This window comes from Suncus etruscus, chromosome 1, assembly GCF_024139225.1.
Source record: "Suncus etruscus isolate mSunEtr1 chromosome 1, mSunEtr1.pri.cur, whole genome shotgun sequence".
NCBI classification, from domain to species: Eukaryota; Metazoa; Chordata; class Mammalia; order Eulipotyphla; family Soricidae; genus Suncus; species Suncus etruscus.
The window spans coordinates 71,428,421-71,500,357 of NC_064848.1; the positions used below are offsets into that span (position 1 = coordinate 71,428,421).

Consider the following 71,937-nt stretch of genomic DNA (forward strand, 5'->3'; position numbering starts at 1 on the left):
AACCTTTGTGCAATAGTATATCCAAGCCTAGGGAGCAACCTGGTGAGTCCTGAGCTCCCCCATTTCAAGAATTTAAAAGGAGGGGGTTAAAAAGAACAAAGGAGGGCCTGAGCAACAGCACAGCAGGGTAGGGCATTTGCCTTGCATGCAACTGACCCTGACTGACCCAGGGTTCGATCCCTGACATCCTATAGGGTCTCCTGATTTCTGAGCTCAAAACCAGAAGTAACCCCTGCGTGCTGCCAGGTGTGGCCCAAAACCCAAAACCCAAACATTAAATAAAAAAAAAAAAAAGGCGGGGGGGAGGGGGGGAAGAACAAAGAACATGCAGAAGATTTAAGAGACATGGTGTAGGAAGATAAGGGAAAGGGATTGCCCAAACTCTTCTGTTTGTTGCCAGTTTCCTTTCAATCATGGGCCTGAAGCTGTGATGGGTGGGTGGTACAAAGCAGTGCTCTGCATCCAGGCCCCCTAGGGGGAGGTGGAGGATGGCAGCAGGGCAAAGAGTAGTCCTGGCTTATAGAACCCTAAACTAGGACCCTTGTATTCCAGACACACTCTCTGTCGCCCATTGCTCAGAATTGACTCCTGGCTCTGTGCTCAGGAATCACTCTTGGTAGTGCCTGGGGGAAGACGGACCAGGGCCAGGCATCAAAGTGGGGCTTGCAGGATGCAAGTACAGAGCTTTAGCCTCTCTCTCTCTAATTCTTTTCTGTTGATTTGCACTGGGAACCAGGTGGAATATTTCTTATTTCCTCCTGTTCTAGTTCCCTAAGTTTGGGTGGGACCATGGGACTCCTGGCAATTGAACCAAAATGATCCCTTTCTCTTCTAGAGGGAGTATTTCGTTGGTGGTGTGATTGCTCTTTCTTCTGGACCAGTATTTCTCCTAGGCTTTGAATAATTAGAAATGTGCAAGTTCTGCCCCCTGTTGTTCCCAAAATCTGCAATCAACATGCCACACTAGTGAGGAGTCCACATTTCTGGGCAGAAGCCACAGGAATTGTGGTTGTTGATTATGACAGCTTTGCCCTATAGTGCCCTGACTATCATGGGGTATGGCTGCCTTCAAAGATAGGAAAAAGTGATAGGGGTGGGGGAATCCTTAGATATTGGAACAGGAAATCAATTGACAGAAAATTGTTGAAACAAAAACTAGATGAATTGATGTATTATTTGAGGACAAGTCTCAGAGAACAAGAAACAAAGGCATCAAAAGCAGTTTCCACTGAAGAATGAGAGTAGGAATGGGATGGATGGAGACAGTTTTGTTGTGTCATTCAGTTTTTTTCCATTGGTGTATCGGATTATCTTGGAGTACTGAGTATGTGCTCTTGTCATAATTGAGACATCCTCCCTACTGGCTATAGAAATTGTTCCAATATATACTCTCTATTATGATGTATAAGGTATCCGAACCTATGGCTTATCCACAGACCTATTGTTGAATTTGAATAAGAGTGAAAGCTCTGAGAACTTAGTCCTAAACTATCCCTTGAATTATCTGTTCAAATAAACTAAAATAGGGGCCAGAATGATATATTGTGGGTAGAATGTTTGCTTGTGGCCGACATGGGTTCAATTCTTGACACTATCTATGGTTTCCAGGAATGATCCCTTGAGGCACCACTGGGTATAGCTTCAAACCAATAAACAAACAAACAAATCAAAAAAAATTTTTAGCATTGCCTGTCACAATTTCAACCATTTTTTGACATTCACTCATTCCTACACTTACTCAGAAAATACTTGTTTAGCACTTGTGATGGTCAGGAACTAGAGAACAGCATATGGATTGATGTACAGACAGATAGATGGATAAAAGGATAGGCAGATGGATGGACAGATAAATTAATGGATGGATGAATGGATGAACAGATGAATTAATTGATATATGAATAGATAGATATATGGATGGAGGAATGGATGAATAGATAGATGAATGAATGAATAAACAAATGGACAAACTGATAGATAATCAAACTGCATTTCTCATTCCAGGGATGGGGGTAAAGCAAGGAAATATAGGAGTTTAGACTATCCTTTTATAAATGCATCTAAAATCAATGATCCACTGTTAAATGTGCAGCTGGAGGAGCAATGACTTCATCGGAGAGTGAAATTGTGAAATTGCAGTGTTGGCAGCTCAGGCCCACTCTGATCCTTTCGTCACTCAGGCAGGACCACACGCAGTCCCCACGCTTTCCTTTTCTACCACCTCCCTCCTCTTTACTTCCGACAACTGCCCTTCTTTGCAGTTTCAGACCTGCCTTCCTTCACTGTTGTGCTTAGAGGAGGCTTCAATCCTCCCTCTCTCCCCCATTGCTGGATGCCCACACAACCCTCACCCTCTTGCCTAAAGGTGGAGGCAGCTCTTTGATTTTTGGAAAAATTCCTTAGTGTGTGCTCACTTTATTTCTTTTATTTTTTTAAATAAAAAGTGCTCCTCATTGATTTTATAAAATCAATGTATTTTAATTTATTTTTATAAAATTTTTTATTTAAGCACCATAATTACAAGCATGATTGTAGTTGGGTTTCAGTGTGCTCACTTTCTGCACTTGGCTAATAAAAAAACATTGGAAAGACCATCCTTTAAAAAAAAAGTGAACATTTGAATTGTTGTGCTATTAAAATAAACAAATAGCCAATAATGACGCCAATGCTTTTCAGCCTTTTCATTCACTTGACAGTTCTGGACTAGCCTTTTTAGAGCTCTCATTCAGTGTATGACTGTGTATGGCCAGTGCTTTGAATGTACCGTTCACGACCATCATCCTGGCCATCCATGGAGAGGGTCGCGTCACTGTTCAGATTCTTCAAGGGGAGAGAATTGAGGGGCCAAGAGAAGATCCAGGTTTAAAGTGAGGCAGGGAAGGTACTGTAACTTGAATCCTGCAGTCACTGTGCCACTTGCTTTATCCTTTGGAAAAGTTTCTTGCAAGTAGAGAACTCAGAGGAGAGAGAGCATGGCATTTGCCCTTTGCCCTCCAGGTTTCCACATTAGGGCCCTCCTTGCAAACTGCTCTACATGTTCCTCTGTTCTCTGTCACTGGAGCATGGGATGGGGCAGAGAGTTTAGATACTGGCTCCCTGGAATCGGCACCTTCTGTACCTTGAGCTTTCTTTAGCTTGCCTGATCACACCCCTTTCCTTTGCCCACACCTTATCTCCCTTTGCACTAAAGGTAGAAATGATTCTTCCTTAGGGTCTGGACTTGTCTGCCCAGCCAGGCAATGTACCTTGTGGTTCCATATGGTATCAAGGAGGTACTTTTTGCATAAAGGGATCTCTGCTACCTCCCATCCCTTGTCAAAACCCTCTTGGTCTCCAGCATGCTGCCCAAAATGGTTCCCTTTGTTTCTCTACAACTTCCCTCCTGTATATAATCTTCTTCCTCCAGTGAGGAACTAACCATAGCTTTGTCCTCAGAGTTCCCCAGTCCCAATACATGATCTGTAAAATCACCGCATGTGCCATATCTCCAACCCCAGGTGAACAAATCTAAAGCAGAGTTGCTGCATAAAATAATCTAGACCAGACTGAGGGTGTAACACATGTAATCTGGTAATCTTCTACCTTATATCAAGAGTGAGTTGTCTGCCAGAATGGTCATTTTTATTGAGTACAGAGCCCACCCCCAGGTGGGGGAGTAAGGACAAAATAAGGACAGATAGCTTAGGCTATCCCGAGCCAGTATCTCCCAGGTTTATATGTAAAACAATCTGTTTTGGAATAAAACTAAGTTGTGGGCCTGGAGAGATAGCACAGCGGCGTTTGCCTTGCAAGCAGCCGATCCAGGACCAAAGGTGGTTGGTTCGAATCTGGTGTCCCATATGGTCCCCTGTGCCTGCCAGGAGCTATTTCTGAGCAGACAGCCAGGAGTAACCCCTGAGCAACGCGGGTGTAGCCCAAAAACCAAAACCAAACCAAACCAAAACAAAACAAAACAAAACAAAAAAACCAACCCCCCCCCCAAAAAAAAAACTAAGTTGTAAACCAACAAATACAAAAGAATCAGGGATGATCTTTGTTTTGGGTAAAATAAGGTATAATCTAACAATGACCCACACAGAGCACTTAATGGCGACTCAGGAACTGTCCCATAAACAGGAGCAAGCAGGATGAATATGTAAAGGGAAGTCAGATATTAACAACTTACAGGGATGCTGTAATGAACTGCAATGAAATATTCCCTAACCTCTTGGCAAAATTATCATTCTAAACCACGGAATACATTAGGTTTTATGATCTTCTTGCTTCTTTGGGGAATATAAATCTTGAAATATCATCTTCATATGACTGGGCAAAGAGTCCCTTGAGACACAAGATGTTTAAGGATGTTAACAGAGAATCAGAAATAGTTGGCGATTAATATCAGAGTTTTGTTTATGGGCACAAATAAATCCCTGGCTAGGGCTGACCTGTAAAAATCTATCTGGGCTAGAAACCTGGACTGCTAATGATGGACTGGGGAAAAAATTTGAATTTAAAGAGGTTATGTGGGGGGGGCAGGTAGGGTAGAGGGGTGGAGGTGGGGGAAAGATCGCAGTATTTAGGGGCTAATATTTTCTTTTTTTCTTACTTTTTCTTTATTTTTATTAATATCTTTATTTAAACACCTTGATTACAATATGATTGTAAGCTAATATTGTCTGACCATAAATTTGTGCATTATTCGAACATTCCTCATCACCAACTATAATGAAGTACTTGGGAATTTATATAAGAGTGGGGTAGAGAAAGTGGGGTTGGCCTTAGGAGATTCCCATGAGTGAGGGTAGGTTGTGGTATCTTCATGGGGAGAGCACAGCTTGGGGTAGATGAAGAACCTGCATGGTCACCATACATGAGATAGGCCTCCTCCTATTTCATGCCCATCATGGATACCCTGCAATGGTCCTCAAACTACGGCCCGCGGGCCACATATTGTATTTATTCCCATTTTGTTTCTTCACTTCTAAATAAGATATATGCAGTATGCATAGAAATTTGTTCATAATTTTTGTTTTTACTATAATCTGGCCCTCCAACAGTCTGAAGGACAGTGAACTGGCCCCCTGTTTAAAAAGTTTGAGGACTGCTGCAGGGTTTCTGCAATGAAACTTACCACCTTCTCCTTTTTTTGGTTTTATTTTGTTTTTAGGCTATACTGGTAATACTCAGTGCTTACCTTTGGCTCTGCACTAAGAAATCGCTCCTGGTGGGGGTCTAAGAACCATATGTGATGTTGAGACTTGAACTCAGGTCATGTGTGTGCAAGGTGAGTACCCTGCCCACTGTACTATGCCTCCCGCATGCAAAGTGAATGCCCTACCATTGTATTCCCTGGGCCCAAAGCCTTTATGCATACCTCTGTGAGCTGACTCTATTTCTTCCCCCAGCTTCTGTGACACCACACTGGGCTTTTATGACTTGGTACATGTGTTCTCTTTTCTTGGTTGCTTATCCTCTGTCATCTGCCTGTGAGCCCTTTTTTTCTTTAAGTCATTTGGTATAGCACTGATTTTTGTTTCTTTGTTTCTTTGTTTTTGTTATTTTTTTAGATCACACCTGGCTGTGTTCAGGGCTTACTCGTGGTTGTCTCAGGGAATCATATGCGATGCCAGGGATTAAACATGTGTTGACCTTGTACAAGACAAGCATTCTAACCAATGGACTGTTGGTTCAGCCTCTGATTTCTTTTTTCTTTTTTTTTTTTTTTTTGTGGTTTTTGGGTCACACCCAGCAGCGCTCAGGGATTACTCCTGGTTCTAAGCTCAGAAATTGCTCCTGGCAGGCTCGGGGGACCATATGGGATGCTGGGATTCGAACCACAGTCCTTCTGCATGCAAGGTAAATGCCCTATCTCCATGCTATCTCTCCAGCCCCCTGATTTTAATACCACGAGAGTCAGGAGTAAGCCCTGAACATCACCTAATATAGCCCCTAGACCAAAAATAAAAAATCAAAAACCAGTATGAAAGTTCTCTTGTCACTTAATGTGTCTCAGAAACTCATGAAAAAATGTCATTTCTCCAACTTCCTATTTCCTAGACATCTTGAACATGATCTTTCCTGGATATATATACACATATATTATATACATTATATATAATATATATTAGATACAAATAAATGTACATATAGAAATATACATCTAGAATTTTTTTGAAAGATCACAACCAATGATGTTCAAGGGTCACATGTCGCAGTGCTCAGAGGACCATATATATGGTGTCAGAAATCAATCCTGGGAATCTTGCATGCAAAGTATGCACTCTAATCCTTTGGGCCATCTTCCTGACCCAAGAATATGAAATATCTTTCCATGTATTGCTGTGTTGGATTGATGAAAGATCTTGGTTATTTTTTTTCCTTTTCCTTTCTCCTATCCTTTTGGTGCTGCTGTTGGGATGCTAGGGGATTTCACATGCTCCTGGCTGTGATGCTACCACATTTAGTTGTGGTGCTCACAGAGATTACATCTCAGATTTCAGTGTGTGCACACTTGGCTGAGGTGTGCAATGAAGGGCACTTTTTGATTTTTTTTTATAAATTACTTTATTTTAAGATCATAAATCACACCTTTGACTTAGTTGATCACAATACATTTGTTTCCAGGTAAGTGGATGTGAAATTATTAAAAAAGAAAAGAAAGAAAAAAGAGAGTACAATGGGCTTGCATTACGGTGGGTAGGGCATTTGCCTTGCATGTGGCTGACTTGGGTTCAATCCCCGGCATCCCATATAATCCCCCGAGCCCTCCAGGAGTGAATCCTAAGTGCAGAGCCAGGTATAATCTGGGAGCACCTCTGGATGTGGCCCCAAAACAACAACAACAAAAAGAGTAGAACAGTAAGATTTGTGTCAATTATATCTTGCAATGAGGACATTAAGTTATTGTCAGAAGGTTTATTAAGTTCATGTTGCTAGTTAATAATTCTGTTTCTTCTTTTGTTTCTGAACATTAGGTGGTTTCAAATAGACATTGATATCTAAATTGGTGTGTTCCTATGGATGACAATATTTAAAACAATTGGGGTTGTCACATAGCCTTGAATGCACCCACAAGGTCCAGGAATTCCAAGCACTATTGCTAATATTGCAGCTTTTGTGGTGCATGGTTTCAGCTGCCAGGCCTTCCAAAAGTAAAAGACAGTGGAGAGAGGATGCCTATACTCACTGCAAAAACGTCCTAGTGATGTCAGCTCAAATGCCAGCATACCTGGAATTTTGGTGAGAACATTGTCTCTGCAGAGAGCTGTAGATGAGTAATGAAGCGGACTCACTGGCGAAGCAGTGATTGTGGGTGATGGATGCACCTGACATGGTTTTGTCAAGGTAGGGTCTTTGCCTCTCACCCAAGATTACTAGTTTTCAAGATTTTTAGCTGTGTGGTAGGTGTATTCATAATTTTTTCATATTAGGTTTACATCTCTTTGGACAATAAATTGAGCCTATAGAGGGGTTCTATTTCTCTGGGCCCATTTCTCTCTCTCTTTCTCTCTCTCTCCTCCCTCTTTCAATATTTTTTGGCCACAAGTGGAGGTGTTCAGGGTTTAGTCCTTACATTATGCTCAGGAATCATTCATGGTAGGCTTGGGGGACGAAATGCCAGAGATTGAACCAGAGTTGGTCACTTGCAAGGCAAGTTCCCTATCTGCTGTACCTTAGGTTTTTGTTTGTTTTGTGAGAAGTTTATACTCAAAGGCTATTCTTGGCTCCATGCTCAGGAGTGAATCTTAATAGTGTAGTGCTGAGGGATCATCTGTGGTGCTGATCAAACTGATCAAACTGCTGGTCAATCAACATGCACGCATGCAAGGCCAGTGCCTTGATCCTGATACAATTCTCTGGTCCAGTTCTCAGTTTCGTTTAATCCACTTCACTATTGTCTTTTTCATGTCCAAGGAGACTGTTTAAGATATCTGGTCATCTTGTCCCTTTCACTTCCTCTTGGCTTTAGTAATTTCTCAGACTTTTCTTTCTTTGGGGGGTCACACCTGGCAGTGCTCAGAGGTTACTCCTGGCTCTATGCTCAGAAATTGCTCCTGGCAGGCTCGGTTTGACCATATGGGATGCTGGGATTCGAACCGCCAACCTTCTGCATGTAAGGCAAACGCCTTACCTCCATGCTATCTCTTTGACCCCATTTCTCAGACTTTTCCTTGTTTTTAATGACAATTACTTTGAGTAATGGTGTTTTATAGACTCTTTTTTGATATTTGGGATTTTTCACACAGGATCAGCCTAGCACTATGGGCTGGAGGAAGGGGACCACCCCCCTTAGGTAAGTTGCCTTTTGATTTGCATCACACGAGGGCACTTCCCATCAAAAGATTAATAATGGTTGAGGTTATCCTTAACCTGCTAGGTGAGATAATACCTATCAGATTCCACACTCTTGGTTACTCGTCCCCCAATTTTCACCCTAAACTTTTGGGAGGTGACTAAGTATAGCCCCAAATCAATAGATTTTGAGTCATGAGGTCCCACCTTTTTGAGGTTGGGAGATCTATACAAGTGTCTTGTCATTCTTTTGCATGAGGAAAGTTGTTTACTGTATTCTCTGCTTAATTATTTATTCTCATCTATTGTTTCTATTAATAGGGACTACTGAATTGGTGCTTTGTATTTCAGGTTATAATCTGTGGCTTGCTTAATTTTTGTTGTTTCAATGTTCTATTGACATACCCATCTCTCCCTAAATGGCAGAATTTGGGGAGGGGTATTTGGGTCACACCTGATGATGTTCAGGGGTTATTCCTGGCTCTGCACTCAAGAATTACTCCTGGAAGTGCTCAGAGGTTCATATGGAATGATGGGGATCAAAGCTGGGTTGATCCCACACATAGCAAATGCTCTATCCACTGTACTATTGTGCCAGCCCCTGAATATTTTCTTTTGGGAACAAGCATTTCCTTTCTGGCATCACAAGAAACTCTGGACTCATCTTGTATAATTTCTTCACCAACTTCTGGGGATCAGCCATTTATCTGAGGAGAACCACTGAATTAATTAAATTAATAATAGTCCTTTAGGGTGCTGGATGATGGTGTATGAATGGTGAGGCCTTTCTCTGCCAGACCAGTGTCTGCAGCTTCTTTGGCCTGGCAGGTCTGAGGGATCAGAATAATGGTGAGGAAATGATTCACAGCAGTCAGAAGTCAGGAGACATGAAATTTTATTATAAGGCTCTAACCACCATGTGTGGCTTCTAAGCTTAACAGCCTTTCTGCACTCAACCATCTCACATCTCTCCATTGTGCCTCTTCCTCAGGCTTCTTGCTGAATCTCCTGCTGAATGGCTCTTCTTTCACGCCTCCACCAGGCCTAAATTACCAACCTCAGACCCCGCCCAGCTGTGGGCTGGTCTGACCCTCAGGTAAGATTAGCATTGAGCCTTGGGGAGGGGTAACAGAAAACCTGATATTTGGAATCTATATTTGATTCCAAGTGTGCTTGTGGCTGTAGGGAGGTTGCTGCCATTTTCTGGGGTGTCTCAAATTCAAAGGCAAAGAGTTATCCATGTGTGCACTAACCTTTGTACATATATGTATCTGGAAATGGGTCTAGAGGCAGCCCTCTGTCAATAGTTCAACCCAAGTTTCCATGAACTTTCCCAATTCAAATCCTTCACCATCTTGACCATCAGTGTCTTTCCCTTTCCTGACCTGTGAACTCAGACTCCAATAATGAGCAATCTAGTCAACCACCACGAGTTTCATTTTTGGAGTTCATAGGACTTCTGGGATGATTTCATCAGTGTTCATCTTGCTACCATGAGGACAACTTTGTCAAACTGATTCCAGGCCCTATGTGCCACCCTTTTCCCTTTGATAAACATTAAACATTTCCAAAGTTACTTATTGCATTCCCTTTCTCTCCACCTCCTTGTAGTGAGGATGTTGTGCATTTAGACACAATTCTTTGTTTCCCTTCTGCAGAATTTTCAGCCCAAATAGAATGAGACTTATATGAATTCTGAAGCACTTCTTCCTCTCCATCTCCCATACTCTTTTTCTACTCTTCTACCCTCTTCTGAAATGCTATTACATTTGTTTTAAGCATTATGTTCTCCAAATGTCTCTTTTTCTTCAAGGAAATTAAACTATGGAAGCCCTTGAAATAAAACCACACGCTATTCCTTGAAAGGTGAGTTAAATAACATCCTCCTAGTCATAATCATCCCTGGGATTCTGAGGTCGAAGTGGAAAGTTTGAAGCGACATCCCTCATCAGTTTTCTCCCTGAGGATGCCAGGGAGCCTGACAGATGATCACTTCTTGTCTTTGATAAGCACCTTTCTTATTCTAATTATACCTTTTCCTAAAGAAACTTTTGCAGACAGCTTGCAAACAATGATGCCTTGAGATGGTTTAATGGGAAAGGGAAACCTGTAGAGGGTCTTATCTGGGGTGAGTGTCTCAAACATCCAAGATTATCTCCCTGTCACCTTGTGACCCAGCTTCTTCATGCCACCTTTTAATTTTGGTAGCAATTATGGTGTCTGTGGATAATGTCCATTAGCATATTCATGGTCATCTCTTCATATTTATTGTCCGCACAACTCATTAATCTTCATCTACTTTGTGTATCTGACAGCTCAATCTATTTTGCAATCTCTGGGAAGCCACCATAGCTCCCCAAAGCCTTTGTTTTCCTGTAAATAAACTGTGTTGGGGACTCGAGTACAATGATGCACCCTGTGGTGATTGACACCAGCCACAGCTACTAATCAGGATGGGACTTCATTGCCAGCTGAGGCGGGTGCATTCTGGGGCCATTGTTCCAATGCTGCCAGGGCAAGAACATACACAGTCAGTCACCTTCGCAAGATGGGCTGATTGTTCTTCAAGATTAGACCGAGTTGCCTTATTATCCACCCCAGACAACAAGACATCGCACCCAAACAGACGCATTTGCAGGAAGGGCCAGTACACTGGCCAGATTTGAATTGCTAATGTATAATCTGCCCAGCACAGATGTGCAATGAATATTTGGATGTTGTTTTGCCCGTCAGCTGAGGAAGCTGAATTGATGAGATGATGAGTATTCAATGATGGGTCTTGGCCACGGGCCAATAGCAGAGTTGAGTACTTGGGCTGAGGGTAATCAGGTTACCCAGCAAAGCCCTTCTGCTGTGGATTTATGGCAAATTCTGTTGTAGAGACTGGTGAAAAGTTTCCTTCCCTTTTGGGGGAGATGTATATTGTTTTTCAGACTTGGGGAAATATAGATGCTATCTTTTTTGGGTGCACTTTCCTGCCTTGATTTGGAGCTTGTCTTCTAGAGTTTGAATTCTCCAGATGATTATCTTAAGCAATCTGCACCTCAGCTTTCACATCTGTTGCAATGGTAGAAGGAATCTATTAATCATGTAAGCTGTTGAGACAGACGATCTAGTGAGTTGAAAGACCTGGGAAAACTATTAGATGTGTGTCTGGTTCATGGTAAGTGTTTGACAAATGTTCTCTTCAAGATATGGGTCATCACTTTCAACATTATGGTGGTCAGATAACTTGTACATACTGTCAGTAGTTATCTTCACTGCCTCAGGCCATCTTAGGTCCTTTTCTATACTTCCTTACTGGGTGCACTACCAATGGTATGGATCCATTCCTTGTTATAGATCCCTGGATCCTTTTCTTGGAAGTCATTTCGCAGTTTATTTCCTCTGGAATTTACTATAGGAAAAGTTGCCTATTAGGATTACTGAACAATTATATAGCATTGAGAGAAAACATGTAATTTAAGAACTTTATATATGAGGGTCGAAGCAGTAGCACAGGCTGACCTACGATGGACGAGGTTCGATCCCTGGCACCCCATATGGTCCCTGGAGCCAGGAGTGATTTCTGAGCGCATAACCAGGAGTAACCTTTAACATCACCAGGTGTGGCCCCCCAAAACAAAACAAAACAACAAAACACCTTTATACACCAAAGTGAGTTACTTTTGAGAATAATGGACATTAGTCATATTGATATAAATATGTATGTATGTTGTTCCTGAAAAAAATGGGATTTAAAAAGATACTTTACACACAAAAGGGATGGTGACTTTATTTATTTGGTTTTGAGGTCATAGCCAGCAGTTCTCAGGGCTCATTCCTGCCTCTGCTCATGAAACATAACTGTTGGTGTGGGAAATTGAACTTGAAGGCAAGTGCCCTAACCCTGTGCTATTTACTCAGGGCAGCTAGGATGGTGACTTTAAAGTAGACACTTGAGGATCATTTATAATGACTGTGGGGAGCAATGAGTTCATAGGCATGAGTAAAAACAAGCTCAAACAATTATAATAAGTATCTTGTCAACAGTTGCATCAAAGGTTAGAAAGATATCAAAAAAAGAATCATGCAAATTAAGAGCATAAAGAAGAAAGAGAAAGGAAAGCAAGAATCTTTTTATTAGAAAGAAGGTAGAAATGATATTTATATATTTATCCAAAGGAACAGTAAAAGTACCTGCAGAAGTCCTTAATAAAGCATGAAAATCCTATTTTCTTTGACATTAGTAGGGACCCACCCCAAATCCAGGTTTTTCTGCTTAATAGACATACCAAAATAAATTAAATATTCAAGATTAAAATATATGAGCAAATATGATTCTTCAAATGAGAAAAAAAGCCAGGTTGGAACTATTAATACCAAGCCAGGCAGACTTCTATAAATCAGAGCACTAAATGTTAACTGCATATCTTTGTTCCCAGACCCTTACATTATCTAGATCTTAATGGATATTAGCAAGATTTATTGCAGAATTAGAAGCAGTAGGGAAAGAAAGAAACATTTGAGAAGTTCTAGCCTGCATGCCAGGGTCCCTGGATAGAAGTTGTTTAAGGGTCCTCAGTTTTAGATACTAGAGAAGATACCTAATATCTGTGACCAGCCAGCTTCCTCCTGAGCACTGCTTTCTCCTTTCCTCAATCTCCCAGGCTCTCTTCCCCAGTTCTAAAGATGCTGTGTGAGCCTGGCTCCCAGCATTGGGATGTAGCTTAACTAGGCCGGCAAAACCTAGTATCTTGATGCCTAACTTGCCTTTGTTTTTTAATGTTTTTAATTTTATTGAAACCATTGTGATTTACAAAGTCCTTCATAGTTGGGTTTCAGATATGCAATGAATCAGGGCCAATCCCACCACCAGTGTCCATCTTTCTCCACCAGTATTCCCCAGGTGCATCTCATACCAACTCCCTTGCCTCCAAGAGTGTCAGTATAACAGGCCCATTTTAAGTTTAGATTGTTAAAGTTTGGGTCTCTTGATTCCACTGTTGTTGCTTTGGCTTGAATTTTTAGTTCTGTCCTTTTTAATACTACCAGTGCACCTGAGACCCCTTGGCCCCTGGCCCCTTCCTTTCATATTTGTGTTTCTCCTCTTCCACTCAGTTTCTTTCCTTCTCTTCACTGTACTCTAGAACCAACAGTGTTAGAGTTAACTATCATTTAGACCATTGTGTTTCTTCATGCAGCCATTCTACGTAACACATATTTATCCTTCTTCTGGCTTACTTCATTTAACATAATATCTTCCAGTTCAATTCACATTGCTGCAAATTACATGATTACAACATTCCTTAGGTACCACCCTTTACGACCCACTTGTCTGTTGTTGGACATCTAGGTTGATTCCAAATCTTGGCTACTGTACTGAGTGCTGCAATGAATGGCAGTGTGTATACATTCTTTTGGATGAATGTTTTTTTTTTTTTTGTCCTGGGGATAGATACCTAAAACAGGGATTGGTAGGTCATATGGCAGCTCAATTTTGAGCTTACTGAGAACCCTGCATAATATTTTTTTTATAGGGGTTGGACTAGGTAGCATTCCCACCAGCAGTGGAAGAGAGTTCATTTCTCACCACATCTGCACCAACACAGTCTATTCCTAGTCTTTTTGATATGTGCCATCTTCACCAGTGTAAGATAATATCTCATTTTTATCTTGATTTGTATTTCCCTAATGAAAAGTGATGAACACTTTTCATGTATCTGTTGGTCTTTCTCAGAGAAGTGTCTGTTCATTTTCTCTTTTCATTTCTCGATGGCGTTTTTAAGTTTTGTGGAGTTAACCTTTGTGAGTGCTATATATATCCTAGATATCAAACCTTTATCTGATATGTTAAATGTAAACATTTTCTCCCATGATTAACTTGCTTCTTTAACTTAAGGGACAACATCTGAACCAAGAAGGGTTTTTCAGAGTCCTTTAGTAAGGGCTTCTCAAAAAAGGTCTTGTTTCTTTTGGGGACGAAATTAGCAAAATGGAAGTCTCAGATGCTGTTGGCTGCCATGACTCTTGCCTTCAGGAAGAAACTATGGACAACAAAGGGTCATGTATTCTTTTTGGGGGGATGAAAGAGATTGGGCCACACTTGGCAATGCTCAGGCTCTGTGCTCAGAGATTACTCCTGGAAGTGCTCAGGATTGTAGTACCAGGGATTGAATCAGGGTCAGCTGCCCACAAAGCAAGTGCCTTACCTGCTGTAATATCTCTCTACCATTTCTCCCCAGAATGTCTTATATAAAGAAATGATGTTCTGGTTGTCCCATCCTACACTTTCCTTTGGTCCATTTTTGCAACTTTTCCTTGATTGATGGGGTCTGTCCTATAGCTTCATAATAATTCCCCCTTTCTGCCTAAGTTAGAACTGGGTCTCTGCAACCAAAAGAGCATTGGTAAATACAAATGAAATTTGGCTAATAAACATTTTACATGGCAGGGGTAGAGAAAGATAGTATAGTGACTAGTTTGTTTGCCTTGCATGTGGCTCACCCAGGTTTGATACACAGTATCACAGATGGTCTCTCCAGTACTTCCAAGAGTTATCCCTGAGTGCAGAGCCAGGGGGTGACCCCTGAGCATTGCTTGGAGTGGCCCCAAAAAACAAAAAGTAAAAAATTCACAGTGGGCTGTTCATCATTACCTAATGGCATTGCATTATTTATTGAACTAAAGTGTTATGTTAAGTTCCCAGCTTCCATGATGTGAAAGGAATGAGGATATAATTTGGCTGAAAACACGCTGCTGAACATGATAATTTATGATGTTTGAATGAAACATCATAAATTAGTGATTTGGGGGAGAGAAATTCTCTCTTTATATATATGTATATGTGTGTGTGTAATGTAGGCAGCTTGACAACCTTCTCATATATCTATTTTAATTTTTTGTTTTTTACTTTGAAATTTTAAACATTTGATTTTAGAATTCCAAGTCAGTTATTTTTCCTTTAGGCCGTTCTCACCTGACAGATTCTAGTAGGAATGGCAAACTACAAAAGTAAAGTTTGCCAGAACCACACCTGTACCCCCCCAATTCCACAATCCCCACCCCATCCCATCCCCGCTAAACACACACATATACATCCAGAGACATCTAGATTATATTGATCTAAAACAACATCAATGAATGACTGGACCTTATGCTGCACTAATCTTTCTGGGTAACAAGGGCAGGTCACCTCTTATTAAATCTGAGGCCCTTAGACAAGATCAGTTTACTTCCTCTATAGTCCCTGGGCATGGGATCATCTTGGTAGACCTCCTCCTTGACCCTCTCCCAAAGATTTCAGTTAAATCAAGTTGATTTAAAAAAAAATATTGCTTTTAAAAAAAATCTAAAACTAATATTTTTTTTTGGGGGGGGTCACACCTGGAAGTGCTCAGGGTTTACTTCTGGCTCTATGCACAGAAATCGTTCCTGGCAGGCTCAGGGGACCATATGGAATGCCGGGATTTGAACCACCCTCCTTCTGCATGCAAGGCAAACACCATACCTCCATGCCATCTCTCCGGCCCCAAAAATCTAAAACTAAAAAAAGAAATGTTTGTCATTCACAGGAAGACTCTGAAAAGAAGCAGTGGGTCGGGGCTGGAGTGGTAGCACAGTGATAGGGTGTTTACCTTTCATGTGGCTGACCCAGGATAGACCCAGGTTTGATCCCTGGCATCCCATCTGGTCCCCCGAGCCTGCCTAGAGCTATTTCTGAGTGCAGAGCCAGGAGTAACCCCTGAGCACCGCCAGGTATAGCAAAACCAAAAAGAAAAAAAGAAAAAAGAAGCAGTAGGTCACAAAATTTTGGTGGTGGTGGTTTTTATTGTTGTTGTTAGAATTGGTGATGGTAAAGGACCTAGGGGAGAGTAAAAGAACATGTATGGAGTCTGCAGTTACTTCCATGACAGTATACTTCAAGGGTAGAGAAACCCTGTATCTCTTAGGCCAAGGGAATTCCCTTTCTAATCTCCCCAATATTTACTTATTATTTATTTATTTATTTAATGCAAGAAAAAAAGAGAAGCACAAATTATTTTTCTTTAGTTTTGTTATTGTTGTTGTTGGGTTTTTTCTTTTTGTGCTTTGTTTTGTTTTTATTTCAGGACTGTGGTTATTGTGTGGTTGTTGTCTATATTGCTGTGGTGCTTTTCGAGTTTTTGTTTGATTTTTTTATTTTTTTTTAATTTTTATTGTATTGAAGTTATGTTTTTCTTCCTTTCCCCTTTCTTCTCTCGAATTGATAATTATAGCCTCTAGAAGTACTCTTCCCAATTTTTGCTTAATTTTACTTTATTATTATTTTTTCTTTCCTTCAAACAGAACCACATAACTTGAACCATCTTGTTCCACCTCACAAATGGAGGGGGAAATAATGGAGGGTACCAAGACCAAACAATCGTATGAACATTAAGCAGAAATAAAAAAAAAATGATCAGACTTAGACACCAAATCCAAAGCCAACGACAACAGAAGGGGACCACTTATACTAGCAGCCCGAGGGGTTAAAGAGGGGTATATAGGATGCATGATGGGGACAGGGGTGGAGGGAGGACAACATTGGTGATGGGAAATGCCCCTGATTTAATGTCACTATGTACCTAAAATATTACTGTGAAAGATTTGTAACCCACTTTGGTCAAAATAAAAATGAAAAAAATTTGAAAAAAAAATTGTGAGATGGCTAGTAGAAGTCATAAAAAGGAAAACACTTACCTTGTGTGCAGCCATGGCCAGCCCAGTTTGATCCCAGCAGTATATATGTTTGCTGGAGCATAGTGAAAAGCAATTCGTAAGCACAGATCTATAAATTAGCCCTGAGTAGCACTAGATGTAACCCATGACCCAATCCCTTCCCCTAAAGGTTACAGAAAGGAGGCAACTGTGTGACATCAGGCAGGTCTGGGCCTCAACTTTTCTGGCGTCTGGGATCTCATTCTGGGGTAGATGTGATGCAGGATTTTAGACATGCTGTGGCTTTCTAAATCCATTTCTAAATGTGGCTGTTCCCATGCCTATGATTTTTCACATGCTTGGCTGTGTGCAAGGGAACCCACCCACAAGTTCTATGGCAACTTTGGGGTCCCAGACATCACAGCCTCCAGAATTGCTCTCCCCGATCCTGCTCTTGGCCTCAATCCCAGTGAGACAATGAGCCCACACCCTCTTCCCCTCTTCACAGGTGGAGGAACTGTGTTGCATACTCCTAGAACTGCCCTAGTCATGCCCCCTCTGCTGAGTCTCTACACAACTTCTGCCCTGACAAGGTGCCAGTTTTTTACTTATGAGAGTTTATATCTCTTCTTCATCCACAATAATAATTTTTTTTTTGTCTTGGGAACCACACTTTATAGTACTCAGGGCTTACTCCTGATTCTGCACTCAGCGATCACTCTTGACAGGATGCAGGGGATCATATGGGTTGGCAGGGATCAAACCTGTATTAGCAGCATGCAAAGTTAGTGCCCCAACCATAGTATTATCTCTATGACCCCGCCCCAACAAATCACCCTCCTCTCTACCTGTCCCTTGTCCCCTCTTCTGGCAACCAGCTTCTCTGTCCCCCTCTGCCAGAGTCTCTGTCCTTTCAGTGCTCCCCAGTGGTACTCAGCGATCTGGGGGCCACTCCTGTAATTCTATGGCCTGATGGTTGAGGGCGACTTCATGTCCAATGCTGATTTGTTATTGCTTACTGGCAGTGCTGGGGGATGTATATGTATATATACCCATTGACACCATTAAGGAATATATATATACATATATATATATATCTTTTATCTATCCCTATCTATCTATCTATCTATCTATCTATCTATCTATCTATCTATCTATCTATCTGTCTGTCTGTCTGTCTGTCTGTCTGTCTGTCTGTCTGTCTGTCTGTCTGTCTGTCTGTCTGTCTGTCTGTCTAACCTATCAATCTGGTGATTCTGGTGGAGATTGATGTGTCCAGCACATGTCTTGTATTCTCATGTCCTCTCTGGGCCCTACACTGTTAGACCCCAGACCCTGAAGCTCTTAATTTGCCTTAAAGAACAACAAGCCTGAAGTTGCTTAAAAGTTTCCCAGACCTTGAAGCTATAATAAGCATCAAGCCCCAAAGTTTATTTACCCCTTTCCCTTCCCTTCTCAGATACTGCTTCCTCTCACATTCCCAGTAAAACTGTTTGTATTAACCAATGAAAATGTTTAGCTTTCTGAATGTCTGTTAACTCTTTATAACCCACATGTTAGATTCATACGGGGCCTTTGTCTCACGACAGAGTGCCCCAGCTAGCTGTAATAAACTTCCCTTTGCATTTTACATTATCAGGGGTGATCTTTGACTTTCAGCACCAGATTATCTGCTTGGAACCTAACAACTCTAACCTTTGAAATCCCCTGGAGGAAACTAGCTTGAATTTGTGCTTCAGGCTAGTAGCTACCTCCGGTGAGCCCCTGGGACCTGGACTGAGCAGTATCCACTGGTGAGTGGAGGTAGCACATGGTCATTCTCATGAGGTGGGAGGTTGGCATAGCATGAAGGGTGGATAAAGGGCACTGGCATTGCTTCTAGGCTCAGAGGACTAACTTGAAGTAGTCAGAAAGGGTCAAGCTGCTCTCTTTGATGGGATATAGAATTCAGCATTTGTTTTGCATTTTGTCAGAGCTTCAAGAGTATTTTCACCATCCAAAAGGACCATCTCTCTCTCTCTCTCTCTCTCTCTCTCTCTCTCTCTCTCTCTCTCTCTCTCTCTCTCTCTCTCTCTCTCTCTCTCTCAATCCTGGGCTTTGGGGATAACAGAAGTGGGCCACATCAAGGCAAACACCCTGCTCATTGTACAATTACTGGAAGGTCACTTTTCCACTGTGCATCTGAGCCCCCTGGAGTGTAAAAGGAGGATTAACTCTAATGCCTCAACCAACTAAGAGGGAAGAGGAGCCAGTAAGCAAGGTAAGACATTTGACTCTGCAAGTCACCAAGTCCGGTTTGGGCTAAAAGAAAATAACAGCCTCTGATTTTTTTCCAGGTAGCCTGATCCTGGATGACATCTCTGCAGTATTCTCAGAGAGGGGAGCAGCAGAATGCCATCCCTTACACTCTCCCAAAGAAATGGTCCCACTCTGATGTGGAAGTAAAACAATATGAGCAGCTAAATTCTCTCAGCTGAGATTAGACCACAGGACTGAAAACTTCATCTTTCTTTGTGAAATGGGATCGGATCAAACCCCTTGCACCCGTCTCACCAAAGGAAAACCTAGCAACCCTGCTGACAGTCACCATCTTTCCAGGTGAAAAATAGCCTGGTGCCTCTACCAACCTACCAAAATAATGGCTGCCGATACTTCCCAGATAGTCTGGTCCTGACCTCTTTATACCTTTGTGGCATTCTCATAAGGGCAGTGGGGCTCACATTACCCTTACTGCATGAACACTAACTGCAGAATACCACTCCCTACATCCTTCAACAGAAATGGCTCAGTTTTGTAATATAAGCCTATCAAGTCATCAAATTTGATTTAGATTTAGAAATCCTGGATTGACTGGGCGTGTGTGGGTGTGTGTGTGTGTGTGTGTGTGTGTGTGTGTGTGTGTGTCTGATAAAGCCTCAGTATCTAACAACTCAGTGGGAAAGTTACAAGGTAATCTACCAAGTTCAGTGAGCCTGAACAGACACACAAAATGTTGAGAACTAGCACCAACTGCATCCCAGGAAATCCTTACACCCTGATTTTAGCAAAACCTAGCAACCCTGCTGACAGTCACCATCTTTCCAGGTGAAAAATAGCCTGGTGCCTCTACCAACCTACCAAAATAATGGCTGCCGATACTTCCCAGATAGTCTGGTCCTGACCTCTTTATACCTTTGTGGCATTCTCATAAGGGCAGTGGGGCTCACATTACCCTTACTGCATGAACAATAACTGCAGAATACCACTCCCTACATCCTTCAACAGAAATGGCTCAGTTTTGTAATATAAGCCTATCAAGTCATCAAATTTGATTTAGATTTAGAAATCCTGGATTGACTGGGCGTGTGTGTGTGTGTGTGTGTGTGTGTGTGTGTGTGTGTGTGTGTGTGTGTGTGTGTGTCTGATAAAGCCTCAGTATCTAACAACTCAGTGGGAAAGTTACAAGGTAATCTACCAAGTTCAGTGAGCCTGAACAGACACACAAAATGTTGAGAACTAGCACCAACTGCATCCCAGGAAATCCTTACACCCTGATTTTAGCAACACTATTGACGAATATAACAATCATTTCAAACTGATTTGTGTTGAGCTAAGTTTTGTTAATTCCATTTGCCTTTGTGTTATAACAAGCAATATGAAATAAATAATAATGCATTTGTTTTTGCATAGAGGTAGGCTATGGTGGTGGGTGGGAGATTGGGGACAATGAAGGGAAGGTCACACTGGTGGTGGGATTGGTGACTGAATATTGAATGCCTGAAGTGATTGTTTATGAAGAATTTGGTATATCAATGTTATAAAAAAATTAGATAAAGTCTGGTTTGGTCCCAAGTGCTGTATATGGCTACCTGAGCACCATCCCTGGCAGTTATTGGGGGGAGGGCACATGAGTACTATGGATAGGAGTTATTGAGGATCCCAGTGATTCCCATCAGCTCTGAGCACTGCTGGGCATATACCCTTGTGCCCCCTCCCCCAAAGGATTGTTAGGTTACACCTTATTTTACCTAAAACAAAAATCATCCCTGGTTCCTTTGAATGTTTGTTTACAACTTGGACTTACCTCAATAAAAGATTCTTGTAAACCTGGATTTGTCTGGCTCAGGATAGCCTGTGCTATCTGTCCTTACTGTCCCACCAAGGGTGGTCCCTATATTCAATAAAAACAGCAGTTCTGGGGCCGGGTGGTGGCGCTAAAGGTAAGGTGCCTGCCTTGCCTGCGCTAGCCTTGGACGGACCGCGGTTCGATCCCCTGGTGTCCCATATGGTCCCCCAAGCCAGGAGCAACTTCTGAGCACATAGCCAGGAGTAACCCTTGAGCGTTACTGGGTGTGGCCCAAAAACCAAAAAAAAAAAAAAAAAAAAAAAACCAAAAACCAGCAGTTCTGGGGGCCAGAGAGATAGCATGGAGGTAAGGCACTTGCCTTTCATGCAGAAGATCATTGGTTCGAATCCCGGCATCCTGGGTATGGCCCAAAAACAAACAAACAAACAAACAAACAAACAAACAACAAAAAACCAGCAGTTCTGGCAGGTAGCTTGCTCTCTGTACAAGGTAGAAGACTGCCAGACTGCCAGTGTTTCACCCTCAGACTGGTTTGGATTATTTCATGCACAACCAATTCAGACTTGTTCACCTGGGGTTGGAGTTAAGGTGCATGAGGTGAGTAAGCAAACCCTTTTTTTTTAAAGGGTTAATTTGTATTCTTTAGGGTATTCAGTGGGCCACTTCTTTTTACTAAGCAGGATTATTTTATTTTGGTGTGTGTGTCTCGGGGGAAAGCTTTGGTCACTCTGGGGTGTTCAAGGCTTACTCTTGGTTCTGTGATTAAGAGGTCACTCCTGGCAATGCCCAGGAGACCAAATATAGTGCTGGGGTTTGAATCTGGGATGGCTGTGTGCAAAGCAAGGAAATTACCTGCTGTACTCTTTCCATTCAGTCAAGGCTTTCTAAGGGGCAAAAGCAGCATTCAGAGTTTTGAGGAGGGAGCATGGTCAGAGGAGTGAGAGGCTGATTTAGGAAGATTCTGCTTATCCATCAGGGTTCTCTGACATGAAGCTCCTGTTCATAGGCTTCATGCATAAAGTGGGCTGCCTGCAACTTAACCAACAGTTAGAACAAGCTGTCTGTCAGGCTTCACCTACCATGCTGGAAGAATTTACTCAATGGTGATTCTTATGATTCAGAATCCAAAGTATTCATTTTAATAATCCTTTATTTTTTAATTTTATGGTTTTGGGGCCATACTTCAAGGGGTTACTCCTGGCTCTGTGCTCAGAAATTGCTCCTGGCAGGCGTGGGGGACCATGTGGGTTGCCCAGGATCAAACCTGGATCTGTCCCGGGTCGGCAGCATGCAAGGCAATCGCCTTACCACTGTGCTCTCTCCAGCCCTAGTAACCCATTATTTCTATTGTTCCCAACTGCATTATTGTTTTTGAACGTTCTGGGGGTAAATCTCCATCATGGATACAGGAATTAATGATTGAACTGGAAGTTCCAGGGAGGCAGAGTTACCTCCCACATCTGGGGTCTAATACAATGAAAGGAAGACATTTTTGTGTTTGTGTGTGTGCATGCATACACATGTGCACTCTGTAGAGTTCGACCCACAGGAAGGTGGAAAGCTGGGTGTTAGTTGGGGTCCATGTGACTGACTGTCCTAAACCAACGGTAAGGGAAATGAGCCTCCCCAGAAAAGCTGTTCTCTGAGAAATATATTCAGCAATATACAAAATCAGGAAGATCTACTGTAATGAATGATAAGCTCTCATAGTGCCAAAGAAAACAGAACTCGATTTTTCCATTACAAAATTCTTATATAGTTGACACCCTAAAAGTTAAAGGAACTTTTCACTACAGTCAGTTCATTAGAATACTCATGAGAAGCCAAAGTGGCCAATCATAACCGGAAATCCAACCCTCTAAAGAACTCGAAAAGAGACAGTGGTGAACACCAACCCATGTGGAAATGTCACTTGTTTTAATCTTTGAATTGCAAAATTCACATTTTTTATAGTCTATATGATGTGCCAAGTACGGTTTTACGTACTTTAATATACTGAGGTAATCCATCCTGAGCTTTTTATAGGAAAGGCAGAATAGTAGTTACCTCATGTTAGAAAAACAGCTGCCACAAGAACATGGAATGATTGTCCCAAGGCCTCAGTCTGTTAGTCCCATGCCTGTTTCTTTGCTAGTTGGTTTTGTGTGTGTGGAGAGGGGGGTGGAGGGGTCGGTAGGTGGTGGTGGTGGAGAGGCAAGGGCATACATATATGTGCTCCAGGATTACTCCTGGCTTTGTGCTTAGGGGTCCTTTCTGGTGGTGCTTGGGGATCAAAAATATGAATTTAAAAAAAGATGTTGAAATGTGTCTTATGTTTATTTGTACTTAGCCTACCAAACAAATACTGAACTCAGATACTTGCTAGTGCTGGAGAAGGCTTAAGGAAAGAGGGGGCAAGTACTTCTTACAAAGGTGGGTTCAGGAAAGACTCAGGATCCCAACAGTAAGGCCTTTAAGGATAAAAAACACTTGTCTTTAAGTAGGGGCTTCCTTCAAGGGCACAAATATTTATCAGGTAGACAACCTGGCTGACTGCAAGAAAAAATCTTAACCAAGCTGTCCTTTTATTCCATGAGAAGCCCCTATCTCAAAGCCCTGTCAATACTGGTTTTCTGATACCACATAAAATGGTTGTATTCATTTTCCTGAGTAACCAAAAAGAGACCAAGAATGTCCCCCAAATCTAGCACTTTATTATCTTCTATCTTAGGACATTTTTTATTATTTGGTCTCTGTGTGAAAATAATTAAAAATAAATAAATAAAAAGCACTGTGCTTTGCCTTGAATCCAGATAAAGGTAAGTCTATTAAAGCTTTCCTAACAGAAAACAGCAGAAACTTAGGTGAATTGATTCTTGGTACTATAATGACCTTGTTTTCCTTATCGAGTCAAATTAATTAACTTTAATGATAATCCACTTAAAACCATAAAAATCAATGAAGCAAAGTATGGATCGAAACTGATAGAGAGAACAATAATAATCTATTGAGAATGTAATTAAAATAGTCTACACATGAATTATACTTTTCTATATTAATCAACACTGATAAGGCTTGGAATGCTGACATACTTTTTCTGACAAAAACAAGGATTTGATATAATGCAAGATGGCTCAGATTTGACATTCAAGTATGTATATATCTCCATATATATTTACTTTTATATTTATATTTTGATTTAGGGGTCATACACTATTATACTTAGGGCCTAATTCCAGCTCATATTTAGGTACTGCTCAGGGCACTGCGGATGAACCATGCAGGACTGAGCAATGAACCCAGGCCTCCTGCCTGCAAAACACGTGCTCAGTCTGTTGAGCTCCGTCTCTGCCCTATATTTATTTTTGTGTTTTTTTTTTTTCTTTCTTTTTAGGCCACACTTGGGAGTGCTCAGGGAACCATATGGACTGCTAGGAATAGACTATGGGCAAGGCAAGTGCTCTACTCGAAATACTAGCCTTGGCCAGTCCTCTATTAATATAGGCACTAGATTCTGGGTTTCCTTAATGGTATCAAAGAACTGGAGCTACCAGCAGTAAAAATGGTATAAATAAATATGGCATCAAGACCTTAAAACAATCTGATCAAACCAGTAGCTTGGTGACATACTGATAGAGCTGTTCTGTAAAGGCTTCAGAGGAAAACTTTTCCTTCACTCTGGCCCTTCCAGCCAGTCCCATTGTGGCCTTTAATGAAGGCTCCTGGATAAATTTCTCTATTGCTTCTGAGAAGTGCAGGGGGTCAGGCTCACACAGGAACCCTGTGACACTGTGGACAATGGACTCCAGGGGACCTCCTGAATTGACAGCGATGACTGGGCATCTCATGTACATGGCCTCCAGTGGAACGATGCCAAAGTGCTCATTGCTGGGAGTGTAGAGCACACACGTGCAGCCATGAAGGAGGGAGATTTTCTGCTGGTCTGAGAAAGAGCGCAGGAAGGTCACGAATGGTCCCAGCTCAGCCTGCTGGACCATGGCCTTCAGCTCCTGATAGTGCTCCACATTCTCCTGGACTCTTTCATCATAGCCACCTGCCATTATTAAATGAACCTTGTTCCAATCTTGGGCCGCCAATCTTCCTCGCAGCTTTACCAAGGCTTCCAGAGCCAATGCCAGGTTCTTCTTCCGTTCATATCTGTTGATAGAGAGAAACAGGAATTTCTTTCCCTGGGGGATAAGATCATCCAGTTTCTCCGGAATGGTTGAGTCGAAGCTAGTCACATTCAGAGATGGGTAGAGGACACTGGGGTCTATGTGAGACAAAGATTTGAATGTCTCCTTAAAAATGGCAGCTGTGAACTGGCTGTTAACCAAGATGCAGTCAGCCATGCCTGTGGTGCGTTCCTCAAGCCAGTCGAGGGGGGCTCTGTAGAGTCGTTTCAAAAAGGAATCCCGTCTCGTGAGAAGCAGATCTGGGAAGTGACAATAAAACAGGATCTTCTTGCGCCGCCTGGCCAGCTTGAACATGGGGATACAAGCAGACACCTAGCCAAAGAAGTCAACAACAGGTAAAAGAGATGGTTAACTCAACTTTGGCCTAACTAGAAGTCCCGCACCGCACCACACTGGTTGGTCTCTGGACCTTTCAGGGAATGTCTCTCTGGGCTCCCCCTAGGTTCTCTCGTAGTGCCCAGCATATTAGAGGACTTTAGTCACTTGGCTATGTGCTGAAAAAAGGACAATCCATTGGCTTCCTCTAGAATGCTATTGGGCATGGAAAGAAAGACCTATTGGTCACATTAACATTTTTAAGGGCATAATTAATTTGAGTCTGCAATCTATCTAAAGTGTGTTAATCTAAAAAAGAAGTCAGTATTACAAAGTGAATGCCACACTTTATGTTCCTTTTATTTATTTATTTTTATTTATTATTTTTTGGCGGGGTGTCACACCTGGCAGCACTCAGGGGTTACTCCTGGCTCTATGCTCAGAAGTCGCTCCTGACAGGCTCGGGGGACCATATGGGACGCCAGAATTCAAACTACCGTCCTTCTACATGCAAGGCAAATGTTTTACCTCCATGCTCTCTCTCCGGCCCTGTACCTTTCATTTTTGAGTGAGTTTCAGAGTCAGGGATTTAGTATACATTCACAGTGTACCTCACATTAGATCAAGTGTGGTTTGTGGTCCAAGTATCTCCCCCAAATAGAATGAATTAACTCCAGTAGTTTTTAGAATGGAGCTTCTGAAACTTTTCCCACTCATGACCCTTTTGTTCAAAAAATGCAACATGGGTTAGTGTTGCTAGAAATGCCTGGAACTCATTAAGTGTTTGATTTGGAATTGATTTTTGGTCCGTGCGTATTTAGAAACCTTTCACTGTTGCCAAAAAATTTCATGATCTTTCCTCCACCCCCTCTCCCAGCAACTCACAGTTTAAGAAGCAGGTTTTAACCAGGGATAGAATATTTTCTGTGCCAGGGCCATCCGGATGTTTATAACATCATTTTTGGGTCATATAGTCAGCTGGTTTGAAGGCAGCTGATGAGAAGCATATGCATCCGGCTTGGCACCTATCACATGATTTTGTTGCCCTTGGACAGGTGGCAAACCAGATATTCCCCACCTGTTTTAGAACAAAGGCTCTAGATTCGTGAATGCCAACAGTTTGAGCTTACCTTTACTAGTTGTGAGACATTACCAAGTATCCTAGTTTTCCCTGGGGCTCAATTTCTTCTTCTTTTTTTTTTTTTTTTTTTTTTTTGGTTTTTGGGCCACACCCGGTAACACTCAGGGGTTACTCCTGGCTATGCACTCAGAAGTCGCTCCTGGCTTGGGGGACCATATGGGACACCGGGGGATCGAACCACGGTCCGTCCAAGGCTAGCGCAGGCAAGGCAGGCACCTTACCTCTTGCGCCACCTCCCGGCCCCCTCAATTTCTTCTTCTGTTAACTTGGTGATAATTATAGCAAACCAACCAGCCCCAAACCCACATTTGTTGTGACTATTTAATGCACTGTACAGTAAAACACTCAAGCATTTAGCATAGTATAGTATGTATTCAATAAATGTCAACTAGTCATTGCCGAGCATAAACTATATGCAGGACTTTTCTTTTGGGGTGAATTTACTAGTAACTTGATTTCTAGTTCACTTAGTTAACCACTTGAAGATCTCTGGGGACATAGAGGGATTTATTCGAAGCTACTTGTTTAAACAGTTGTGGAAACAGAACTTGAAATCAGCCCACTTTCAATCTGTTTTTTTGTTTTTTTTTTTGCTTTTTTGGGTCACACCCAGCAGTGCTCAGGTGTTACTCCTGGCTCTATGATCCAAAATCGCTCCTGGCAAGCTTGGGGGAACCAAATGGGATGCTGGGATTTGAACCACCATCCTTCTTCATGCAAGGCAAATGCCCTACCTCCATGCTATCTTTCTGGCCCTCAATCTGATGTATTTTGATCTACTTCATTCTGCCTCTGATGTCTCATGTTTGTGAACTGTGTATACAGGATGTTTGGTAAATGCCCACATTTCTTAATGAGAGTGCTTCCAGGAAAAATATCAAAAGTAAACAATGAACAGGAATTAAACATAAATATGAATGTGACAGCACTTGCAACTATCAGTGTAGCACCTGTCCATGTCTGCTAATACCCAATGTAATAAGAGTATGGACTAAGACGCATCACACACAGGGAATGACAAGTGATGTCTTTCTGGAAGGCAAAGGCTACTGACATTTAAATCGAACAACTCTTGGGCCTGAAGGATACTATAGGGATTTGGATGCTGGCATTACATGCAGATGACCTGAGTTTGATCCCTAGTACTTGATCCCCTGAGCATGGCCAGGACTAGCTCTTCAAAATCACAGGACATTTCCTCAACCCCCAGCAGAATAATCCCACAACTTGGATCCACCAGTTTCATTTCTAGAAATTTACTGAAGGTCACTTACTGAATTAAATACAAGGATGTTAATTATAGCACTGACCCATAAGAACTGCTTAAGGATAGTGTCCTGGACAGAGAATGATTAATTATGGTACATTCAAACAGAAGGCAATTTTCTCAACACCACAAAGAATGAATCTCTCTCATTGATTCCAGAGGTTTTTCGTTAAAATAAAAGGCAAGTTAGGTTAAGGAGGTGGTAGGATAGATACAGCACATGTCTGTACTGTACAAAAGACCTTGATATGCTTCCCAGCATCCTTCTGAACGCTAATCAAAAAAGGTGTCCAACAATCAGAATGTCATAAGTTCAATAAATAAAAACTAGATCTATGAGACATATATTGGTTTATCCACATGCAATTTCAGGAAGGACAGATACACTGTTAACAGTTGTTTAGCACATGGAAATTCAATGGGACTTTGACAAATCCTTTAATACTACTATGATTGAAATATTTAAAAATAACTGGGACTAGATAATATAGTAGGTAGGGCACTTATCTTGCAAATAAGCAACCTAGGCTCCATCCTTGGTACCACATGATCCCCTAGTCCAGACTGAACAAAGCTTTGAAGTCCTGAGCACTGCTTGCTGGGTGTGGTCACTCACTAAAGTGCTCAAATTTTAGGCCAGTCTGGGGGGACTGAACCTAGGTCTCCTACATACAAAGACTAAGTTTCGGGGCAGGAGGGATAGCATGGACATAAGGTGTTTGCCTTGCATGCAGAAGGGCGGTGTTTCACATCTCAGCATCCCATATGGTCTCCCGAGCCTGCCAGGAGAGATTTCTGAGCATAGAGCTAGGAGTAACCCCTGAGCGCTGCCGGGTGTGACCCAAAAACCAAAAACCAAAGACCGAGTTTCAGTACCTTGAGATCTTTTTGTTCTCTACTTGATTTTTGGGGGGGGGGGGGGCAAACCTGTTGACACTTAGGGGTTACTCTTGGCTCTATGCTCAGAAATCGCTCCTGGCTAGGGGGACCATAAGAGACAGTGGGGGGATTGAACCATAGTCCATCCTGGGTCAGCAGTGTTCAAGGCAAACGTCCTACGGCTGTGCCATCGCTCTGGCCCCTTTACTTGACTTTTAAGACCTGAGTTGATGCTATTTTATTTGTGTGTGTATATGTGTGTGTGTGGAGGAAAGGGGTGTTTGATAGGGGTAGGTTTCCAAATATTATTGGAGGTCAGGAAGCCAATCAAGGTCAGGGCTTGAAGATGCCATGCTGCTCAGACAGGATGATGGTGTCCAGGAACACCTGTGCCACCTTAGCAGTGCTTGAGGACTTCCTGAGTCACAACCCAGAGATGCCGAAGGCTTCCAGGGTTTAATGCCCATCATGATGTTGGGTTTGGGGAGTGTGTGTGTGTTCATGTAATGTCAAGGATGTTACTAGGCTTGTGTCAGCGTTAGGCTTGTGCCTTAACCCTTGTTCTACTTCTTTAGCCCTAAACGTTACTTAAATTTTGTACTGGTGGTGGGAAAGAAAGGACTGCATAAAGAAAATTAGATCCTATCCTTGAGAACAAAAAGAATTTGGGGCTTTTCTTCCAAAAACTAGTAGAAGGCCCCTGACATTTTATACCTCGGGCTATGCCAACTTGAGCTGAGAGCCTTAACACTAAGGAAGGGGAGCTGTTCTCGCTGGGAAGGCTAAAGGTGGGCATCATCTATGTGACCTGGAGGCAGAATCAAAATAAAAGAGGCAACGAAGGAAGGGAAAGCAATTGCTCACACGTCCATAGTTTTTCACTTCGATTTTTGGGGAGCAAAGCTCCAAGGCCCATTGGCTTCCGAGGATGATGCAAAGAAGATGCAAACTTCTAGACACCCCCACCTTAGGGCTTTGGGTGGGAAACTTTTGGGAGAGTGCCATCCCGTCCTTTGCACACGTCCAAGCGTCCGAAAGAATGGAAACAAACAAACAAACAAACAGGTGGGAGGGAGGAGGCGTGGCCCGGGGCGTGGCCGCCTCACCTGGTCACACACGACCACGTCGAACTCCTCGTCGCCGAGGAACAGCACGTAGAGCGCCAGGAAGATCATGCGCACGTAGGCGCACACGGCGGCGCCGCGGCGGCCCCAGCCCAGGCTGCGCGGCAGCCAGTCCCCCGCGCAACGCACCGGCACGTCGCGGCTGTCGGAGAAGCAGTGGGCCGGGTCGTAATGCGCCGTCCAGATCCTCACGCGGCAGCCGCGCGCCTGCAGCGCCAGCGCCGCGTCCAGCACCAGCCGCTCGGCGCCGCCCACGCCCAAGTCCGGGTGCAAGAACAGAACCGACGGGAGCGGACCCGGCTCGTCTTCGGAAGCCCGCCTCGGCGCCATGTTGCCCGGCCTTGGGATGGGGGGACTTCCGCGCAGGCGCCTTCGCTCGGGTCCCCGGAACTGGAGGGGGGACTGCGAAGGGGACGTGTCCGTGTCCACGACCACGCCCCCAAGCCGCGAGCCTCCCTGAAGCCACATCAGCACAAATCTGTGGTGGCTTAGTAAATGCCGGTAAAAAGATTTCCTATCTGTCTACGGAGAAAGCTTTCTTTGCTAGATATTAATTATGTGAATAGTGAATGATAAAAAAGAAAAGAAGCGGAAGGGCTCTAGTTCTCACACGACAGCGGATTCTGCGTCGCTGTTAGCAAAATGCAAACAGGCATAACGTAGGGCACCCCAGGCGTCCGTGGTGTCAGCGAGGACCCAGCCAGAGAGCCGAAGTGGGCGTGGCCCGAGTGACTGCCGCGGTGGGTCTTCTGGGAACTCCAGCCCTTCCCGGCCTTCGGCTTCAGACCGCGACCATCATCTGACAGTCTCCGGGATGGTAAGGCGACCCTGGTCTTCTTTTTCCTCTTCAGATCGCAGGCGATTGAGTGGCTCCTTTGCGCCCCTTCTCTCTCCCAGGCCGGGGCTTGAGGGTCCGAGGCCTCCCCGTGGCCCTCAGCCAGCCAGCCAGCCACCCACCGTGTCTGCTTTCTCTCCGCAGCCTGGTCCAACCCCCAGCGGCACCAACGTGGGCTCCTCGGGACGCTCTCCCAGCAAAGCCGTGGCCGCACGCGCGGCGGGATCCACCGTCCGGCAGAGGTGAGCGACGAACGGTGTCTGCCTTCCTGCAGGGTTCGGAGGACAGGCGGGAATGGGGTTGGGGAGGCTAGGGTAGGAGACTCCGTTAATGCCAGTGCGCGGAGGCAGATAGATCTTCGATGACGTGGCCGTCTCGGTGGAGTTTTGGAGGAGGAGACAAAGTGTCTGTAGGTCGGGGCTTCTTTCCTGGGAAAGGCCCTACTACCCAGGAATGGGAGTGCAGGCCAACTTTGGGGGTCTCCATCTCCTCCTCGACCGAGCTTTACACTCCCATTTCTGACTTTTCCCTTCTGACTTTGACCAGGTTCTCCTTGGGGTCTGCCAGGATGAGATGGAGTGTCCCGACTTGAGCTTTACACTCCCATTTCTGAGTCTTTGCTAATGACTGTGACCTGGTTTTGCATCCTGGTTCTCATGTTTCTGTGCATAAGTCCTGCTGGGCTCTGGATCACCTGGTGCCAGAGGTGCCAGAGCTTCCCTGTCATTTACTGCCCCAGTTTAGTCTCTCTTCTCTTGTCCACATTTTTCTCCTTTCTCTTCTCTAGGATGTTGCCATTCCATTCCTTCCTCATCTCTGAGGTTGCCCCCATTGTCTCATTTCTGCGTTGTTATTCTGTTAGTTTCTTCTTTTCTCTTTACTCTCTCTCCTCCCCTTTCTGTCTCTCTTCTCCTCTCCCCCTTCCCCTTCTCTCTCCTTTCTCTTGGTGCTGGCACTGATTATTCCTGGTTCTGCCAGGGATCGATCAAGGAATCATATGTGATGTCCAGAATCGAACCAGGATCCACCTGTTCAAGGCCCTACTCACAGTACATCGTCTTGTTGATGAATTAGAAATAAGGTGGTGAGGGGCTGGAGCGGTGGCGCAAGTGGTAGGGCACTTGCCTCGCACGTGCTAACCTAGGATGGCCACGGTTCGATCCCCCGGAGTGTCATATGGTCCCCCAAGTTGAGAGCAATTTCTGAGCGCATAGCCAGGAGTAATCCTTGAGTGTCACCGATGTAGCCTAAAAACAAAACCAAAAAAAGAAGGTGGTGAAGGGTGGAATACCAAGACTCTTGGTGGTTTTGGTTCTTTCAGCCTCTGACGTTCCCCCCCCTTCTGCCCCCATTGCTGTGAAGCAGCAACACTGAACTTGTAGCACTGTTTTCTCTGTTCTTTACAATGCCCCTCTCCTCTTCCACTCTTCCTTCAGTGTCTCTTTATTCTCCTAAACTAAACTCAGGGCTTATTTCCTCTTGGGCCATCTTTGCACTTGTTCCAAAACAGCATGTTATTTTCTTGTTATAGTTGCATTTATATTTCAATATTTCTTTTCTTCATGGGCTGATTGCAATAGCACATACAATGTCTGAATCTTCTCATAGGCCTGATAATAGAGGATGAATGAAGGAAGCAGGAAGTGCTCTCTTGGTGGGGTTCTTGAAGCACTTATGGGGGATTTTTGTTTTGTTTTGTTTTGGGGCACACCGGTGACGGTTAGGGGTTACTCCTGGCTAAACACTAAGAAATCGGTCCTGGCTTGGGGGACCATATGGGACACTGGGGGATCAAACTGTGGTCTGTCCTAGGCCAGCGCACTTGAGGCAGATGCCTTATTGCTTGCGCCACTGCTCTTGCCCCACCTAAGTGTGATTTTTTTTTTTTTTTTGGGCCACACCTGGCGATGCTCAGGGGTTACTCCTGGCTGTCTGCTCAGAAATAAAATAGCTCCTGGCTGGCATATGGGACACCAGGATTCAAACCTTTGGTTCTGGATCGGCTGCTTGCAAGGCAAACACCGCTGTGCTATCTCTCCGGGCCCCTAAGTGTGATTTTTTTTTTTTTTTTTTTTGGTTTTTGGGCCACACCCTGTGACGCTCAGGGGTTACTCCTGGCTATGCGCTCAGAAGTTGCTCCTGGCTTCTTGGGGGACCATATGGGACGCCGGGGGATCAAACCGCGGTCCATCCTAGGCTAGCGCAGGCAAGGCAGGCACCTTACCTCCAGCGCCACCGCCTGGCCCCTAAGTGTGATTTTTAAGCACCGAACATGAAAACTATCCTGAAGGATGTGAAAAACGATGAGATGTTTCTTTTTGGTTGCGATGGCTAAATCTAAGTCTGATAATGTTTGAGTTGCATAAGATGTTTTATCTTAACAGAAATACTAAAGGAATTGTCATGTGATGCGATGATCTGGATTGATTATGAGTTTTCTTTCACAGGCAGGAAAATATGTCAAGCTATAATTTAGGTTATTTGAGTTTGGGATGTTGTCCTAATGCCATGTTGCCATCTTTCAGAAAGTTTTTAGCTGGGCGGGTAGGGAAAGCATATCCTGAAACTATAGTACTTTGGGAAAGAGAGCTAGTTCCTGGTGGCAATGTGTCCAGGGACATTTGGCCATCAGAAATTTTATTTTTATTATCATTTTTTTATAGTGTCTACTCCCAGTGATACTTAGGCTGGTGTTGTGGTTCTTGAGGGCCTCTGGTCTATTCCAGAGGTGTTATGGGAATGAAGGGAAAGGCACCCAGGTGCCATGAATTGAATTCAGGGCATTATACCTGCTAGGTTTGTGCTCTGAGAGGTTGCTGTTTCCTCTCCCGCAGTCTGCTGTGCCAGGCTCGCTGTCAAGACTCCACTGACGCAAAGAGGGTCCCTGCAGACTGCCTGCTTTGGATTCTTAAGTGTTCATGACTGTCTTAGATAATTGTCATCAAAAAGTTCATTACTGCTTTGTAATCTGAGAAAAAGTTAAGCTGGAGAGCTGTGTACAGGAAGGGAAGGTAGGAAGGGCTTTTTGACAGGCAAACAGCTGACCTGGATTTAATCTCCAGCCTCTCAGCTAGGAAAAAGCACTGAAAACTGCTGTGTTTTATTTCTCGGCTTTATCAGTATGAGTGAATAGAATCTAAAATGTGCTGTCCAAGGGGCCCTGGAGCAATAGCACAGCAAGTAGGGTGTTTGCCTTGAATGCGGCTGACCTAGGTTCAAGCCTCAGTATCCCATATGGTCCCCTGAGTCTGCCAGGAGCTATTTCTGAGTGCAGAGCCAGGAGTAAACCTTAAACACCACTGGGTGTGGCCCCCCTTCCAAAGAAACAACAACAACAAAAAGTGCCATTCAAGAGGCCCTAAGGAAATGACTTCAAGGGCTGGTTTGGTTTGATCCCTGGCACCACATGGTATCCCTTGCTCTACTGAAGAGCATAATCTGTGAGCTGTACTGGGAGCAACATCCTAAGTACTGAAGAGTGTGGCATTGATGCATTGTTTAATGAGGTGCTAGGACTTGAGAACATGGAGGACACTGGAGTCAGAAGTGAGTCCTCCTAGCCCACTACCTGCTGACATGTGATCTTCATTTGCATTCATCTAAGCAGGAACTCCATTTTCTTCCCAATAATTTTCCCGTGGAGGAAAGGACAAGATTTGGAAAGAACTTGTAAAGAAAGTTAACTGATATATTTTTTTCTTTCTTTTTAATCTTTGTTAGGTAGGGCTTGCCAAGAAAATTTCTTTTCTTTTCTTTTTTTTAAAGAAAATTTCATTTTGTAACTTTTCCCTCTTACAGGAAAAATGCCAGCTGTGGAACAAGGAGTGCAGGCCGGACCACCTCAACAGGCACTGGAGGGATGTGGCGATTCTACACCGAGGACTCTCCAGGTCTCAAAGTGTAAGTTCTGAGTGGAACAGACCTTGGTGGTGCTTGCTCTGCTGAGAAGTAAAAATTATAACAGCTTTGGGTGGGTAGTGTTTGGTTAGCCTGGTTGCCCACTGATTCTGTTCAGAATCTGAGTAACAGCCTTCAAGCATCCCAAAGGAAGATCTTGGAGCCATATCAGAGTTCTCTATTAGAAGAGAAACTGCTTAGTTGGAAGAAACCATTTATTTGTTGTTCTTGTTTCACACTGAAAAATAGGAGTGATGAATGTGAATTGGGAGGTTTTTCCATGTTCTCCTGGAGGAATTAGCTGGTATCACAGCCCAAGGATAGTTTAATAACCCATTAATTAACCATTTGGCTGTTAACTAGTATTGCTTTGGTGGTGCCAATAGATCCTGTAGACCAAGCATATTATTTTCCAAGTTTTGGGGAATGCTCATTGGGGATGGGTCCTTCTGGTGACCCCTTTCCCTATCTTGTTCACTTCCATTTCTGGGGTTTCAGTTACTCTGTGGCGCATCTAATCCCTTGAATCTTAAAAGAGGATTAATTTGGAGGTAGAGGGTATGCCTGGTATGATCAGGTGAGTTCCAAGTCGGCTCTTCTCAGCTGTTTTCCCTTAGTGAACTCAGTGGGAGAGAACTGAACTCTTGACAGTGCTGTAGTTCGTAGTGTCTTGGGTGCAGAGCTGAGGCTCAGAGAAGGGCAGTTATGGGTTAAGTAGAAATATTAAGTGATAGACTCATTTATTCTTAAAATTGAAGTCCCATCTGCTCCACTTTAGTAGGTAAGAGGCAGAATTATATTAATTGAAGGGTTTTGTTCTTTGGACCAGCAGCTGGACTTGGGTCCTAAATTTGCTGTATGAAGTTGTTCCTGGGATACTTGAGATTTGGTTAGTTTGATGGATTAGGTCCATCCATTTTGGAGACTTGTGTTATGAAGTGCTTTAGGAAGCCAGTGTTGGGGCTGGGAAGATGTGAGTTGACAGCCCTCTGACAATATTAGTTTGGGTCTTTGTTAGAGACGATTTTGCTAGTATTTTCAGAAATCGCGTGCTCTTTAGTGTACCCAGAGCTCATTTGGCTTCCTTCTCCAGTTGTGGGGAAGGCTGTTGCTATGTGGTCAGTCTGGGTTTTGTGTCTGTGTGGCCAGCTCACTGCTGCTTCTGCCCGGGCCTCCAAGGAGCCACTGAGCTGCAGATGCCATAAACCATGCTGTGTCCCATAGAGAGAAGTGTTTTAGTTAATTCTTAACCACAAATCGATATTGTGGATCGTGTTGGGTTTTCCTAGGAGCTTAGGGTTTTTTATTTTACAAGTTGATGAAAATAGCATTTCCTGAGAGTTTTTATGTGACCATATGAGAGTCCTATGATTAGCCTCCTAGTACAGATGAGGAAACTGAGGATTGATAAAAATAAGTGATTGCGTGGGTTTCCAAATTCTAGCTTTTTGTCTCAGCTGTTCACCCTCTCCACATTATGCCTTACAACTGCTACTACTCTAATGCTGCCTTAATGCAGTGCTTCTCAATTATTTTCTGTCATGCTCCCCTAGGAAGAAGAAAACATTTTTGACCCCCTTCCCGCACGACTGTAAATAGTATCTTTATTTAAAAAAAACTTTAACCAGCAAAACAAAAATATATAAAATAATTTGAGTGATTTTTTGTTTGTTTGTTTGTTTTTCGGGCCACACCCATTTGATGCTCAGGGGTTATTCCTGGCTAAGTGCTCAGAAATTGCCCCTGGCTTGGGGGGACCATATGGGACGCTGGGGGATCGAACCGTGGTCCTTTCCTTGGCTAGCGTTTGCAAGGCAGACACCTTGCCTGTAGCGCCACCTCGCCGGCCCCTTGAGTGATTTTTTAATCAGAGGTGATGTCTGTATTAATGGCTCCAATGAGCATGTTTTGCAATGCGTAGCTTTTTGAAGCGGGGTTTGAAGCAGGACACAGCAACTCTCAGCTCCAGAGACATACAGAGACATAAACACAGGGCTTAGCTAGTTATGACATTGTTCGACGAGGTCAAATGTGGCTCCCTATACGGAGCCTCGAGTCTCCCCTGGGGGGCACGCCCCACTATTTGAGAAGCACTGCTTTAATGGAGGGAGAAAGTGCAAATTTTATCAGGTCAAGATGCCCACATTTGAAAAGCATTTAATTTAGAGTAAGATCTATTTTATCTTGCAATAAGCTCATGCATTAAATGTTTTGCATAGCTCCTTGAAGATGGGAGCACACAAATGGGTAATACGTGGAATCAGAAAGCCCGAGTTGAAATCGCTCCATCCGATGCTAGCTGTGTGTTCTTTAGTCAGTTGCAGTCCCTTTCTAGCCTCAATTTTCCTTAATGGAAAATGGCATCAATATTTGTTTCATCTGGATTAAGAGATTAACTGATCAGATGTTTAAAAGTGTTTTGCAGCTTGCAACATGAGATTGATCTTTATGTGCCTGATATATTGTAGTTAGACTCTGAAGAGTGTCTTTAAATCTTAGTTTCATAAAATAGTTTGGTAATTGGATTTATTATACTTAAAGAGTTTCCAGGTTTTCTTTTCTTTTCTTCCCCCCATATCCAACAGCCCTCAGAAATTATCCTGGCTTAGACATTTTTTCTAGCAGGCTTGGGGAAGCATATGTGATGCTGGGGATCAAACCTGGGTCAGCTGCTTGCAAGGCAAACATCATACCCACTGTGCTATGGCTGTGGCCCTTTGGGGATGTTTTAAATGATGTAAATAATCTTGAGGGCTAATCAATCACAGGATACTCCCCTTTTTTCCTGTAGGCATCCTTGTATTACTGATATAATAATGTATTATTGCTAAAAGTAAGCCTGCCTTCTTTTCTTATTTCTAGTGGCCCTGTTCCAGTATTGGTTATGAGTCTTCTGTTCATTGCTTCTGTATTTATGTTGCACATTTGGGGCAAGTACACGCGTTCATAGATTCGACTTCATCCATCTGTCTGTCATCTGAAGAAGAAGAAAAAAAAATTCAACATATCTTGGACCAAAAGCATGATTTTTCTGTTCATGGGAAAGAAATTTTCTGTAAGCTTATTGTTTTACAGGCAATAAGAAATCAGTTTTTTTCTATGGGTAATAAAGTTTATAATTCATTTATACCAAGTGTATTGTTGATTTCTGACTGTGCTTCATTCCCTTGCCGTTAGATTTATGAGTAAATATGTAGAGAATGTTTTGTGGAGATAGTTTTCTTTGCTGGGATTGACTATTGTAAGCATTCAATTCAAGCTACTGCAGTTGGTCTTGGTTGGCTTTAGTCTAGGTATTTCTATGCTGGTGACTTATTTGGGGTGTTCTGCGGTTTTGAAGCAATGTGCTTACGACACTGTCAGGCAGACATCTGTGCCTAGAGGCTGCAGACATTTAGGAGATTGTCAGAAACCACCCAGAAACCTAGGATGATGTCTGCTCATTCTGTTCTTTGTCTCTAAAACCACAGATAATATTTTTGCTGCTTCTCTCTCCCAATTCTTAATCTCTGAATGTAGAGCAGGGTTTATATTTGCCACATCTCCCTAACCTGAAGAGTATTTTGAAATTAAATTTTGATTCAAATTCTGAAACTGAATTTAGAATAATTCATTTGCTTAATGAGGTGGTTCATCAAATGAAGAATTTTTGTTTGTTTTTGGCCCACACTTGGCAATGCTCAGGTGTTACTCTTGGCTCTATGCTCAGGAATTAACTCCTGACAAGTGTTTAGGAATGCCAGTAATCAAAACCTGGTTAGCAGAATGCAAGGTAAACATCCTCTCTGCTATATTAGAACTCCGGCCCCTAACATTTTATTTTGAAATTTTCGAGGTCTTTCTAAATCAGTACTAACATTTCTAAACTGAGTTGTTATAATTTCAAACCAAAATAAGAATTTTGGGAGTTTTTATTTACCGTATTTTCCAGTGTATAAGACGACTTTTGAGACAAAAAAAAGTCAACCGAAAATCAGGGGTCGTCTTATACGCCGAATATATCTCAAAAAATGTTTCGCTAAACGAAACAAACAAACAAAAAATCAGGCCACACAGTTTCCAAATCTCTTTCTTGGGGGGCTCCCAAACAGTACTCAGGAGATCTGGGGTCCACTTCTGGCAAAACCCAGCTACCGTGTTGGTGGTTCAGTGCTAGGGTCCGAGGATGGGGTGTTGTTTGGTTCATGTACAGGTGGAGATTAATTGACGCCATCAGGGAATTGCCAGAAAAGGTGGCTATGATAAGGGACCAATCACTGCAAGGCTGCTTGGACCGCCTCTCTAACTCAGCCAATCCAAGCAGGCTTTTCATGCATGCATATTAGACAGTGTTTTGGACCCGAATCTACACTGTAAAAAGCCTGCTCAGATTGTCCAGAGTCAGAGAGGAAGTCTATTACAGTATAACCTTTGAACCTTTGCTTGTTATGATTGGCTCACTGTGGTACATACAGTTGCAGCACAGGAACATTCTGTCTGATACAGAGAATATAGGTCTAAACCTATGTTTTAACTGCAAAATTGGGGTCGTCCCAGTAATTTACCTTCCTAGGTATAGGCATTCAGGTTTGGGTAGTGCCTTGAAAATACTGAGATGAAATAAGCTGAAAGGTATATTCTCAGGAATTTAGAACCCTATGCCACATTTTTTAAAAGAGATTTACAAATATTTAACAGAATAATGAAATAATGAAGTGCATTAGTAAGAGAAGTGTTAAAAGCATCTTTCCTATAAAGTAAGCCTATTCCAAAAACATTTTGAAACAGTTGAGCAATTTTATACATTGAAAAAATATTTTGAGGGACCTAGTGGTAGGGCATTTGCCTTGCATGCAGCCAACTCAATAGACCTGGGTTCTATTTCCCACATCTCATTCCTGAGCCTGCCAGGAGTGATTTCTGAGTGCAGAGCCAGAAGTAACCCCTGAGAGCCACTTGGTGTAGCCCCAAAAAACAAAACAAAAAAAGTTTGATTGACTAGTAATAGTAATTTAACTGCTAAGTGTAAATGATGAAGTATGTATTTTTAAATATTTCTTATGGTATGAATTGATGAGTGTATTATAAGGTCAAATGAATGGGAAATTATTGAGAAGAAAATAAGAAAAACTGGCTCCTTCAGATCCTGGGACCTACTGCAGTAATTAAAGTTTTCACTTTGAAATTTGGGAGAAAAGTCTTAATTTCACTTGGGAAAAGTTGAAGATATTGGGCTGGAGAGATAGTACATTGACAGACCAGGGTTCTGTCTATACCAGTGGTCCTCAAACTATGGCCCGCGGGCCACATACTGTATTTGTATCTGTTTTGTTTCTTCATTGCAAAATAAGATATATGCAGTGTGCTTAAGAATTCGTTCATAAGTTTTGTTTATACTATAGTCAGACCCTCCAATGGTCTGAGGGACAGTGAACTGGCCCCCTGTTTAAAAAGTTTGAGGACCCCTGGTCTATACCATTAATAGGAATTTCTGTATTTCTATGAGGAGGATGGACAGAAGGCCCGCTTAGATGTCTTATTCTTAGTGCATATGGCTGTTTTGAATACTCTTAAGGGATTTTCACCAAAAGGCCCGCTGGGAAGCCTCATCCCCGCACGGATAATTGGTAAAATTCTGTAGAGATATTTTTGAGATTTGTGTTATGGTACTGACATTATATTTCCTTCACATTTTTTTTGGTCTATAATTAATTTTTCCTTCTACTGTGTGTATTTACAGGCCAAAATTAGCCTTGATTAAAGCTCTCTCTACCTGGAGAATTCCAGTACAGTGACACTTAGAGACAATTTTCTTCTCTCCGGCAGCTCTGAATTTACATCGAAAAGGCTTGGCCAGGATGTAGCATTGGGCTGTCGAAACTTCTTACTTTGTATAAAATTTTGCATTTTTTAGCCTGGCTCTTTCACCTACTCCTATTACACACAAAAAAGAATCATCCTGCAGAAATAGGAAACCTGACAGAGAAACTTAGCTCCTTGCTATCCTCAAAAAACTTGACATCTGAAACTAGCTGGGAAGGATCTGCTTTGAGATGTTAAAACTAACATTTTCCCATTTAACTCAGGACTCTTACTCAATTTAGTCCTTTTTACCAGAGATGAGTATCCCCTTAGCCAGGTGAATTGTAATGTATATCAAACAGGGTTACTGTTAATGTTTCTGTGTACCAAAAAGCATCTGTTTTTTTGTCAATCCAAACATTCTAATATCTGACTAGCAATTTACCTCATATATATTTGCCCCACACATTAAAGTTTAGAACGCTGTTTCTCCCATACATTCATTATGTGGTCTCATTTTCTTCATATTTCACTGCCCGTGCATCCACTCTCCTTGAGAGAACTCAAAGAAGTTCTCTACTTAACTGGACTCCAAGAGCTAGTCAGCAGTAGGGTTTGGTCCCTCACACCTCATTTGGTGCCCACTAGGTGTGATCCCAGAGCACAGAGCCAGGGGTAAGACCTGAGAACTTACAGATGTGCTCCCCAAATACCCATATTTTGGGGTTTGTTTTTGGGCCCGACTTGGCACCCACAGGGGTTTCTCCTGGCAGGCTCAAGGCCCATATGGGATGCTGGAGGATCGAACCCCAGCTGGCCCCGTGCAAAGCAAATGCCTTACCCCCCCCCCCCCAATGCTATAATTCTGGTCCCATCACCCCTGATTTTTTTCTACAACAGTGAGATCAATGGGTTTATTCTTTATTCTGATATTCAGGTTAATAGAATGATTAGCAAGTAAAAATTGTTTTACTTTGGAAAAGCAATCCAATCTTACTGTTGGTACTGTTTTACTGTGGAGGAGCAGCTGCAGCCACATGGGGGTGCTATTTGGTTGTAAGGTATGCATTTTTTTTTTTAAACCACACAGTGCTCCCTATTAGCCCATCTGCCTGGCAGTGGCCTCCAAGTGGACTGAATTAATTTCCAAAACAGGAAACAACACAAAAAGACTAGTTTGCTAGGGTTACTGCAGGCTTTTTATTGAGCAGAAATGAATATTTGTGATTGGGCATAAAGTTGTATAAATTTATTATGTAGCTTCTTTGGGTTCTGATTACACAATGCCAATCCCATATTGAGACTGTTCAAGTTCTCTTTTTCTTTTGTTTCACTTTCAAATATAATGTGGTAAATGCACAAGATATAGAAACATCTTAACCACTTCTGCATAGTTAAATCCATTCATAATGTGTCCTATCCTTTTTTTTTTTTTTTTTTTTTTGGTTTTTGGGCCACACCCGGTGGTGCTCAGGGGTTACTCCTGGCTGTTTGCTCAGAAATACTCCTGGCAGGCACGGGGGACCATATGGGACACCGGGATTCGAACCAACCACCTTTGGTCCTGGATCGGCTGCTTGCAAGGCAAACGCCGCTGTGCTATCTCTCCGGGCCCGTGTCCTATCCTTTTAACACTATCCATGTTGAAGAAATTTTCATCTTGCCAAGTTGAAACTCCAAACACACTAAGCAATAACTCCTTCCCTCCTCCTCTCCCTCACCTCAGCCCCTGCAACTACTTTCTACTTTCTCTGATTTCAGTCTAATAGCTCCATATGAATAGAATTACACTTTTTTTTTTACCTTTTAGTGACTGAGTTCACTTAGCAAAAGATCCTTTAGATTCATCTTTTTTTTGTAACATGTATTAGAATTTCCTCTTTAAGGCTGAATGATAGTCTGTGATAGGTTGACATTACATTTTTTTTTTTTTTTTGGTTTTTTTTTGGGCCACACCTGGCGGTGCTCAGGGGTTACTCCTGGCTGTCTGCTCAGAAGTAGCTCCTGGCAGGCACGGGGGACCATATGGGACACCGGGATTCGAACCAACCACCTTTGGTCCTGGATCGGCTGCTTGCAAGGCAAACGCCGCTGTGCTATCTCTCCAGGCCCTGACATTACATTTTATGTTCCTTCATTTCTAATGACAACCTTGGACTGCTATTTCTAAGCTCTGAGGCTCCATGAGGCATTTATCATAGTAATTCTGAGTAACCAATAAATCAGATCTTTACCTGATTTAGTGCTACATTGACTCAAAGAACCTCTCTTGACTCTTGGCTCTCTCTAATTCTACATATTTCAGAGTGGATATCAGCCAGGCATATACTGAGCAGCTCTAAGTGATTAAAATGAGGAAAATGAATTGCCTGGTAACTAGTTGGGGCTGAGTGTTGTTGGAGGAAAAATCATGTTTAAGAAAGAATCCTAGGGGCCGTAACAGTGGGAAGGAGCGGTAAGGCGACTGCCTTGCTGGCGCCAGCCTAGGACGGACCTCGGTTTGATCCCCCTGTGTCCCATATGGTCCCCTGAGCCAGGAGCGATTTCTGAGTGCATAGCCAGGAGTAACCCCTGAGCGCCACCGGGTGTGGCCTAAAAACCAATAAATAAATAAATAAATAAATAAATAAATAAATAAATAAAAAAAATTCTAGAGTTGCTGAGTCCGGTGGGGACAAGGAAACACTGGGATCTCTGGGCCCATTATTGCTTGATTATGTTCTAAAAACATAGTAAAGGAAGATGGCTCTGTCTTTACACCTAGACTAGTATAGACTAAGTGTCCCCTACTTCCCCCAAGTACCAATGTTTGCAGAGGAAGAATTAATTGAAAAGAAATTCTAAAACTATGCCAATGTTGCTGTCAAATGAAAGTGAATGAGAATGTAGACCGGCTTCATTCAGTAGCACCAAAATACTGTGTCGGGAGTTCCTATTCCAGAAACCCTGGCGTCAGTGGCTCAGAGCCCCTGAATCTTCAAAGTGTGGGATCAGATTGCCCCTCTACTGAATCTGTGCAGGAAGAGGCCCCAGTCCAAGATCAAGTTGACTGACCATTTGGTCTCACAGTTAACACTTTAGCACATTCCTTCCTCATTTTCCAGACTTGACAGTGTTCTCACCTGTTTACTTCTGGCTCAGCAGTTAAAGGAACATTAAATCTGCCTTTCTAGTATTTTCACATCTGCAGCAGCTTTGGAACCTCTTGATTTCTAAATTCTCAAGCCCTTCTTCACTACTAGCTTGATTTTCTTTCTCCCTTTTTCCCCCCAAGGGAATAGTTATCAGGCTCTGATTCATTGCTTCCCAAGCAACTTATTGATGACTCATTTTGCTTTCTAGTATCTTGATTTGAGAAACGTGATACCCTAGAGACAAAGCATTTGGCCCCTATCAATGTTTTTCTTCCATTGTAAATGAACAAAAACAAATACCTGGCTTTTGTTGATGCGTGAAGTGAATGCTGTTTTTATTTTGATTCTTTAAATATTGGTGATATTCATTACATGGTGCTCTGAGAAAAAAATATCCATTGTTCTGACTCAAGAGATTTAGAAGCACTTGAGTGATGATATGTTTTTGGCAGGGCGTTTGATCATGATTGGAGTGTAGCTGGGTGCATGGCATTCATACACTCAAACCACCACATTAAGGCCTGAATCCTCAGTATGTTGAGATCAGATGGTATACATAGCAGCTTGGGGACCCAGATTCACCTGGGATGAACTCTATTTCATTGAGAAGATAAGAAAGCAGGTCTGGATCTGCTGATTTTACAGAGGTCTGTTTGCAAACTTGACCCTTGGCTTGGTGTTCTGGAAAGTTGGCATTTGAATTGTTCCCCTAATTCATTTGGCGGAATGACAATGTGATTTATTCTGCACACCTGCTGCAATTCTGAGAGTCTGGAATTTGGGTAGTTGCCAGGCTGACGATATCTATGTGACTATTTCCAACAAAAATCTGGGCCATTGAGTCTGGTGAGGTGTTCCTGGGAAGAAACACTATATATTATAGTACTTTCACTGTAGTCCAGGAAAGACCTGACTGTGTCCTCATAGGAGTACTTAGATTTCTCATATTATACTGTGTCTTCTTCCTTTGACATCCTGTTGTAATTCCTCTTGCTGTAATGAAATTTAGCTGTGAATGTACTATAAGCTAAGTTCTAGGATTTAATGATTCTAGAAAAATCATTAAGGGTTATGAGTTGTCTTGGAGATATCCGCAATTGTGTTGGTTACTATATTTTTAAAAATCACTTTTTTGTTGTTGGTTGTTTGGGGGCCATACTTAGTGATATTCAGTACCTTTTACTGCTCTGCATTGAGGGATCACTCCTGATGGGGTCTGAGGAGGCAGGGGCCATTAATTACCAAGGATCTATCTTGGATCACTTGCATGCAAGGTCAAAAGCCTACTAGTTATACTGTATCTTAAATCCCATAAATAAAATTTCTAAGCATAACACCTATTTATCAAGCTTTCTTTATGCCATCCAAGACATTTTAACACACACTGACTTTAATGTTCTGATGTGCCCATGGCCACTAATTTTATAGATGAGAACACTGAGGCTCACAGAGGTGGCACGATTCACCTAAGCCAGGGGTGGCGATCAAGTTCGACACAAAGAGCCAAAATTTTAAACTGTGAGAGTCAGAGAGTCACACCTGCCAAAACAGACAAACACTCACACAAAAGCATCTAATTTGAACAATAATCTATGAAACACATATTGCATTTTGCCATTTTGAGTGAGGATAAAAATCCTGCAGTGATGGTGAGAGTGTGCTGCGTCCTCCACACTAAGAACTCACGGCAAGATGTGACCCAACATGTGACACACGGGTCCCCCTCTTCCCCGCTAGCAGGCCCGGCCCGTGCAGCTGTTTCCGAGGGAGGGATGCCAGACGGGATGACGCAGCCTTGGGGCGGGACTACGTGCTCAGAGATCTCTCCTCAGAGGTCCCTCCTCAGAAGCAGCAGAACAAAATTCAAACTTGGCAAAGAGCCACAGTATACAAAATCATGATAAGAGGCAAAGAACCGCATTCATTTTGGCTGGGAGCCGCATGCGGCTTGAGAGCCTCTTGTTCGCCACCCCTGACATAAGTCATAGGGCTCTTGATTGAACAAAAGATCTGAGAACCAGATCACTACACTTGTTTGTCCTTAACTGAGGGGTTTCTGCAAACATTGTACCTTAAATTTAAATGTAAATCTTGAGATGGTCCTCAGACAACTGGAATATTAATTTAATTGATGCTTTTAGAAAACCTATCTCACTGGGAATTTATATTTTCCTAAAGAAAGCTTGTTCTTGTATGAGTTGGGCATTTATGGTCCCAAATCGCAAGACTCCTGATTTCTCCAGGGAACCGATTTTCATCCTTTCCCTGGCTACAAAGTACAGTGTTTCCAACCAGCTTTCTTCTGCTTGCTTGTCCTTCTCTCCTCCCCCAACTTGCCCACGACATTTTTCAGCATTACTGGCTTTAATTTCCTTTACCATCCCCTTTGCAAAAACTTCTTTCCTGATTTAATTGCTATTTCTCTTAATTCAATTTTATTCTCTTGATTGTCGTTAAACTCCTAAAGTTGTTTCACCAAAGAATTTAATGGCCATGCCACCTCCACCCTCTTTTCCCCACACCGTGCTTAGAGATTAATTGGTGTTATTTTGCCTCCAAACAGGTACTTTCTTACTTCTCTTCAATTATCTCTGGGAGAGGGAAAACCACCATCATTCTTCTCTGCCTCTCTGAGAACAAACGTTGCTGGAGGCTGCTTTTGAAAGAGGAAAACAGAAATAGCAGAGAGAAAGAGCCAGAGAAAGAGAGAGAGAGACAGAGACTGAGGGAGAGACATACAGAAACAAAAATCCATCAAGACAGGAACACAGAGTGGGGAGGTGAGAGAGAAAGTCAAATTTTTAAATATTTATTCTACCTTCCTCTTCTGCAAGTGAGAATGTCCAGGCAACTTTGTTCCTGAACAGATGGTGAGAATACTGGAACCATGTGTTGAGGGGAAACAGAAACAGAAACTCTTTGTCTAGACTCAACTGTCTCTCTAAGAGAAACCAAAGCTTTGGGAATCTACCCTCTGACCATCTTTCTCAGTACAGAAGCCCTTTGACATTTAATCCTTCAAGCTCCTGTTTTCCTCTATTTACCAATCTCATCTCCTCTACTTCATGTATAAACCATGAAAACAGAGGAGGAGGGCCAAATATAGGCAGGGGTCTGACCAGCATGATTAAGGGGCTGAATTCCCTGCCCTAGTATGGGGAAGCACAAGAACTTACAGGTTCTGCTGGGGGCACTTTGAAGAAGGGCCCAGCCACAGCCTGTCTGGCAGATAGGAGTTGAGGAATTCTCTCTTCAGCTGTACCTGCATCTCAGTTCTTTATGTGTAACTGGGGTATTGTAGGAAAAACTGGGTCCTACTCTACTCAGTATTCTTTCTCTAGTCCAGGGTATAATCTGGTGTTGGATTACTGGGTTCCACCTTACACAAATATTCATTCTCCACCCTAGGGTGTGGTCTGGTTCTTGCTAATAAAAAGCCCTGGTCTCGGGAAAGCTGAAGACATTTTCTGGTCTTCCTCGCTAAGTTTCCTGTCTCTCAGGACTGGAAGGCTTGGGACTGGAAGGCTTGTGTCTTTGAATTCCTCTATTTGTTTTTACTCCATTTCACTGTGTATATTACGTATTTCCTGCTTTGGCGTTTGCTTCCCGACCCTCATCTCTCCAGTTTCTGGTTTTGGAGCTTGAGGCTTCCTTCTCAGATGGCGCCCTACTGGTGAAATGTTAATTCTGTACTTTCCTAAGTGGATTTTACCTCCCTGGGTTTTTAAGCTTGCGTCTATTTGGTTCAAAGTTGTAACAATAGGGGCCGGAGAGCTAGCACTTTGGTAGGGTGTTTGCCTTGCACACAGCTGACCCATGACTAACAGTGGTTCGAATCCTGGCATCCCATATGGTTCCCCAAGCCAGCTAGGGGCAATTTCTGAGCACAGAGCCAGGGGTGTCCCCTTGGTACTGCCAGGTGTGACCCAAAAAGCAAAACCAACCAAAGAAACAAAAAAAACAAAGTTTTGACAGAAGCTTGGTTTTTGTTTGAAAGACCCTGGTTTTTCCTCACACAAATTGCCACATTCTTTCTTCCAACAGCCAAGATAAAACAAACTGACATCGTTCTGGATTGCATTGGCAGCTCTGGTAGTGGCTTTTTGTTGTTGTTGTTGTTGTTGTTGTTGTTTGTATGTATCATAAGATATGAAAAATGTGGACTGAATACTCTGACTTTGCACTAAAAGTTTCTGAAGTGCTTTCTAATGTTTCTAAAAGTCTGTAAAGGTAAATATAGAAAGATATATTCGGTAATCACACGTAGTCAAGCCAAAAGCCCTGAGGTTAGTATTCTGCTATCTTCTATTGGCACTAGACCAGAAAAAACTCTAGTTGCTTCACTTGATGATATTGGCTTGTCGCCCCCCACTGGTGCTAGGCTAGTAGAGACACTACCTAGTGTCACGGGATGATATTGGCTTACAAAGTGAACCAAATTACAAAAATAATATTAAAGTGGCCCAATCAGAAATTGAATCAGAAGGCAGATCTGTAAGCTTCTCACACCCCTCCACCAAAGGTTACTTCTGGCTATGTGCTCATAAATCACTCCTGGCAGGTTCTAAGAAACATATGGGATATCAGGGCTCCAACCCAAGTCTGTCCAGGGTTGGTTGCATGCAAGGCAAAAGCCCTACCACTGTGCTATTGCTATAGTCCCTCCACCATAGCTCTTTAGAGAGTTGTGGAATGGATACACTTCCCACGCAATAACTACTTATTAGGGATATTGACATTAATTCAGAATCAGAAATAAATCTTTTCCATCAGGAAAACAATCAACCACAACAATTAGTTCTTAGGTAAATTGGAACTAACACTGAATCAGAAACAAATTCCCCCATCAAGAAAATAATTAAACTTCAACCTATTTGGTCGATTTAAGAAAATATGCTTGGAGTGTGATTTTCTTTCTCTGTTTTGTGTTGAATTCCTTGGTACCTGGAGTGATGGTGGGTGTTGGACCCACCAGAATTTCAGCATTATAGAAAAAAAACCTTTTGAGCACTTCTCAATATTTACAGTGGAAAATATGGTTATCTGAAGGCTCTAAGAGTAAAATTAATTGCCTAGATCACTTTGGAAGGATGGTTGCAGGAGTCACATTGTCTAATGAAATGATAGGAGAAGGGTAGTTCATAGAAGCTGTTTTAAGACTTGTCAGGGTACTTGCTTTGAAAGGTTTGGAGAAAAAAGTGACTCAGAAAAACAAACATTTTTTTCGGGAGCTACAGAGCTATATGCAGATTTTCTGGGGAAATTGGCATAAGTGATGAAAAGGCAGATTAGGGCCCAGAGAGATAGCACAGCAGTGTTTGCCTTGCAAGTAGCCGATCCAGGGCCTAAGTTGGTTGGTTCAAATCCTGGTGTCCCATATAGTCCCCCGTGCCTGCCAGCAGCTATTTCTGAGCAGACAGCCAGAAGTAACACCCTGAGCACCGCCGGGTGTGGCCCAAACACCAAAAAAAAAAAAAAAAAAAAAAAAAAAAGGCAGATTAAAGAAAATGGATTTCAAAAACTGCTGATGAAAACCTTAGCCTTTGATAATGTCAATTAATATTGTCAGGCTATATTATATCCAATTAAGAAAAAAGATGTCATGGGATTGCTACATGATTGTAAAAATGCTGGAACTTACAATTATCCCTCCCACCCCAACCCCCACTGCCACACCTTTAACCACATGTGCTATTTAAATGAAAACTCCAGAGAATCAGATCAGTGGCTTTTGCCCTAAAAATCCACCTGGATTTTGCCCAAGGTGTGACAGGATATTTCATTGGGTGGGAGACTGTCTTTCATCTCCTTACCATCTCCCTGGCAACCAGGGGAGCTGTCCAAAATCAATCTCATGAGTTCAAGTAAGATGCTTTAAATGTGGCAAAATGGAGCATTTATGAAAACACTGCAGGACACAACCTCTTTTTCTACTGGCTAAAGGACCCACTTCCTCAATACCTAGACTTAATCAACCTGTCTCAAGAAACTGGGTCAGGGGCCAATCCCTGGCCCCTCAAAATTAAGGAACCATTTCATCAATATTCAGCTTCCCAGCCCAGACCAAGAGAACTGAAGTTGTGATCTGGAATTTATCTTCTTCTCAGACTATTTCAAAAGCCTTATAGGGGATATGTATACCTCCTTTGTATACTTCTTAAGTGCATTTCTTCAACATGTATATCCTTTATTGCATATTTCTTTATTTTGTTACAGCTTCCCCCCGTTTAGATTTTCTAGTAAGAATTCTTATAAGAGAGCACCCTTGGAGTTTTTTGCTTTTGATAGAACCAGGTTAGAGTTAGTTTAGTTTGTTATTATCTTCCCCCTTAAACCCCCAAAGTATCCTGTGGCACAATTTCTTTTGCTTGGTTGCATTAAAATCAGAAAATGTTAGATACTAAGAGGATTTATTATCCATTAGGTATGAGAACTCAGTAATTTCTTGTTACAGGGGACATTCCACCTTGAACATTTGCCATAGTGACTTGACTTAGGCTTTAGTCTCTTGGACATGGACTGATTCTCTTGAACCTTGGGTCTTATCTTTGGGTCCAGCACAGTTTTCTGTACCTATCCCAGGATTGACCTTCTACCAGAACAGACCCTGGATCTGCACTGACTGGCCATGGCCTAGGTTCTTCTCTCAGCATCGAGAAAAGTTCTGAAGATAAGAGTATCTTTGAAGCCTGAAAAGGGACGATACAGAACCCTTCTTACCAAGACACTCCTACAAAGGATGAGAGGCTGAAAGCCACCTTCTGGCTCATCATGTTGACTTGACCTTCACATCTTTACATTGGTCAAGCCTGGGTAATCCTGACATGACAGGGAGACCATAAAGGTGGATTGGTTTAAAGAAATGGGAGATCATCAAGGAATGAATAGAACTGCCTTGGCATATACTTGCTTGCTCTGGGGTGGGCTAACATGCTAACCTCTATGGCTTGAAAATCAGCAACCACTTACTTTAAGGCACCACATAATGGTGTGATGAAACCAGGAGATGCCTCAGGACATCCTGACTTCAACATAGGATATATTTTAATATCAATATCTCCAACTACGGAAACATTACAGTGAAAATCGTTATTGAGGAGAACCATTCCTGGGACTTTGAAGAAAGACTTTGGGTTTAGACAAATTAGTGTGCCTGGAGTCTATGGTTGGTCTTATAGCAAGATGCTTCATGAGTAGAGACACCTTTTTTTTTATGCCAAAAGTTTTATCTTTCTATTTTTCCAACTTTTGCTGTGGCTATGCAAAATATTGCCAAACACCTTTATCTTTTAGAAATATCCGTCCTTCTCTTAGAACTATGGGATGTGACAGGGCCAGAGTGGTGGTGTAGCAGTAGGGTGTCCCATATGGTCCATCAAACCAGGAATGATTTCTAGCGAATAGCCAGGAATAACCCCTGAGGGTCACCAAGTGTGACCCAAAAACCAAAACCAAAAACAAAAAACAAAAAAACAAAAACAAAACAAAAGAACTATGGAATGTTAATCACTTTGTTTTTCTATAAAGTCAATTAGGGGGAGATGTTGAATTGGATTCTCAGTATTCATTCTTTCCTACAGGGTGTGATCAGGTGTTAGATTACTGGGTTCCACCTTACTCAGTATTTGTTCTCCACCTTAAGGTGTAGTCTGGTTCTTGCTAATAAAAAGCCTGCTGGATTTCAGAAAAGCTGAAGGTTTTCTCTGGTCTTCCTCCACCAAGCATCTTAGGAGTGGAAGGCTTGTGTGTTGGAATTCCTGGCTTGCATGTTGGAATTCCTGAACCTGTTTTTACTGCCTTTCACTATGTGGATAATTTCCTGCATCAGTGTTTGCTTCCAGACCTGCATCTCTTCAGTCTCTGGTTTTGGAGCTTGAGGCTTCCTTCTCAGGGTATCATAGCATATATTAGGATATATACCATGTGAAGGGATACAGGACTGGTAGGGTCTAGCAAGGTCCTGTATGTGGCACCAAACTAGGCATAATGAGACATAGATAGTCAGTATTACATTGACTAGCAATGGCTTTTTATTTATGTCAGAATTGGGATTAAAGAAGAAATTGAAGTCTTTTAGGGAGTGTCTTTCTGGATCTTATTGCAGTGGGTTAAGAAAAATCTCTATTTAGTTTCCTATACTCTTGGATACTGCCTGTGACCAGGAGTTCACCATTTTTTCTGCATGCATTGGGTCCTTGTGAGGATGGCTGGGAGGAGTTTGAGGCAGTCTGAGTGTAGACTGGGGAACTTTGAGGGTGAACTTTAAGGGAGCCATCCCAAAATTCTCTGTCCTCCATTCAAAACACAATATATGTTAGCTCATCAATTCTCTGTCCTTCAGGGACTATGTGTTGCTGCAACAGAGATTTATAAAACAATACCTCAGATAGTGTTTCATTTTTTATACTGTGGAAGGAATCAGTAGACATTGTAGGACTAGTATAGTATAGTAATAAAGTAGTCTTTATGAATGTCCTTCTCTCTTCTTGTTTTTCTATTTTGCTATATTTAACACAGATCTACACACTCCACTATAGTCAGTCACCTTAGGACAGCAAAATGACTGCCACAGTACCAGCCATTATATCCAAATTTCAAGAAAAGGAAAAAGAAAGGCAAACAAAGGCCCAATGACATATTAATTGACTGAGTTAACCTTCATTTTATTAAGTATTTCCAGAAGATTTATACAATACTTCATTCCTTCTTTAAATTGGGGCGAAGTTAGTTATAAGGCCACTCTTATATGAAAGGGAGGCTTGAAAATCTAAGTTTTTGCAGTTGGGTGCACTGTCACCTTGGACAGCATCAGGTCTGTATGTGTGTAAGAAGAGAGTATAAAATTTGGAATAGGTAGCAGTAATGTCAGCCCAGCTTTAGACCTGTACATGACCTCTGGGTCCTGGGATGTCTATCCTCTGACTCTTCTCATTAGAAAAAAGGAAACACTATTTGAGGCATTGTTTTATAGGTCTGTTGCAGCTATACATAGTTCCTACTCCCTCAAGGAGGTTATGATGCAGCTGAATGTTCCTCACTGGAGTCCAAGAAATGGCTGAATCTTTCATCTGCTGTTTTCACCAAATAGTTTGTGAAAGTGGAAGGGGCACTGTGGAGATTTATTTTCTCTGGTATATAAAATTTACTATCCTCCTTAGAAAGCAGAAATGATAATCCCAGCTGCCTTTTATTTTCCTATTACTATACCTACGAAGTGTTGTGATGATCAAAAGGCAGATAAGAGCAAGCATGTGATAAACTACATGATACAATTCAATGACAGAAGGGATTGTTTGTCATTATTATGAGTATGGTCATGTCCTCTAACACTTTCTGCTTAGCTGAAGCAAAGGGTTTCTGAAAACCAGAGCCAGGGGCCAAGTAAAAATAGAAGAGATGGCAAGAAGAAAAAGGTGGGACAAGGTGTACATTAGAGAAAGGGGAGAAGAATGAGGAAATGGAATGTAGAATGAAAGGGAAAAGGGGATAAAAAAAGGAAGGAAGAAAAGGGGAGAAGATACTGTTTAATGTCAATTATAGAATGGTATGGGCAGAATTGATATGATAGAGTCATATTACAGTGGGTAGGGGGCTTACCTTGCTTGCAGCTAGCCTGGGTTCAATCCCCAGGACACTGTATTGTCTTCCAGATGTAATTCTTTTTTTTTTTTTTTGTGGTGGTGGTGGTGGTGGTGGGTGGCCAGATGTAATTCTTGAGCATAAAGCCTGTAGTAAGCCTTGAGCACTGCTGGGTGTGCCTCTCCAACCCCCTTCCCCCCCCCAAAAAAAAGAAAGGGACAGAATTAAATTCCACGACAGACACCATACTCATTACTTTTGGGAGACTTCAACCAGGTGGCTTTTTCAGGGGCCAAAAAAGTGTCTTTGCATGCAGAAACCCTGGGTTTGATCTCTGCATAAGAAGATCCTTGAGCACCTTCTGGGAGTAGCTCTTGAGAGTACTACTTGTGGCTTCAAATCGTAAATCAAAACAAAAAATGCTAAGTTCTATGTTCATGTTTCTCTGACTTTTTTAGAACAATATCAAAGGTTATGAAACATAAAAAAATAGAAAAGGCTTTAAAAACTGTTTACTTTTAATTGTTTAATTAAGTGGTGGGCTTCTCAAGTGATGTTCAGGGGAGAGACCAGCTGCTCATTGCAAGGGCCCAAGGGACTACCTGGACCACTACAGATACCTCCAGAGCCACATGGCTACGATTGGCTCAGGAAACCAAGTGGTGCTGGGGGACAAAGCCAGTGTTAGCCATGTGCAAGGCAAGCCCCTTACTCTCTGTCTTATCTCTTTTTTTTTTTGTTTGCTTTTTGTTTTTTTGGGGCCACACCCGGTGATGCTCAGGGGTCACTCCTGGCTATGCACTCAGAAATTGCTCTTGGCTTGGGGGACCATATGGGACGCTGGAGATAGAGTCCCAGGTCAGCCGCATGCAAGGCAAATGCCTTACCACTGTGCTACTGCTCTGGCCCTCTGTCTTATATCTTAAAACCCACTAATGGTGAGCTCTATATGCTTGAAGTATTGTACAACCTCATATGCAGCACACCTTCAGTTTTCTTCTGTACAAGGGTAAAAACCCATGCAATCCCTGTCCAGTATGACCTTGTGTTTTCATTCAAACCTGGAGTCCTGGCATATTGGGTCAGTTGCACAGGATAGAAACAGGTAAAATACCTCCAATATTGTTGTCAGGCAACAGTCCCCAGTCTGGGTCTGTAGGAAGTAAAATTAAATATTTATATATGCAAATTATATATATTTGCAGCAACACTGTAGACCCTGGCACAAGTTTTTGTGCCTTTCTTTTTTGGTAGTAGGAATACAAGTTGTTGTTGTTGTTGTTGTTGTTTTTTAGAAAAATTAGGAGCTAGTTTTCATATTGTGTCATTGTATTTTCTGCTTGGTCAACCACAAATAAGACCTACTGGCAGGAGGTATAGACAGTTGACTTGGGTTTTCTCCCAGATCCTTTCCCTCTCAAAAGTCCTGTTCCCCAACATAGTTGCATTTTGACATATGAATTATAACAAGACACAGTGGAACCCAGGGCAGTCCCTTTAGTACCAATACAGTGACCTATGCTACAGTCTCAAAAAGAGGAAGTACGGTGAGACCCTTTCCCCATAAAACTCTCTTCTTCTCTTTTCACTTTTTTTTATGGCCTTTCAAGAGAATGTCTCTAAATGCCATTTCTTATGGTATGTTTTTTCTAATTGTCTGAAATTTTTATAACTTTGTTCTAGATGGAGCAGGGCAAGGCCTCAAGCCATTTCATAATGTTCTTGTAAGCACTATAGGAATGCACATGGTCACTCCAGACTTAAGCATGCTGGAGGCTCACAGTCTCCAGGTCTTCTTTAAAGGACATTCTATAGGCCTCAAGATATACAAGGATGAAGCACTGCATGCAGCAGACCCTGGTTGGATCCCCAGCATTGCATATGGTCCAAAGTACTGCCAGGAGTGATCCCTGAATACTTCCACGTGTGGCTCAGAATCCCCCTGAAACCTTAATAAATGAATGTAATCTAGCTTTTGAGGTTTCTTTACGTGTTAACAACGTTAGAATAAAAGTTCTCAAAGCTGGTGTTTGCTGTCGAAGACTTTTTTTTTTAAACTTTCACTATGTCCATTATTCAAGTTTTTAAATAATGCCTGTGATTGGTTCTTGGCCTATCTTTAGTAAAATGACCACATCCACATCACCTCTTCCCAGCTCTTTGTAAAGGAGTTCATTAATTCCATAATACTTTGTATCCGTGAGCAATGTGGTTGACCAGCATGTTCTCAAGTGGTGAATAATTAGATCATAATTATTTCCCAGTGAAGCTGGGAAATCATTTTAATTTCTATTGTACACAGGCGATAATTGGAGCCTAAAGAATGGGGACTTTTTAAGGATAAGCCACAAGAAAATCATGGATTCCATTTCTTGAACTAGATAAATATGAACTCCACAATTCCAGACTGCCTTCACCCCCCAGAAATGGAGGTCATCCATCTAATTTTGGTTTCAGTTAGGGCTGGTGAAGAGTTGAAGGAGGTTGAAGAAGTGAAAACAACACGATACTCAGTGGTCAGTAAGAAAATGCGCTCTTCAGGAGGTGAGAAGATGAGCTGCCTGGGGAAGTCATTCCTTTTCCTGAGAGCAGAGTTTCTATTCTGTTGAGCTCAGCTTGCAAATGGTCTCATTCCCCTCTCCTGTGTGCTTTCAGGTCTTTCTCCTTCCTTTCCCAAGCTCATGGTATTGGTTTCCTCATTCTCTGTACATTTCATTTCTCTGTTGCTTTAATTGTACACTGAATGACTTTTCTCTCTCTTGAAGTTTCATCTGTATTCACCTATTCATTTATACCACGGTAGTCTTGTGGGTTCTTGTTTTATTCTAGGAGTTCTAATGACCAAGCAGTGTTGAATTTGGTTTGTAGAACCCCTTTATTCTGGCCCTTTTTCTTTTGGCATGTCCCCATCATGATTATTTTGGCAAGGTGTGTGTGACCATCAGTGGTCAGGGCTTAAAGTGTTCTGAGCTCTGTGCTCATGGGACAATGCTGAGGATGAGATCCAGATCAGATGAATGCAGGTGCTGGTACACAGTGCTGGTATGCAGTGCTGAGTCTGTAGTACTGGCAAGTGGTGTTGGTATGTGGTACTGGTATATGGTACTACTGATATGTGGTGCAGGTGCTCAAACTCAAGGCCTTGAGCACAGATGACATGCATTTAGCCCTTTGTACTATATCCTTAATTGCCTTTTTAAAAAGCATATTCTCATTTTTTCTTGTAAATTAAAAAGGTTTAAGTTAAATTACTTTTGTAAATAACTTTTTTCCTTTTTTCCTGCTTTTCTTTCTGGGACAATCTCTGTGGTGCTCAGGGGCTACTTCTAGCTCTGTGCTCAGGGGTCACATCTCATAGTACTTGGGGATCATGTGTGGTACCAGGAATCAAACTAGGGTCAGCTGCCAAGTGCTTTACCCTCTGTACAATCTCTTCATCCCCCCTCTACTTTTTCTGGTAAGGGATTTTAGGACAGTACTCAGGACTTTTACCTTTGCTCTGAACTCAGGGATTCCTCCTGGTGGAGCTCTAGGACCATATGTGGTACTGGGGATGGAACCCGGGCAAGCAGGTGCCTTACCCTCTGTTCTATTAGCTTATCCCTCCACTTTTCATTATTAAAAAAAAGGTAATTAATGATCATCTTGTACTTTCACTGATCTTACTTTAAACATCACATTTCAAAAATTTATGGTTACCATCTAGTGTTAAATGTTTGTTGTTATGGTGTAGCTAGAGAAATAATACTATCTCTTTAGTGGATAGGGCATTTGTCTTGCACCTGACCAACCCAGGTTTGTGCCCCTGCATCTCATGTGGTCCCCTAAGGCTGCTGGGAGTGATTCCTAAGCTTAGAGCTAGGATTAAACCCAGAGCATCACTGGTGTGGTCAGAAAACCCAAACCATGGGCCAGAGTGGCAGCACAAGAGTAGGGCATTTGCCTTGCACACGGCTTACCCAGGACAGACGCGGGTTAGATCCGTGGCATCTCCCAAGCCAGGAGCAGTTTCTGAGCACAGAACCAGGAGTAACCCCTGAGCTCTGCTGGGTGTGGCTTCAAAATAAAAACAAACAAACAAAAAGAGAACCCCCCAAAAAACAAACAAAAAGTTTGATGATATGATGCTATAAGCCAGAGGGGGGGAACTTTTTTTTAAAAAGACACCACTCTTCTTGGCTTTCAGGAAAAGGATTAAGAGGACAATACTCATGAGGTAGTGTCTGCTTATAATTTATCCCAACGACAAATAAATCTGTCCAATTTTTATAAGGTCAGTTTTATGGAAAACAGCTTCCTGTGTTTCAGATAATGCTAGATGGGATGTGGGTGGTCACATTTGGGATGGGACCATTGATAAACCATTGGGAACAGATTGCTTTAGTTTCAAGAAAGGCAAGACAGTTTTGATCATGGTTCCCTTTCTTGTTTATTAGAATAATTTTAATTAGAAAAGATTCTGAGCTTATAGAGAATAGAGTCATGTACACAAATATATTCACTTCTAGATGGAAGAAATGCCCCAGATCCTTTTGACAAGAGAGTAAAACCACTACAAATTTAAAAATCAGTTACTCTTTTCCTTATCTCTTTACACAGAAATACTGTCAAGTTAGTCAGCATCTTCTTGGTCTTCAATATTTGATTTCACATGAACAAGCATCAATATTGAGTACTGTCTTGCTTATTTTAGGGGGTTACTTTTTTTGGATTAAATAAAGGAGACACACTGGCAGTGCTTAAAGATTTCTCCTGACTCTGTGCTCCAGGATCATAACTTAAAAGTGCTTGGGTGACCATATAGGGTGCTGGGGATTGAATCTAGGTTTGCTATATATATAATAAGGTAAGGAACTTGTCTACTGTATTATCTCTTTGGCTTAAACATTTCACAAGCAGCACTATATGTTTGTATCCTTGTTTGCTTTGCCTTTGTTGTTTTCATTAATAGTGTGATCAATAATATTAGTAATGTAGATTTAATTTATTAATTTTAGGCCAGATCACATTTAGTTATATATCATTACAGTGATAAAATAGGATACTATTATTAATGCTTTCTATATTTTCTTGGAGTCACTTAGCTCGACATCATTGGAAGTTAATTACTTTTCATCTCTCTCTCTTTTTGGCGGGGTGTTTGGGCCACACCCGGCGGTGCTCAGGGGTTACTCCTAGCTGTCTGCTCAGAAATAGCTCCTGGCAGGCACGGGGGACCATATGGGATGCCGGGATTCTAATCACCGTTCTTCTACATACAAGGCAAATGCCTTACCACTGTGCTATCTCTCGGGCCCCATATTGTGTCATCTTTTTTTGTTTGTTTGTTTTTTGGGCCACACCCAGCGGTGCTCAGGGGTTACTCCTGGCTGTCTGCTCAGAAATAGCTCCTGGCAGGCACGGGGGACCATATGGGACACCGCCATTCGAACCAACCACCTTAGGTCCTGGATTGGCTGCTTGCAAGGCAAACACCGCTGTGCTGTCTCTCTGGGGAATGTCATTTACTTTAACTCATGCTTTTTATTGTTGTTGTTGTTGTTTTGTTTCTGGGTCACACCCAATGACACTCAGGTATTAGACACATGATAGGCAAATGCCCTACCTTCTGTACTATTTCTCTGGTCCTTAGCTCATACTTTTTATCTCTCGTTTACTTCTTTATGTTCATTTCCAGGATTTAGAATATTCTAGCATTTTTATTTCTAGTATAAAGTTGTATAGGAGTTAAAGTAAAAATCATTTTATTTCTATTTTTCCGCATTTAAAGATAATACATTTTGATTTTTAGATATGATGTTTGTGAAGAGTTTAACTTTGTTTTCCTCTTTTGGGGGGCCACATCCTGTGACACTCTGGGGTTACTACTGGCTATGTGCTCAGAAATTGCTTTTGACTCAGGTGACCATATAGAATGCTGAGGGATTGAATCAAGGTCTGTCCTAGATCAGCCGCATGCAAGGCAAATGCCCTGCCACTGTGCTATCACTCTGGCTCCAAGAATTTAGCTTTTTACCAAGTAAAGACACCTTTAAAAACCCACCAGTTTGCTAAAAGTTGTTTTTCTCAATACCCATCATGACTGACCTCATAACTAAAATTATTTTTATGCATCTGTTGATAATATGATATGTAATTTCTTCTTTAAGTTCTTTAACTACATACATATTTATTCATATCTTAGTATTTTTTATGAAAAGATGATATATGAGACCACTGGGATATAGCTCAGTGGTAGAGCACTTGCCTTACATGTGTTAGGTTCTGGGTTTAATCTCCTGCACTGTAAAAGAATAAAAGATAGGGGATCATCCTTTATTTAGTCAATGACATGTCTCATTTTTTTTATCCATTGCTTGACTGAATTTGTTACCTGTCTGTCTACTTTCTGCTAATTTTGAAAAAATCTTGTCTTTTTTTGTGAGAATCTTTACAGTGTTGATTCTGTACATCTTTTCTTCTTTCTTTTTTTTGGGAGGGGGCACACCCAGCAGCACTCAGGGATTACTATTGGCTCTGCACTTAGAAATAGCTCCTGGCAGGGCCGGAGAGATAGCATGGAGGTAGAGCGTTTGTTTGCCTTTCATGCAGAAGGAAGGTGGTTTGGATCCTGGCATTTCATATGGTCCCCTGATCTTCCAGGGGTGATTTCTGAGCATAGAGCCAGGAGTAACCCCTGAGCACTGCCAGGTGTGACCAAACCCCCCCCACCCCCCAAAAAAAGAAACAGCTCCTGGCAAGCTTGGGGAACCATTGGGATGCCAAGAATTGAACCTTGATCTGTCCTGACTCAGCCGCATGCAAGGCCCTACCTGTATGCTGTCAGTCCGGCCTCTCTCTCTATCTTTTCTTAATATTACACTTGTCTGGGTTTTTTTTTTTAGAGGCTATATTGGCTTCACAAAACAAGTTGTAAATTTTTATTCACTATTTGGGAGAATTTATATATAATTGGAATTATTTGTTCCATGAACGTTTAGAGGATCCACCTGGAAAACCATCTGGAGCCTCTAATTTCTTTGTCAGACATAAAACAAAACCCACTATTATTTCAAGTTTTCATGTTGTTATGAAATTAATTGGATTTTTCATTTCTTTTTGAAATAGAAGTGGAAAGCATGGTATTAAACTTATTTTACTTATTTTACTTGTAAGCCCCTTTTCTACCTAAGAAAGGCAACATCAAAGAAACTTTGGCAACTGCCAGAAGTATCTTGGACTAATTTTACACGATTGATTTTGAATTTAATTTTGGTCATTGTGTGTTCAAAAACCTTTTACTGTTTTTTATTTTTTGCAACTCCCATATTATGTTTCATAACCCACAGTTTAAAAAGTAGGGCTGAGGGGCCGGAATGATAGCACAGCAGTAGGGCATTTGCCTTGCATGCAGCTGACCCAGGATGGACCTGATTTCAATCCCGGAGTCCCATATGTTTCCCCAAGTCAGGAGCAATTTCTGAGCACAAACCAGGAACCCCTGAGTGTCACTGGGTATGGCCCAAAAACAAACAAACAAACAAACAAAAAATTAGGACTGAGAACAGGCATTGGCAAAGTATTACCTATCAGCCAAATGCAGCCATCATTGTGTTTTTGTAAATAAAGTTTCATTAAAACACAGTCTTCTCATTCATTTATATGACTTATTCTCTACTAAAACAGAGTTAAATACTTGTAATCCTGTGGTTTTAAAAAAACTTAAAATAGGGCCCGGAGAGATAGCACAGCAGTGTTTGCCTTGCGAGCAGCCGATCCAGGACCAAAGGTGGTTGGTTCGAATCCCGGTGTCCCATATGGTCCCCCGTGCCTGCCAGGAGCTATTTCTGAGCACTGCCGGTGTGACCCAAAAACCAAAACAAACAAACAAACAAACAAAAACCCAAAAAACTTAAAATAGTTACTTTCTGGGGACAAAGCTATAGTACGGTGGGTAGGGTATTTGCCTTGCATGCAGCCAACCAAGGTTTGATCACCAGCATCCCATCTGGTTCCCCCAAGCGCCCAAGGAGTGATTTCTTAGCAGAGACAGAAGCAGCCCCTCAGTGCCATTGGGTGTGGCCCAAAAGACAACAAAAAAGTTACTTTCTATTTATTTATTTTTGGGGCCACACAGAGCAGTACTCAGTCCACTTTTATCTCTCTAGTCCACTTTTTAACCCTTGATAGAAAAAGTTTGCCAGTCCTAATCTTTTCCCAAATATTGGCTGCCACTCTGGAAGAAGGTTACCTCACCACTTACTTGAGGACTGATCATTTGTTTTAGATAATTAATGAAAATGACAGAAAGCACCTCCTAGAGTATTCTTTTCAGATCTAGCATGCAATTTGCCTCAATTTTAATTTTTATCTATTATTGGAGGATTGACAATATTATAAATACAATTTATTCCATTAGCTTGGATTTGAGTGAAAATGGATTTGCATCAGAGCTTTGATGGCTATGTCATGAGAGTGAGAAATATATACATATATATGTTAATAAAAGGCACGAAGTGCTATCATTTGTTAAGGCAACATTACATTGACCAGTGTTTCTCAAGTTTTTTTTCCCAATGTGGACCCTTTTCAACCTTGTTTCCTTTTCTCTGACCCCTATTTTATTGATTGGCCCCTTAGTCTCATGCCATGGCCCCTCTGTTTATGGAATTTTCAGTTGTTGCCCCTTTGGAATATCCAAAGGGCCAGAGAAGACCACATGGCTCTGGATTGAGAAACACTGACCTACACTATCTCAATCAATATAGTAGACTCTGAAACTTATGCTGACTTGGCAAGACTCAAAGATATAGTCAGAATGACATTTCCAGGGCCGGAGAGATAGCATGGAGGTAGGGTGTTCATCTTGCATGCAGAAGGATGGTGGTTTGAATCCCAGCATCCCATACGGTCCCCTGAGCCTGCCAGTAGTGATTTCTGAGCATAATGCCAAGAGTAACCCTTGAGCGCAGCTGAGTGTGACCAAAAAAAAAAAAAAAAGACATTTCCTATTGTCCTTTTAAATCTATTTTGTGGGGATAGGTTATCTTTTTTGTCTTTGAAAATGTAGAAAAGCCTCCAGAGTTACCTTGGTTACTCTATAATATAAGCAAGTTTTATATAATATAAGCCAGTGATTTTAAGTGACATAAAGCTTCAAAACACTTTCATAATTATAATGTTTTTGCCCACATAAGGTGCAGACTTCAATCTTATAATGAAATCTTGTTTTCCTCTGTTATATTGAAAACTTATAGTTGGAAAGGGGAAGTGCTAAGTATTTTTCCCTATCCTTTAGTAGTTTATTTACTCCTTCCCCATCATACTAACTCATTTATCACTCGTGTAATCTACTCAAATTCAGACAGTCTCTGTTTGGTCTTAACTGCCATGTTGAATCCTCTAAGTCAAAAGTGTGCAGCTTTACTTCAGCAGCCTCATTCAAACCCATCTCAATGACTACAGCCTCATCTGTTATTTTCTCCTTATCAATGACTATAAAGGAATTACACACCCTGAGTCTCTTCTCATAGATTATTATACAAGGAAGGCCATCTACTAATTGTTACATGTTGGTTGGTAATAAAAAAAAACAACACAGGTGGGGCTGCAAGGAGACATGTCACCTTTCATTGCCTGGGTGTCCTCCCACAAGTCTGCTTTTTACAGAAAGAAGGGCACAGTGGCATGATAACCCTGGCCAGGCCCCCACCCACATGTCTGTTACTGTTCCTGGTTTCCTGTGAAGGAGCAAGCTTTCTGCCCTCAGTAGGTGACCTCTGGAGGCCAATGGTTTGAAACACTTTCACTGCAGCTGGGCAGGTGACCACAAAGGTTGGGGACTAATGAGTTTAGGCTTTCTGTAAAATACTTTCCAGTTTAAGGCCTGCCTTGAAGTCTTATTACTCTGACATATCTCCTTGTCCTGCTGTCCTCCCCAATTTCTCCAGTGTATTGGTTCCAAGCCAGTCTGGGGCTGTGGGGTTCTTGAACCCTGCAGAATGGCATTCAGGGAACTTCTTCTGTTTCTTTCATCTAGATTTTACCAACAAGATGGCTTGAAACATTCCTTTTTCATTCTGATTTATTTTTAATGTGCTAATATATATGTATATATATAACATAAAATGGAACATCTTCACTTATTCACATTATTCACATTATTGGGTAGCCCTCATCACCATCTATCTCCAGAATCTTTCAATTTACAAAACTGAAACTCTGTACCACTAAAAACAAAACTGTCATCTACTCAACCTCTGGCATCCACTGTTACTTTTTCAATCTCTATCAAATTGACTTAGTTGAGGTGTCTAGCAGGAATGGAACCAGACAGCATGACACCTATTAGATAACATCTTCAGGCGTCATGCAGACTACAACCTGAGTCAGTTCTTTCTTTTTTAAGGTTTATTAGCATATATACTAGCCCATGTATGTAGACATCATATTGTGGTGGTATCTATCCATCCATACTCGAGCTGATTCCACTTTTTGACTATTGTGATGTTATGGTCTGTCTTGAAGAATGGTCCACATGCTTGTGAAAAAGTAATGTTGGAGTGTTCTGTATTATGTCTCAGTTCTTGTGGGCCTGTTCTGTTGTTCAAGTTGTCTGGTTCCTTAATTGCCATTCAGATGGAAGTTCTAACTATTATTGAAAGTGGAGTATGTAAATGTGTAAGTCTCTATTATTGTAAAATTCCCTTTTTCCCTTTTATTCTATCAAGCTTTATTTACTTCATATTTTGGTGGTTTATTATTAGGGATATCCATGCTCCTCTTCATTTGCAAAGATTGCTTAGCTATTTCTCATCCTCTCCTTCTTCAAACCTAGGCAGAGTTATTCCCTAGCCTATAATCACACTTTGTGTACTACATGATGCATTAGTAAATCTCTTACTCGTTTGCCTTCCCAATATATTTATTTGTCTTGGACGTCACAGATATGTTTCCAGCTCTGGAATACGACAGTTTCATTTCTTCTATCTTTTTCTTTGTTTTCTTTATCTCTTTATTTATATTAATTATGAATACATAAATATAAAATATATTTATTTAGATAATAATATTTATATTAATTATAAATCATTAATACAAACAATATAACACTATAGTATATAACATATAACAATGATAACACATTATCAATAAATATATAAATATATTTATATAAATACAAAATAAATAAATTTATAAATGTATATATAATCTTATAAATATATAAAATATAATATATAATATTCAATAATATATTATAATATTAATGATGATTAATAATATTAATAATATCAATAAATTATTAAGTATGCATATTTTTGTATTTATATTTTGTCTTTTATATATCTTCTATATATCTCTCTAAAATGTAAATATAAAAATTAAATATTCTAAATAAATTATATATATATTGCCGCACCTGGAGTTTCTCAGAGCTTACTCCTGAGTATGTTTTCCTAGAGGACTGTGCTCTGGAGACCACATGGGATGCCTGAGATTGAACCTGGCTCAGATGCATGCAAAACAAGTGTTCTTTGTGCTATAGTATCTCTCTAGCCCCTCTTTTCTTTTCTTTATCTTTATTTTGCTTTTGTTATTTGGGGTGATGTCACACCCAGAGGAACTCAGAGCTTATTCCTGACTCTATACTCAGGAATCACTCCTGGCACAGCAAGGCAATTTGCTATACTATTTCTCCATCCTCTCTGACACAGTTTCTGGCTCTTACTCAGAGCCAGCTAGATATTTGGGACCTAGTTTAGGACCTGGTTGTCATTGAATGGACTTTGTGTTCTTTACTTGAGGAAAAAAAGAATTACACTCAAAACTCTGAACACAGTGCTGCTTTTTGCACAGGTCACATACTTCTTGACAGCCAGCCTCTAAGGTACTCTTATCATAGGCCTTTAATCCCATCACATTCCATCCTTCTTCCTAAAGGAAGGATAGGGGCTAAAGCTCTTCTCAGTGGTCAAGAAGCCAAGACTCAAAGAGGCAGAGAGATGTGGCAGGCAACATGGGTTTTTCTCCTTCCTGGCAAAGGTGCCTGTGCCCCCAGCCTGAAACCCTTTCGTTGGCTCTGGCTGAACTCATAGGTTTCCACATGGTTCTCAAGAGGTGTGAGGCCCTACAGGTGATTCTCAACCCATTGGGCTGGTGATTCAGTGCAACAGGACCATGTGATGCCAGGAAATGAGGCTCATGCAGCCTAATGTCTGTACTATTTCCTGGCCTCCCATCTACCTTTTTTTTAAGTAAACAAGGAGCAGTGCCCCTCAATGCACCCAGGGTGCATTGCCCTCTGGGTTGCTTCAACAAACAGTGGCTGGAGGAAAGCGGGATCTCCTACTTAGGAAATCTCCAAGGTCAATGATGATAATCATAGTGCTTACCCAGCTGTTGGAGAGCTGACAAGGCAGAGCAGAGAAGTTCTTGCAGCCCCATCCATGACAATGACTCTTAGTGGCACCTAGAGGCATTGTTCTCAGGATCCTTTGGGGACCTAGTGAGCTCTTTTTTTGGTCACACTCTGAAAACATTTCTATGGTGAAAAGCAGATGGGATGACAACTCTGATATTTGGCTTGACTCAAGGAAGCTGAGTTTTCAGGCCTTCAGAAGCCTTGCCTGTCCTTCCCGGGTGGCCATCTTGTCTTTATGGCCTCATATACCATGAAGGGCTTGAAGCTGAAGATATTCAGAGCTTTTCTATGACCAGTGTTGGATCCCTCCTCTGACATTTTTTTCTAACTTCCTGGTAGATGGAACCCTGTAGAGCAACTGTTCTGGGGATTCTCCTTGAGGTGAAAACTTCAGAGATATCCTTCCAGAGATGGGGAAGGACAGCACAAAAAGGAGTGCCATCTCATGATGACCAGAGCTTACTCTCAAACTTGACTCTGGGCCATCCCTCCTTCCTCACAGAGACTTCCAGTTTAGGGAGATAATTGGCCATTTAACTTCACTGTATTGTCCCAGAGACATTCCTAAGTCGCAATGCTTATTCTTATCTTCTCCCTGATGCCTCACTCCCCCTGTCTATGTTTCTGCTATGTCCTGCCATCCTGCATGGATGTATCTCAGTTCTTCTTATTTTGTTCTATGTATCTATGTATCTATCAGCTCTCTCTCTCTCTCTCTCTCTCTGTCTGTCTGTCTCTCTGTCTCTCTCTCTGTCTCTCTCTCTCTCTATTTATCTACCTACCTACCTACCCATCATCTATCCCTCTTTTTTGGAATGGAATAAAATGTCTCTGGTCATCAACCTTGGTCCTGTTCTTTCCTGGTCATCAGTTGTGTGTGTGTGTGTGTGTGTGTGTGTGTGTGTGTGTGTGATATTCTTGGTTCCAAATACAGAGAATATGGAAGTTGAGCCTTACTGGCTGGCTGGGTCAGCACACCCAGGAGCTGGGGAAGCTGTACCAGGGAGAGGTCATAAGTTTTGGTGAGGCACATCTACCTTTCTTAATTGAGTTGGCCTCTGACTCCCTAGACTGTGTTACCAGCCGGTGTATTGCTGAACTCAGATGAGAAACAGGCCCTCAGATACCTTGCCTGTCTGCCTTCTGCATTCCACCCTGATACATGTTCTGTATCCTTCTAAGAGGGTCCTTCTGAGAAGAGGGAACTGCCAGAGTCACTTTCAGCATCTTCTTGAAACTTCCCCAGAAAGCCCAACCCTGTCCTCATATCACAGAGTAAGGCTCTGGTGTCCTGCAGTGACACATGACCGAGGACACGAACCCCAAGCCATCCAGTGGGCAGGTGATGCTATTCCTTTTTGCCAGGCCTGACTCAGAGCTGTGGCCTGCCAGCTCCTGAACCACCTGTTCCTGGGCCACTCAACTGAAACCATGTTCTGAGCCATGCCATCCTGGGGGATGGCGGTCAGGCACTCTGTCTCAGGCTCTCGGCTGACTTGGTGACAGACAGCTGACTGCAGAGAAAGCTGAGCTGTAGTCCCAAGTTCACTACTGGCTGGTCGCCTCAGGTCAGGGCTGGCTAAGGATCTGACCTAGGGCCAAGGAGAGTGCCAGATGTACCCTCTGAGGCCAGGACCCTAATCCCACCCTGTGCCTGATGTCAGGTCACCTCCAGGGGAGTTTTGTTTTTGCTTCCAACCCTCCCGGTTGCCCTGTTGGAGCTCAAGAACTCAGCTCTGTTGTGCTGTGTTAATAGGTATTGCGGGTGCTGGTACCAAGAACATGGCTCAGAGGAAGAGTACTTGTCTTGAACAAGTGCAGGCTGAGATGTCTTTCCCAGCTCTGCAAGAAAACAAAAAAATAGGGTGGTGGAGTTTATTCCTTTGGCCTTTTACTAGAGATGTTACTAGTAGTGGTGAGTGTATATTTGGTCTCCACTGCTGCCATCTGCCACTCTCTCTTTTTTCAGTCTCCCCTTTTTACTTCACCATGCCTTTTGTCTGAGCTGGAACCCAGGAGACTCTGTTTTCTAGAAGAAAAATTGCCTTCCTTCTTGGTTATAGGGAATGACAATGTGCACATTTCAGTGGCCTATTGCAAAAGCTTTGTTCTGACCCAGGAGGGCTGATTCTAAGTCTTTCCAGATGACCCATAGCATCTCTTTCTTCCTGGGCCTTACTTATGAAGTGATGTGATTGGAGCAGGTAAGCTCAAAACATCTCCCTCCCAGTTTCACCTCCAGAACTCTTATGGAAAAAGGAAGCTTCCCCATCTCCCTTGTGTCCCCCAGATAGACTCTGTGGGAGTGACCCAGAAGCAAAAACAATATGAGCACAGTCCACCCAGTGCAGACAATCAGGCCTCTAGCCTGAAAAAACGATCACTGTCAAATGTTCACACTACCCACACACATTCACATGAATGCACACGCACACACATGCGCAAATATGCCTACGTACACACAAACATATGTTCATGAACATAACCACATGCACACTAGATACATAATACTTTCACACATTCACACTTATACAACACACATCCACAAACTCACACACTTACACACCCACAAACTCACACATTCTCATTCATTCACATACATACACACATTAATATGTACATACATAAACACATTCACAAATGAATAGACACGAATACATACTCAACTACAAATATACATATATGTGAGCATTCACACCCCAGAGGGAAGAGGGGATGCTGGGAAAACATGGACTCTAAAGAGAGTGTTTGTCCCTGAATGAAAGTCAGGCAGAATAGTGCCATTGGCTCCAGGCCTTGCTGGGATGATCTTCTTGGTAGAACCATAATCAGTTTTTCCACAGACCTCGGGATTATACCAGGGGATTCCAGAAGCTTCATGTGAGCCGTGAGTACCCGGTATCCCGAGACAGCCTGCCAGTTAGGCATCCTCTCACAGCGTCTGCTGTGTCACCCGCTGAGCAGGAGTGTCCTGGCTGCCCGGCCCTCCTGCTGGTTTGGGGATTTGTCCAGAATGTGGCTCTCCTCTCTCGGGCTTAGAGTCTCTGCCAGGGGCTGTCAGCATGTTTGGACACATGGATTCATCCTAGCTGCCAGAGCAAAGGCCACACTCCAGGCAGCCCCTGGGACCGTGCTATGTGGCTGACAGATGCCACAGCCAGAGCCCTCGTGGGTACTGCCCATCGCTGTGGTGCCGGTTAGAGCAAGTGCTGGCCGGAGCCCTGAAGTGTTGTTGCTTCTGAGTTGGACATTGCAGGGGAAGCAGGCGAGGAGGAGGAAGTGCTTTCTGGAGGCAAAATTATCTGGGTGGATTCAGTGGGAGTGTGGGTGATGCAACGTAACCCAGCTTGCCTAGATTAGATCAAAGTTTCCTGTGCGTGAGACCACAGGCCTGTGATGATGGGTGACGAAAACTCATCATTCTCAGCAAAAAGGGAAAAATAAAGCCAATAGAGAAGTAATAAAAATAAAAAACGAAGGTCTTGGAAGATTCGGTTCTTTGTCTTTGTTTTTTTAGGGAAAATTTTTACTTTCAAATGTTGATGTGTTTCACTTTGTGAAGTCACATAGATGATAAGTTGGCATTTAAAAGATGTACCTATCAAAGACATTTAAAAAAGTACCTTTCTAACCATCTTTTGCTAATCCTCTGTTACAGAAAGTATCTTTATTGATGGAAAAGGCTCCAAATTCACCCAGAGTGGAATTAACCCCTTCACCCTGGGTGAAAGGGGATGCAAGAAAGAAAAGAAACTGGCACAGGGGGCTGTACTGGTCTGTAAATAGCAGGGTTCCGTATCTATTTGCTGATCCTGAGGTCCTCAGCATCCAATAGGAAACTTTTCTGTAAAAGAAAGACCTTGAGGATCATGAAGCTTTGGAGTCATTCTGTTTCTCACTCAACTGCTTGACTCTACCTCTTAGTAATCAACTCTTTCACATTTCTGGGTCTTATTTTGTTTGTTTGTTTTTGTTTTAGGGCTACACTGGACTGTGCCCTGGGCTTTTACATAGTTCTGCACTCAGGGATCCATAGAAAGTAATAAAGATTGAACCGGAATTGGTCCAAGTGTCTAAATTCTCGAACCACCTATCCAGTCCTACTTCTGGCTCTTTGAGTCATATTCTGGAAGATTATTTCTATAACCTGATCATTCGTCTTTATCTGAGATCTAGTTTTGTTTGGATTTTGTTTGGTCTTTGGTAACCTTCTCTGAACAGCAAGGAAGGTTAGCTTTGTTACTCCTGCCTGTTTCTTGACCGCTTACATAAGTTTCTGTTCTAGAAGCAGAAATTGTTTCCCCAAGAACTTTTTCTGGGCAAAGATTTATTTTTATTTCCCCGGGCAACCTGAGCCAACTTGTTTTTGGACACCACAGAGGCCAAAACTGTTTGGGTGATATTTTCCAGCTACATCTGCTAGATGGCACTGCAGCCCATCAGAAAGTTGCCCTTAGGTCTGCAAAGCCCCCAGCCAGGAACCAGGAGGGAAGGGCTAAATAGCCACAGGTCAAGGTGGGAGACCAGTTGGCCAGAAGCCCAGGACAAGTGCCCATTTCCATTTCTTCCTCATCTGCTCCATGTGGAATGTTACTAAAGATGTTGTGCCTGTTGTAACACTTCGTTCTTAGAGATTTCTCACTTTTGTCTACTTCTGCAGCCTCATAGCTAGAGAATTTAGACCATTCCTTTCCCCTGTCTTTTATGCTGTTCCAAATTTCTGACCAACATAAATAGGACCTGCTGATTTTGTCATACGCCAAACTCTGTGATTCCTTTGGAAAAAGAAAGAAAAGATAGTTGTCCCCTTATGACCACTTTATAATTCTGACACCCCCCCAACCCTCCTCCTCCTCCTCCTCCTTTCCTTTTACTGTGGACTTATGTGCACTGTTATAATTTCTTTTACCATCTAGGTTTATTTTTTTTTTTGCACTTCAGGGTCTCAGCTCATTTGCACCTCCACTCTCTTGAAGAGGGAAGGTGGTGTACCAAGGGGTTCAGGGCACTGGAACTGGAGAGTCTGTATCTAAATCTTCCCTTTGTTATGTACTTCTTTTTTCATTGTGAAAAAATGGCAACTCAGTTTCCATATCTCAAGATGGGCACAGCACAGGTTGTAGGATTAAACGAGTTATCAGTGCTTTACTTAAAAAGGGGCCAATGCCCATGAATGGCTTAAAAAAGAACTTAAATTGTGTTAGATGAACCACTTATGCTATAGTGACACCCAAGACTGTTATTTGTTTGTTTTGTTTTATAATGGGGACACACCTGGCCATGTTCAGGGGCTATTCCTGGCTCTTCATATAGGAATCACACTTGAAATTCTGGGGGATGGAACCTGGGTTTGCTTCATGCAAGGTAAAGGTCCTCTCCACTGTACTATCACTCTGGAAGCCCAAGACTGGGATTGGATTTGTCTGTTCACAGCACAGCCATATCTTTAGACTCCCTCTGCCTTACAAGAGCAACTGGCAGATGAGAAAGTCTTACTTAAAATTTTTAGAAGGACCGAAGTCTGTGTCTTTCTCTTTTACGGTAGAAATAAGCTGAAATTATAATATATAATTGTTTACTCCTTTAAACTGGCTAGCAAGAAGAAAGCTCAGAGGACTGGAGTGCACATCTTACATGTGTAAGGCCCTGATTTTTATCCCCAGTATTGCATCATCCAGATGCTTGAGCACTGAACTATTAAGCACACATGAGCACAGTTGAGGGACATTCCTTCACCCTCAAATATTGGTGAGTATTAAATATTGGCTTGGGTAAAAAGGACGAACCTTTTGCTTATTACATGGAAAGTATAAAATGAAAAGTTTTCCTGGAAGATAAATTGACAACACTAAAAGCAAAATAGGGGGCCAGAGAGATAGCATGGAGGTAAGGTGTTTGCCTTGCATGCAGAAGGACAGTGGTTCGAATCCTGGCATCCCATATGGTCCCCTGAGCCTGCCAGGAGCGATTTCTGAACATAGAGCCAGGAATAACCCCTGAGTGCTGCCGGGTGTGACCCAAAAATAACAACAACAACCAAACAAAAAAAGCAAAATAGATTCAATCATTTCATGATTATTTTTGAAAATTAGAGTCCTAAGATATACAAAAGTTTTTCATATGAGAGTCACCAGAACATTTCTCCTATATTCTATTAAAGTTCAATACATGAATAGAAGTACTAAAATGAATAAATGACATATCCATGTAATGAAATATTACATGACTATAACTAATTTCTTTTGAGGTGTAGTTAACAAAGTAGGAAGCATTGATGAATAAAGTTTAGTGGTTAAAAATAATCTATAGGTGCTGGAGCATTTGTACAGCGGGCAAGGCACCTGTCTTGCACACAGTCAATATAATTGGAATCCAAAGCAATCTAATCTGGGTTCCCAGAGCCCCAGCAGGAGTG

The 71,937-nt window shown here is 42.2% G+C and overlaps 2 protein-coding genes and 1 non-coding gene across 3 annotated transcripts; 1 reads left to right on the plus strand and 2 right to left on the minus strand.

Moving 5' to 3' along the window:
* Window positions 1-24,381: 24,381 nt before the first annotated feature.
* ALG2 (ALG2 alpha-1,3/1,6-mannosyltransferase) lies at window positions 24,382-30,235 on the minus strand. Its single transcript, XM_049770127.1, has 2 exons — window positions 29,879-30,235; window positions 24,382-25,482 (listed from the first exon to the last, which is right to left on the minus strand). The coding sequence occupies exons 1-2, from the start codon at window positions 30,224-30,226 to the stop codon at window positions 24,580-24,582; spliced, it is 1,251 nt and encodes a 416-aa protein (XP_049626084.1). The 5' UTR covers window positions 30,227-30,235; the 3' UTR covers window positions 24,382-24,579.
* Window positions 30,236-30,617: 382 nt separating this feature from the next.
* SEC61B (SEC61 translocon subunit beta) lies at window positions 30,618-37,748 on the plus strand. The gene is made up of 4 exons (XM_049770236.1): window positions 30,618-30,713; window positions 30,876-30,973; window positions 34,530-34,631; window positions 37,491-37,748. The coding sequence occupies exons 1-4, from the start codon at window positions 30,711-30,713 to the stop codon at window positions 37,576-37,578; spliced, it is 291 nt and encodes a 96-aa protein (XP_049626193.1). The 5' UTR covers window positions 30,618-30,710; the 3' UTR covers window positions 37,579-37,748.
* A 17,025-nt stretch (window positions 37,749-54,773) lies between these two features.
* On the minus strand, window positions 54,774-54,905 carry LOC126030746 (small nucleolar RNA SNORA9). The gene has a single exon (XR_007503178.1). It is a non-coding gene; the product is annotated as a small nucleolar RNA SNORA9 (small nucleolar RNA).
* Between the last annotated feature and the right edge of the window lie 17,032 nt (window positions 54,906-71,937).

What these genes read in the sequence shown, in the direction of transcription:
- ALG2 (XM_049770127.1), bottom strand. Translation starts at nt 30,226, where the DNA reads ATGGCGCCGAGGCGGGCTTCCGAAGACGAGCCGGGTCCGCTCCCGTCG. An exon ending in ACGTGGTCGTGTGTGACCAG is followed by an intron (nt 25,483 to 29,878) that starts GTGAGGCGGCCA and finishes TTCTTTGGCTAG; the next exon opens with GTGTCTGCTTGTATCCCCAT.
- SEC61B (XM_049770236.1), top strand. An exon ending in GGATCCACCGTCCGGCAGAG is followed by an intron (nt 30,974 to 34,529) that starts GTGAGCGACGAA and finishes TCCCTCTTACAG; the next exon opens with GAAAAATGCCAGCTGTGGAA. An exon ending in GACTCTCCAGGTCTCAAAGT is followed by an intron (nt 34,632 to 37,490) that starts GTAAGTTCTGAG and finishes TCTTATTTCTAG; the next exon opens with TGGCCCTGTTCCAGTATTGG.